General features: G+C 39.8%; 4 protein-coding genes across 10 annotated transcripts; all 4 read right to left on the reverse strand.

Annotated features, from left to right (window-relative positions):
* Positions 1-3,427: 3,427 nt before the first annotated feature.
* msn (moesin) lies at positions 3,428-20,333 on the reverse strand. 2 transcript variants are annotated; one of them, XM_022745749.1, is made up of 13 exons: positions 20,012-20,333; positions 12,633-12,716; positions 11,807-11,902; positions 11,418-11,692; positions 11,226-11,309; positions 10,738-10,884; positions 10,535-10,631; positions 10,268-10,431; positions 9,825-9,955; positions 9,564-9,724; positions 9,324-9,416; positions 6,485-6,715; positions 3,428-5,995 (listed from the first exon to the last, which is right to left on the reverse strand). In XM_022745749.1, exons 1-13 carry the CDS (start codon positions 20,021-20,023, stop codon positions 5,831-5,833), a joined length of 1,740 nt encoding a protein of 579 aa, XP_022601470.1. In that variant the 5' UTR covers positions 20,024-20,333; the 3' UTR covers positions 3,428-5,830. The 2 variants fall into 2 exon arrangements, with proteins under 2 accessions (XP_022601470.1, XP_022601471.1); XM_022745750.1 differs by lacking the exons at positions 11,418-11,692; positions 11,807-11,902; positions 20,012-20,333 and having other exon boundaries at positions 12,633-12,691.
* A 9,447-nt stretch (positions 20,334-29,780) lies between these two features.
* On the reverse strand, positions 29,781-43,922 carry zc3h12b (zinc finger CCCH-type containing 12B). 2 transcript variants are annotated; one of them, XM_022745773.1, is made up of 6 exons: positions 43,866-43,922; positions 38,934-39,728; positions 38,665-38,804; positions 38,144-38,378; positions 37,794-37,900; positions 29,781-37,683 (listed from the first exon to the last, which is right to left on the reverse strand). In XM_022745773.1, the coding sequence occupies exons 2-6, from the start codon at positions 39,563-39,565 to the stop codon at positions 36,260-36,262; spliced, it is 2,538 nt and encodes an 845-aa protein (XP_022601494.1). In that variant the 5' UTR covers positions 39,566-39,728; positions 43,866-43,922; the 3' UTR covers positions 29,781-36,259. The 2 variants fall into 2 exon arrangements, with proteins under 2 accessions (XP_022601494.1, XP_022601495.1); XM_022745774.1 differs by lacking the exon at positions 43,866-43,922 and adding an exon at positions 41,820-41,879.
* Positions 43,923-44,616: 694 nt separating this feature from the next.
* LOC111222348 (APC membrane recruitment protein 1-like) lies at positions 44,617-50,192 on the reverse strand. Its single transcript, XM_022746054.1, has 2 exons — positions 49,836-50,192; positions 44,617-49,315 (listed from the first exon to the last, which is right to left on the reverse strand). The coding sequence occupies exon 2, from the start codon at positions 49,206-49,208 to the stop codon at positions 46,110-46,112; it is 3,099 nt and encodes a 1,032-aa protein (XP_022601775.1). The 5' UTR covers positions 49,209-49,315; positions 49,836-50,192; the 3' UTR covers positions 44,617-46,109.
* A 693-nt stretch (positions 50,193-50,885) lies between these two features.
* Positions 50,886-60,651, reverse strand: gab3 (GRB2 associated binding protein 3). Of its 5 annotated transcripts, none has more exons than XM_022745931.1 (10): positions 60,521-60,651; positions 58,172-58,472; positions 55,201-55,357; positions 54,654-55,111; positions 54,443-54,492; positions 53,900-54,146; positions 53,543-53,633; positions 52,597-52,669; positions 51,831-51,950; positions 50,886-51,386 (listed from the first exon to the last, which is right to left on the reverse strand). In XM_022745931.1, the coding sequence occupies exons 1-10, from the start codon at positions 60,590-60,592 to the stop codon at positions 51,270-51,272; spliced, it is 1,686 nt and encodes a 561-aa protein (XP_022601652.1). In that variant the 5' UTR covers positions 60,593-60,651; the 3' UTR covers positions 50,886-51,269. The 5 variants fall into 5 exon arrangements, with proteins under 5 accessions (XP_022601652.1, XP_022601653.1, XP_022601650.1 ...); XM_022745932.1 differs by having other exon boundaries at positions 50,886-51,383; positions 53,900-54,149; XM_022745929.1 differs by having other exon boundaries at positions 53,900-54,149.
* Positions 60,652-60,948: the final 297 nt, after the last annotated feature.

Here is a 60,948-nt window from a genome sequence, read left to right on the forward strand (position 1 = left end):
CAAAAGTTCACAATGATGATACTGAGCACAAGACAATTCGTTTGACCATTGAGCGTCAACGCTGAAAAGAGGAAGTCAAAACAAGGAAGATAACTGCAAAGCTAGCTCTCAGGAAATATGTGGAAATAAAGTGTCAACATGTCGTGGTTGTGAAATGCCGTTGAAGACTTTCATGGCTCATAGTGTTTAAGATAACGGCTTGCTGAGACATATTTGTTAGTTTTGTTCGTCTTGGGTGGTGTACTTGTCTTCTCACTATTGTGCTCAGCATGGAACTCTATGTATATGGGTTCATCGTAGTTCATAGTATTGAAAATCAACGAAGTAGTAACCTCCCATGTGAGATTTAGTTCACTACATTTTAAGGTTAAGGCTGCACTTAAGAACAGTCTTAATAGTATGGGATGAGATTTGTACCTTTCATTCTATATGTTAATGATCTTGATATAGTATCTCCATCAATAATGTCAGCAGCACTTTTCTCTAATTATAGAACATGCTTCCTCCTGCTCTGTTTTCCTGCTCTTTCCTGCTCCGAGGACAAGCATCCGTGTTTAGTCTGCACTGCTGATTGGTGGTGATCTGTCAGTTTACCACCCCTCCCTCTGTGCAGGAAAAGCAATGAGGAGCCAGGCAAAGAAAAGGGCTACCACTTGTTTTCTTCCAAAAGCCTTCATGTGGTGTGGAGCATCGCTTCACTTTGACACAGAGCCTCCAGTGACGTCCTATCTACATAACCATCCCACCCCATACTCAGTATCTGGAGTGATGTCTGGACTCCTCAAGGAAGATGCTGTAAAAGTTATTATTATCACTTTTTATTGCTATATCATTTAATATTACCCCCTTTTTTTGCAACAACCAGAATGTACTATGCACCATGCTGTGTAACTTCCTCTTGTCACTCTGGACCAATGCACCATGAATATCTCACTTGACTTCCCTCTACAGCTACAACTGTGCTGTACTTAATTTACAAGGTGACTGTATACCAACCATGCATGGGTTACAGAGTGGGCTGTTGTTCTTGAGGAGGCTCAGCTGTTTCAGTGTAACTGTATGTACCAGGCTAATCAAGATGTTCTGCCAATCAGCGTCCTTTGCAGCAGGAAACATCAAGGCCACAGGGACACAGGAAAGAAACAAGCCTGGCTGTGATGAGCACAGACAGCTGGGACAAGACAAAGAGGAGAAGGCCTAAACTGAACTTGATCTTAAATAACAACTCCCACCACAGCTGTGGGTGCAGTATGAGAAGCAACTACGATACATCTTCAGCCTCTACCTCATTACATTAATGATACCACACACATTCACTAAAATGCATACAGTTCTGTGTGAACTAAGGTCTAAAACATGCACGCTGTATAGTTTACAGTCATATAGACTTTGCTGCTGCAATTTTTTCAGTCAGTGAGTGATACATTCTCTGGTATCTTTCAGGGATTCTAAAGTGTTGTAATGCATCACAGACTTAACCCTCCATCCCTACGAGACAGGTAGCTGATCAAAAAATTAGTCATTTAAAGGAGCTGTTTTTGAAAAATACATTTATTTGCTGTCCTGCCGAGAAGACTGATATCACTCTTGCATCTAAAGCTGCAGCCGGCAGTCAGTTATCTTAGCTTAGAAGACTGGAAACAGGGGGAAACGATTGGTCTGTGAAAACCAGTATCTCAGTTCACTATTTAACATGCACAGTGAGGTTTAGAGGTGCTGGTAGGTGGATAATGTTACTTGACAGAGCCAGGCTAGCTGCTTCCCTGTCTCCAGTCTCTGTGCTAAGCTAAGATAACTGACTGTTGGCTCACATTAAGTATACCTACACGAGAGTGCATCTATCAAAATGTGGAACTATTCCTTTAACACGCATATGATTTATTTATGCTTTTTTTCTTATCGAAACACCTTAAAAGCACTTGTCTATCAATGAGAAAAAAGCATAAATAAGTTCAGTGAAGACAAAATTAACCTTTTTGGAATAGTGCATATGATTTGTTTTGAAAGGCACTGACAAGCACATTATTTTTCTTGAAGCTTGAAATATAAACAAAATGGCCACAGCAGTTTCAGCCCCCGCACGTTACCCCAGATTGTGCCAGTGTACAATGTGAATGAAGAAATCGAGTCATCAGACAAAATCCTACTTTGATCATATTTAGAACAAGATATTTGACAACTTGGTATTACAGGAAAGGACGTGAATTAATGTGAAGACGAATAAAGTGAGGAAGCATGGATGGCTATTTACTGAGTCATTCTATGTGAAACACAGAAATCTACTGTGAGTTTTGTTCATATAGTGTCATAGCATCTTATCTTCATGTAGCAGCTCAGAGTGTGAGTCATTTCGACACCCTTTTCAGGCCACTAATACCACACACACAGGGGAAGTTGGAGATGAAAAAACACAACCTCCATTTGGTGTTGAGAAAGAGATGGTTGATTTTCATCAAGTAGTTAAACAAGACATTAACGGAATTTCCTATTGCAAAAAGAGCTGAATTCTTACCACCTTCATTTGGTGAAATATACCACAAATAAAGAGGGAAGTGCTGTCCACATACTGCAAGAAATTATTTTCATTTAACATATTAATGATACGATGTTATGAAAAGTTGAAAGCTGTTGAACTTTCAGCTGGAAGGAGCATGTGGCTGTGGAAATGTGCTCTTATTTAAGCAGGAGAGGCAGATGCTGTCTGTACTCTGCACCCAGATTCATGGATTTAAACTGTAGATCAGAGCTTTTTTATCTGCTTGCCTGTCAGTCACTGGGTTTATCATATACCACTATTTGACTTTTGAGTTTAAACCTGAATGCTTCAAGTGGGATTTCAAGAATATATGTGACACTATGTGGCATTAGAGTATTTTTCTAAGAGCGAAAATCTACTCAGTGCACAGTGTTAAGATGTTTGCAGAATAATCATTTGCAGCAGTTTTAATTTTGCATGGTTTTCCACAGTATAGCCCTGCTTTAAAGATTGTGATCGTTTTAAAGCTATTCTGGGTTTGCTGTGGTAAACTACAGAAAATTAACCCCAAAGTCTTTAAATATAATATGTACAGATATGTTTTAATAAAATTACTTTTCTATTTCTGACAAAACAGGGATCATTACCTAAATTAATGTGAATAAACTGAATCAATTTCAAACCGGTGCCATGTCACCCTCATTGGAGACTGAGGGTAAACTGCCACCATGTGGCTGATTGTAAAACTGCAACTGGAAGCTTGTGAACCATGAGGCCAAATTTAGATGGGTATGATCACTGTATTATTACAGAGTAATGTAAAGATATCTGTACATTGCATGTATGTCAAGATAAACCTGAATAAATATGTGAGAATGTCATAAATGAAACAGTTCATTTCTTCAGATATCACACACAGTAGTAATAGTAGTACAATGCAGGAGAAGAGGAGGCAGTTTAATCTGATTTTTATTCATTTGTGAAAGGAAGACTTTAAGCAGCAAGATCTGATGAATAACCTGGGCAAGGCACTGTCTGTCAATTTACAATATTACTTATGTTTCAGTCCTTTTTGATTCAAGACAAGATATTAAGTAGCATCTTTTAATACATTTCTTTTTCACACATGATGACTTGAGTTCAAATTACACTTGATTCTTAAAGGCTTAAAGGCTGTCAATACATGGTGCTTCAGGTAGAACATTCAGTGCAGCATAATAAGAGTTACTGTCAAAGGCATGGAAATATCCAAAATAGCAACAACTGCATTTTTCATTTCATAGTAGATACAAGAACTACACGCAACAATGGGCCACAACACTGTTTATCAAAATGCATCTTGGTACAAATTTTCATTCAATAACAGACGTAAAAATAAAATGAAAAGAAACATTTATCACTAAAATACATTTACTTTGAATTTGCAAAATGGTGTAAATAAATCTTTCAAACACTAATTTCTAAAAATCTATGAACAAGCAAAACTTTCTGCATGTCTGAATGCAAATATGTAATGGTACAATGAAGTATGTTACATTCATTTTTACACAGAATGATTTGGCCTGATTTAAAGTTTCCATTCATGGTATATTGCCTGCCTTTAGTAATACACCATCAACAGGAATTCCTGTAGCATCTTTTCATTCGTCCTATCACAGGCTTTTGGTGTTGCTTGTTCCTTCAGCTTAGAACCACAGCAGTGAGCTGTTCATTCAGTTAACAATGAAATACTATTTTCAAAATGCACTTCATTTTGAACAAAAGCTGTCCTTGACAAGTACAAAAATATCCTCAGAGGTGTACTTTTTTGCACCTTACATCATTTTATATCTGAAAAATTCCAATTACAAAATACACAAATGTAATCAAATACATACAGTATATCAATAATCAATAATACATGCATTGGAAATAGTGCCTTTCTAGGACAGTACATATGCTGTGACTCATATTTCAAAAGTAAACTTTCCAGTGCATGGTCAATGAAATTATTTTATTTTATGCATCAAATTCTTGGAAGATTTTGTGGAAAAAAGTTTCTAGAGTGAAGTTCAGGTTAACAACCAAAATTTCAGCTTCACTTTATTGGCATTTGTTCACTCACAAATCCAGCTTGACATGTGATAATTACAGTGTCCTTGAGCTGTATTGGTTACATTGATGTAAAAGTGTATTTTGATTATCAAACATCACTGATAAGCAGAGTTAAAAATGAAAAGAAAAGGCGTAAAGCTACAATAAAACACTTAAAAAGGTACAGTACAACCAAATTCAAATGTCCTACAGGTTTTTTAAACTGAGGCTGAACTGAACTGATGATGAAGCTGATTTATACTCAATGTTAAGAAAAGTGACAACTGAAAGTTTCCACAGATGTGGGCTGTGTAGATATCAAAGAGACAACAAATCAAATGTTTTACAGACACCAGATTTGAATTGAATGGTTTGTGACAGAAATGCAACTTTCTTTTTTATGTTGCATGAGAGAGTGAGTTAGATTGTTGATAATACATTTACATTTTTTTAAAATCTAAATTGAAAGATTGGTTTAAAAATTGTACATAGCAAACACACGAGAGAAAGCTTAGGTTTTTAGGTTGTTTTCAGGCCAAGTTCATTTTGTCAACCGTTCAGGGTTTTCCATGCAGATTTTAAAGGAAATAAGAAATTCATGTGCTTGAGCTTTAACAATAAAATTTACACTGAAGCCTTGTAGTTACAAACTGACTTGAAGAAGAAATACTGTAATATTTGTAACAGCTGGCAGATTCTAAAAACAATCAAATTAAAAGTAAATAAATTGTAAATTTGTAAAAAATAATACTGCTCTATGAATGCTCCACCCACACATTTCAGTCATATCATGTGTATGTGCTTGAGTAGATTACAGCGCATTTGCTTTTACAGCTATGGGCAACACATCATAGTTTTAAAACTGTTGCATGTGTACAGCAGAAATATATTTAAGCTGAAATTTGAATTTGTCTCTGAGTCTTTTTATTTGAAATCATGATACAAAAATGTGACAGAAAGATTGAAAATGCTAACTCAATGTGTCATGAAATGAGGTGTGAGCCCATTACTAAAATGCTACATAAACCCCTTGTCAGGAATTTACTAATAAAATACAGTATGTCCCTTTTCAACCAGTGACTTGCCTAAATTCAAAGTTCGGAACAATAGCAAATGGAATTTTGCAGATCCAAGTTTGTACATTGTGCTGTGCTTGTGCAGCCATGTCATGTTGTGGATCTGATTTATTTGCGCACAGAGAAAACAGCTTGAGTGAGGCAGGACTGCAGTCCAGGCAGAAAGGCCCAGCTGTATGGGCTGCATCATTGGCGAACGCATACATCACATGCATTCAAACTCATCAATGCGCTGTTTGGTGTTTCCTGACCGGATCTGCCTAAGGGTCTTGTACTTGTCTCGTCCAGCTCGCATGTTCTCAGCGTGGATCATGTCATTCACCGTTTTCTTGGTCTCGTCCCGAGCGTTGGCCAACTCTGAGCTTAAAGCCTGGAAATACAGTTATCACAGTTTTAACACCTCACATCGCTACGTTACCATCAACATCTGAGACTCATTCTTATCTCTGAAAATATTACACCAACAGTTTTAGTGATTTGCACCTGTTTTTGCACTAACCACATATTACTGTACATTAAAATGTAAAATTCCTTTCACATCACAAGTGAAATCAATAAGAGATGAGGACTTTCACTTGGTTTCACCTCAACAATTGTAAGTGTCCCTGATTGTTATTGCATTCCCATTACTTGCACTACAACAGTGATGCTGTAAAGTTGACATACTAATATACCAGCTGACAACAAGAAAACAGTAATCAGACCTACTGTGCATTTTTTTACTTTGTTGTATGATTAACTTCATCATATTCTTTCATTTTAGTTTATTAAAAATTCTACAGTTATCCCTCTGATCAATTATTCCAATACTTTAATGACACATCTACTGAATCTTGTAAACAAGATCTCAGAAACTCACAAGTAGATGCTTCTGCAAACGTTCATTCTTCTCAGCCTCAGTCATGCGCTCCTCTTCACTGCGGTCCTTGTACGTGGCAGCAGATGTGAACTCGGCACTGGCCTCAGCGCTGCTCTCGTCATTCTCATCGTGCTCGTTCTCTGCGTTGAGTGGCTCCTGAACGTGAGCCGCCATCACTTTGTTTTTAAGCTCTTCTTTGGTCTTCTCCAGGTCATCCTGTACCATGGTAGCCTGAGGGAACACAGAATCGTGGGTTATATTTACTAGTCCACATTAAGATAAGTAGACAGACATTAAATGAATAGAAATGTATTTCAAAAAACTGACAACAGTAGTTTTTGTTATTAAAAGTAGTAGTTTCTCCTCTGGCTAAACACAAGTTTACGACAATGCAAAAGGCTCTGGGTGGATGTATTTGTGCTGCATTCAAAGACAACTGGGAACTCAAAGATTTCTCAACCTCTGACTTGAAAAATATGATGAATGGATGAATTCGGAACTTTGTAGTGGGAAGCTCAGGACCGAGAAGCAGATGCTCTGACGTCACTTAGTTGGCGTCCTCAGTTTTGGATGGTGTTAAATGAATAAAACTCTTCTCTGCCTGATCCTGCATATGGACTGATTTTCTTGAAGTCCCCCACAGTTTTTTCTGTCTGTTTTGATACTGCTGTGGACGAGAAGCTTTTTATTCCTGAATATGACTCCCCTGTCTTTCTGTCTGTTGTTTGTGGCAGTGGTGTTTTGTGTTTGTTTCTATTGTAAAAAAAAAAAAAAAAAAGTTAAAAAATAAAAATATTCAACTAAAAAGAGAAGAATAAAACTCTAAATGAAGACTATATATGTGGGCCATGTTAGTAAGTGACATTTGAAATTATTATGTGTAATATTCTGACTGAACTGATGTAAAATAATTTGTGACAGCCTCTGTTTCTGTCATTTATCCTCATCCTTTCTGTGATGTCATAAAACAGATATTCTGCCATTAGAAGATGAGCTGCATTCTGAACTCCGACGTGACTGAAATGCAGCATTAGGCAGAGTGGTGCTAAGAGCTGAATACTTAGGGCAGCATGCTGACAATGCTTAATGCTCACAATGACATTGCTAACATGCGAGTAATGTTTAACACTATTAATGTTTCCCATGTTCACCATCTTTATTTTGCATGTTAGCATGGTAATCAATCAACTAACTGAATTAATCAGCTAATCATTTCAGCTCTACCACACTCAGTGTACAACATAGTTTCTATTATTTTGGACACTAAAAATTTGTTTAAACAATCCATTAAATACACCAACAGTCCACTTCAGCCATAAAGTATGGGAAGACAACATGTTACAAAAGAGAAAAATTAAAAAAAGAAATTTAAGAGAAGAAACTGAGACTGACCATTATATTTTCCCCTGTATCACTGTTTCTTCTGCCTTATTTGCCTGTTGTATTTTGTTAATACTTCTTAATTTATTTAATTACTTAATTAATTAATTACGTTTAATGATCAAAATATACACAGGAAATAAAGTATAAATAAGAGTGCTTGTGCTAGAAGGAGCTGGAGAATTAGAGCAAATTATGAGTAACACTGGAATGTCAACATGGAAAACTTATAGTGTAGCAGATAAGTTTGTATTTGGAAGGTTATTGTGCATTTTATGAATAAAGCATGAAACTTTCTCCATTTTTCTAGAAACCATGTACCACATTTATTTTCAGACGTGGAGGCATTCAAGATGTGACTCTGGGACAGGGCAGAGCCCCCTGGGGTAATGAGTGTGCTCCACACCAAACTAGCATGCTAGCTTCTGATTAGAATGCTCGCTAATGTGCTAGCTACTCATGTAATTCAGTCAGTGTTTTTAACAAGCTATAGCTACCTCAACACCTGAAATAGTGGGGTCTGCAGTCCCCCTGCGAAATTGGTGCTCCAAGCAAAAGTATGATACACAGCCACAGCAACAAATACGCATCTTTATGCAATTTTGGCAATTATATACATGATTATAATAGAGAAATAGGGCAAAAACTGGAAAAATTCAATGCTGAAGTCAATGACCTCCCGAGGAAACTAGAAGTCAGATACAAATTGCCTCCACGTCTAAAAATAAAACCTCAGGGTATGTAGACTATATGCTGAAACTTTTACGCTTTAGTCACAAAATGCACAATTGTTTTGCCTACCTGCCCCACTATTAGTCTTAGTATTTAATAGGCCAGAATATCATAATGGGGCAAAAGAGTTAAACAGGATTTCCCCCACACAAAGAGAGCTGTCAGCACCACAATGAGTTACACTGCCCATTAACATGAAGGGGCTGGCCTGGCACACATGCTCTTTACAAAAAAAGACATGAGGCAAACGGGAGCGTTCACCCCTCCCCCAAAAACACACAACAACAGGACCCCAGGAATGTCTGTCCTCACTGGGTCACAAGGGAGGGGCTGTGTGATCAGCAGAATATCAGACAGATGCCATTTAATTTGTATCTATGTTGTAAATATATAAATTAAACAATAATTTGTGAGATAATTTCATATAAATCAGTTGAGTTTTCACAAATCATTAGTTCATTTATATATTTTACACAATATATTCATGATTTTTGATGTATTTCATATTGAACATTTTGGGATTCATATGGTGGATGAAGTCCTTTTCTTGTTAAAAAGCCTAATCAGGTGATGAATGAGAAGAATCAAACACACTCTCTTAACGTAATCAGTTCTAATGTTGAGTGTTTTAAAGTGTGCTCTTTGTTCTTTCAAGAACTGAACAAGAACTGTCCCTGCAATCAAAGGAAGACCACTGTTTGGTTACTATAGAGACAGTAGATCACACCTTCTGCTGCCACTGTACTGCCTCGTCTTCCTTCTTCTTCTTGGCGTCCTCCAGGAGGGAAATCTTCGAAGTCAGGTCAGCCAACTCTGTGGCCTGAAAGGACATTTTCTTTTAAATGACTTTCTTATTGTTTATATTTGAAGCATCAGAACAACCTTTTCAGTCATCAAACATTTATTGTACATGTATTTTTTTTAGCTTCAACGCCCATGATAAGAGAAATAGTTTCTGATAACTGACCAGGTGCTCTTGGTTCTTCATCTGGTTCTCTGACTGCTGCAGCAGAGCCACCTTGGCGTCCTCAGCAGTCCTCAGCTCAGTCTCGAGGCGTTCAGCCTCCTCATTCGCTCGCTTCCTCTCCTGCTCCAGTTCCAGAGCCCTCTGTGTTTGCTCCTCCAGCTCTGTGCAGACACACATTCACACATACAGAGAAGCACTACAGGGTCACCATTCATTACAGTATGACAACAAGCTTTTCTTCAATATTGTCAAGTCACACACCTTGCTGGGCTTTTTTTGTCTGCTCCTCAATCTGCTTTAATCTCTCCATTAACTCCTCCTTTTCCTTTTCAATCTTTTCCTTTTCCTTTTCTGCAAGTTCTCTTTTCCTCTTTTCATTCTCCAGCAGAGCTCTAATAGAAACAGACAGTACATGACATGCAAGATGGATTAGAGTGTAGAGTAATCAGGAGCAGATAATCAGCAGTTTATTCACTGGGTATTTAAAAACACACTCGTTTACACATCCCATAACCATCACACAGAATGCAGAGCTTCAGTGTTAAAGTTATAGAAGTTTCTGACCCTGATATATTTTTAAATCAGGTCATCTTGCTGCAATACAACAAACTGTGGACATTTACATTAGAAGGCTTTGTCCTGAATTTAATAAATTATTTCAGCCATCAGTGATCAAACCTGTGTGTTAAATGTTGAGCTCTTACCTCTCCATCTTCTTGTGATTCTTCTCCTCCCGAGCCTGAGCTTTCATCTGCTGCACCTCAATGGTGTCAGGTTTGCGGCGGCGCATATACAGCTCATGGTTGCCCATGCACAGAGCCAGAATGCGCTTGTTGATGCGCAGTCTCGGAGCATAGAATACAAAGTCCTAAAGCAGCAACATTAGAGGTTACTATCAGAACTCACACACAGACTTGTAAATATAGATTATTTAATTGTAACTAGGTGTCTGTTATTAAGGATTAACGTACAGGTGCTTTCTTGTCAATTGGTTTAATGACAAACTTCTTGTCATTGAAGGAAATGTTCCTTATTTCACTCCAAGGAAATCCAATTTTGGGTGTCATTCTGTTGAGGCAAGAGAAAAGAAAGTCATTACACTGGAATTAATAATAATGCTGTATGACAATTACACAAAACATTTTTATAATCACACTGTTGTGGAGCCACTCACTTGTCATTCTGTTCATATATGTTGAGGCCCAGTGCATCCACTCCCAACCACAGCTCTGTTCCTTTCTTATTCTTGATGTTGAAGTAGTTGACTCCATACATCTCAAGGTCTTGAGCGATCTTCAGATACTCCATCATGGATTCCTCTCTGTGGACACATGACATGTTTAACCCTGATCACCACACAGACCGAATCAGACAACACTGAGCTCCAGCTGGCAGGGATGCAGATGAAGACAAGAACAAGACAATGGAGAGGAACGTTCAAGGAAGTAGAATCAGATTGTGACCCAGTGTTTGCTGAAACCTCCAATGACTGAAGCCCTAAAGAGAAACAGTTTGACAGACGCTCCAGAGAGAGAGAGAGAGAGAGAGAGAGAGATCTTCTTTATGTAGCAATTATTGAAAGGGGGGGCAAAGATGTTTCTCTCCTTTAGGTGTATAGCTACCTTTACCTATAAACAAGTGAACATGTGTGCCAGTAGTTACCTCATCATGCCCTTGTGCTCTTCGTGCCACACCTGAATCCTCTCCTCCCATTGGTCCTTGTTGAGTTTGTGCTGGTCCAGAACTCTGTGAACATGAGACATCAACACATCTCATACCAACACACACTGGCTGCAATGCAACATCTATCTGATATTAACAGGCAGGTTGAAATGGTGATGACAGCTGTGTTACCTCTGAGGGAGCAGCTGTTCACTGGACAGATAGCCTGGTGTGTGGACTTCCTTATTGTAGTCACCATACTTGGCCTGGACCGCGTAGGAGGCCAGGAGGACCGCTGTCTCTGGAGGGCAGTAAATGTCGTCATTTAAGATTCCCTCCTTCACCTGCAGGAAGAACAGCCGCTGTGTGGCGTCCTGGATTAACTCCTCTGACACATCTTCAGGGTAGAATTTGGCACGGAACTTAAACAGCAGTGGGCTTTCCTTCCTCACATCCTGGGCTGTCACCTAAAATAAAACGCAGTGAGGCGTAGAGGTTATGGTTCTTTAAATAGACTTGAATTCCACAGAATAGTTCGATCTTGACAAAGGAGGGAAGAAGAATGTTCAATAAGAGCTCACCTTCTTATTGAGCTTGAGCCATGTAGAGAAACCCTTTGTGTCCTGGTATTGGAGTCCAAAGTACCAAACCTCCCGCAGCCCAATGGTCTTAACAACCTTAAAACATCCAAGCACAACTATTGTTAATGTCCTCTTTATCAACAACAAAAATGATAATAATTTTGAACTGAACTGAAGAAATCTGTATGACTGAATATCCATCATGTATTTTAATTTTAATTTTTATTTAATTAATTGATTTAATATATAAGAGCCAAACATTTTATGGTTCCAGCTTTTCAAATCTGAATATGTGCTGCTTTTCCTTGTCCCACATGATAGTAAATTCAATATCTTTGAGTTTTGGACTGTTGGTCAAAGAAAACAAGACATCTCATGACATCACCTTGGGCTCAGGGAAATTGTGAAGAGCATTTTATTTACTATTTTCAGATGATCTGTAGACGAAACATTTAATAGATTACTTTGTTTCTCATCTATCCTACAAATATCAAACTAAATAAAAACTACAAATACTTATTTTTTTAAAACCTAAGAAAAGGACAAAGAACCTCCAAACATTGCACATGTGATAAAATAATAATAATAATCAACATAAAAATAAATGGGATTGAAGTATTTCCATAAAGTGCCTGCACAGCTACCTACATAGTAAGGTAATTACACGTCATTATACGTAATGGGAAACTGCTGCTTACAGCTTTATGTTTTTTAACTTACCACATACAAAAACCTTAAAAAAAAAATTAAATCAAGTTTGATTCAAAGTTTGTTGACGTTATTGGAAAGCACATAACACTGGTTACATGAGAGAAGTTTCTCATACCTGGTCAAAGAGCTGCTTTCCTGTTGTATTGGGCTGAATGGCAAACTCCAGTTCAGCATCCATTGTGGTGACTCTTACACTAATCTGAGGAAGGGAGCAAATTGGAAGAATGAGCCATTTGTAGATGCAGACAGGAAGTTAAAATATCTCACATATATCACTGCACTAAAATAAACCGTCATGATCAGGACATTACTGGCTCTTGTGTCTTAAAAAAACCCATGTTGAATCCATGTTATGAATTTTGTTTTATGGTTTCAGCAATCACCCCTTTTTAAAAAATTACTTCAACAGTGTACATACACCTCTGGCATGAGAAACGATTAGGGTTATTTGATGCTGACACTGAAATAAACAACTTTTTTTGACGTAAAAGTTACTATATGTATAATGTGAAATGTTCAAAAGACAAACCTTTTGAAAATTAAAAGATGATATAATTACATACAGTTTTATACACATTTAATTTTAAATCAGCTGATTAAGAAGCAAAGGTTCACCCACAACTGTCACTAAACAAACTCAACAGCCAATAAAACAATAATCATATGATAAAAAATAATATTTTGATCTTTTATAGAATTCATGAAGGACCATGTCTCTTGCTTCCACACTGTGTATAAGTATTGTACCAGTCTGGCTCTATCTCAGTACAGAACTTATCTGCAGGAAGTAACCACATCCTCTAGCGGCTGGGCCTTGTGAGGCACGGCTGCTAAACACTGAGCTCTCAAGAGAGTCATCCACATCCTGCCATGTATCAACCAACCTGTCAGCTTTGTGCTGAGCTCTTTAGCAAGAGCAGACTGTGACTGTGTGTTTGATTCCCCTTCAGGTAACACATTTTGTTAAAGTCAGTGAGGCACTTCTTATTTAAATGACTTGAAATGTTTGTGGATTGCACAGTTTCATGTCAAATGTTGAATACATTTATTTAACCTCAGAATAGATTAATTTCTGTACTTGGTAAACTCACTTTGTAGGCATTTCTCTTTTTCTCTGTCTCATAGTGATCAACAGCAGCATGCATGTCTATTGGGAAATAACTGCGCAGGCTGAGGCCCACGCCTGCCCTGAACAACAATGGTATGCATTATTTCCCAGTTGTGGGGCTGATTAGAGTTGCGTTCTTTCCCATTCATGTCAGCAGGACCCCATTTACTGCTCAGGACACTTGCCCCTCTGTCACTTCCTGTCATCACCAGCAGTCTGAGTTGGAGTGGAACCTACAATCTGGGCCTACACACAGCAGCACAGATGTTTAGTCGTCTAGACATACAACTCTTTAAACTGACAACTGAACTTTGATGAACATTTTTCCATTCATGCAGATAAGAGCTGAGTTCACAGCCACCCTGCTTTGGGTTTAAACAGTTTCATTTCCTGAGTCAGAATGCTTAATCTTGCATGAAAAAGGAACTACGCTTATAAATTTTCAGCTTGGTTAGGGTGTGTCTCTCATGGCCAGAATTCAAAAACACTTAACACGCTATTATTAGCACATGCTCAAAAACCCTCTCAGGCCCACGTGTCATGTTTCCATGACTTATTCTGAACATTTTTTTTATCACACCAAAACTAGACTCCACAAATCATTTCATCAGTTCTTAACAAGCTAAACCTTTAGCAGCATGTCTAAAGACCAATCTTGTGACAGTGTTATAATAATTTGCTTTATGATAAACAAGTGGCTTGTTGAAGGACATTTAGGGTGTGTGAAGCGATTTCACTGACTGCCTGAAACTGCTTCTTAACTCTATTATATATCTCAAACAAACAAGAAGACAGATGGAAACTTTGACATGAGGATGGAACAACATGAAAAGTCACCAAAGTTATTTGGATTCATCTGCTGGGGACTAAGAATGTCGTTTCATCCAGCCATTAGTTGTTAAGATATTTCAGCCTGGACCAATGTGCTGGACCTATATACATTTCCTTCCATAGAGCCTTGCTGTTAGCATGGCTAAAATCCCTAACATCCACAACTAAGTTAAATGCAATCTGTTGAATTCAATTGGCCAATGGAAGAAGGCTAAAAGAGAAAACATGACACGAGAGAGCGAATTAAAGCACTAACTATCATTTGTAGGAAGTGGTCATGTTTGTTATATAATTATATTAAGACAGAAAAGTTAACCCAAAAGTGAACCCTAGGAAACACCTCAGGTTACCTCTCAAGAGAGAGGAAGTGAAACTGCTGAAACTCAAAGAAAATGTGTGATTTATAGAAGCAGAACAGTGCAGAAACATATATTGGAGTACTGTTGTTTAGCTTATTATTTTTTCATCATATATGTGGGAACATTACCTTCATATGTTACAGAAACCATTAACGATAAAAATATTCACTGAAAACACGTGACGTACCAGCATTCAGTCACCTCCCATACACTGACACACCAGTGTCACCTTAGTGTGCTGTTTACAGCCTCAACCTCCAATCAAAGCCAAGGCCACACATAACATACCACCAAGTAGTTTCAGGATGGTCCCCAACACTGGTTTGTTTCACATGACCATACCTGGTCCCCAGTGAGGGTTGGGATTGGTCCAATGTAACAATACAAGGCACACCTGCTTTAAGTGAGTGGTCAGCTGAGCACAGCAGCACCTCTCATAACAGGCTGTAATGACAAACACCATCACATAACAATACACACAGTTCTGAGTCACACCATGCACCATAAAGGTCAGCAAATCAGGTCAACAAGTCCTTAACAATGGATCAAGCCTGGTAACGACGGCAACCATGCTTACAACCCTCCACTACTCGATTTCTTAGCTGACAAACTGAGGACAGTAACAGCACAAAAACATGATTTAGAGACAGACATTAAAATTTGATTAGCACATGTTGAACAGTTATGTTAAAATGTGGCGTTAGCATTAGAAATCGAGACACTGCCAGCAGCATGCAGTTAACACTTCCTGATGCCAAGCTGAATATGAAGTGTGAGAATGTGGGAATGTAAAATGATCCTGTGTGTATAACCAGCCTCGTTATGATGTCACTTAAAGCCAATAATACAAGGGAAAGCCTGTTTATTTCCTCTGGAGCCAACATACAAATATCACCATTATCTACGAGACTAATGACTTTGGACTCGGCAGGAAAAACATGTATGTAGCAAAAAACAGGTCCCCTCCTCTGTAGGAGAAATGTGTGATGTGAATGGCAGCTCACTCTGATGGGGCTATATGCAGACGTAGGTTTTACAGGAGAAGAAGAGGATGAGGTTTCTTTCTATGTGGGGGGCAGACCATGTAAAGGGGAGGGGTCTTCCAAAACTGTTTCCCATGACTACAGTTTCTTAAATGTATTGACTGTCACTACAAGAATAATGTAACTGTTTACTTGTTGTTTTTACTAAAAACATAGCAACACTGTTGCTTTGTCCTCTACATCCTGTATTATCTCTAGTTTACTGGATCACCTGACCTCTCACCAGCTGGCACACCTGCTCTACATTTCTCACTAGTAAAGGTATTTTATCTGTTGCTGCTACTCAAACGTTATGTATGCATGTTGCCTGAGCTTTCAATCACTTCTAGACTTTATTCTAATGACATATTGTCTTCATCACAGCCATACACATAATAAAAACATTACACAGCAAAACAGGAAGCTAATACTGCTTATTTAACTGTGCCTGTGACCAATTCCCCAATTTGTTTTTCCAGCATTGTTCAATCCTACTACCTGCTCTGTTCATTTTGTGTAGTGATGATTTGTTCTCCTTATTAACTGGGGAAAGGTTGTCATTATACACAGCAGCAGATCCAGAGCAGGACACAAACAAACACTGATACAAGCCACAAGCTCCTCTGTTTGCAGTGATGCAGTGATGTTAGACTGGCTAATGCTCACTATAGTGCTTTGCTTATTTCATTCTTTTATTATGTACAGTTTGAACTCTGCTTGAGGGTTGCACTAGACAAATTATTATAATGAGAGCCAGTTAACCATAACTTATTCGTCTGTCATGTCATTGTATCTAGTGGTTATTTTAGCATCTACAGCAGTAGGTTATGCCCTATAGAAATGATTAGATGATTTAAACTTAAAATAGTTTAGACTAATGTTTTGATCCCAACAGCAGCTGTAGAAATATACAAGAAATCAGAATAAGCCTAAAAGAATAGATTAATAAGCAATAATAACAAAGTACTTACTTTCAGAAGTTTGATTTTCTCTCATTAAACTAGCTATGTGGTTGTAGTTTGTCCAGCAGCTCTACCTCTACACACTGTTAATCTGCTCTGCTATGTGCTCCACAGACCCATTTAATCCCCTGCTGACTCTTTCCATTTCCCATTTCTCCACAGACACACTTGTTCAAAGTTTGGTCGTCCTAACAGGAAAACTGCATCTGTCACGATTTCTACACAATGGGCTAAAATGGTAAGTTATGCTCAAGTTTTGTGTGATAATAATAATGACAATAATACTGTACGCTGTGCCTGTATTTGTGGATAGGATGATTAACATTATTCACTGGTTGTTTATAATGAAAAACAGTTCAAAACAGGCTGGTTGTCTCCTGGACTAACTCTATTGTTGAAACAGAAAGTAGGAAAATAACAAACTATTACTTTTAAAGACCACGAATACAGGTCAGTGAACACACTTATTATTGTTAAACCATGGTGTCAGATTTTAGCAATAAAACCAAAATAGAATATTATTTATGTTTGTTTGCTGCTTGAGAAAAACTGTCTATTCAGAATGTAATTTTATGTGAACTGCTTAACAAAGTAGATAATAATCCACAACTACAGACCACAACAACATCCAAACAATCTAAATGAAAGACTGCTAAAGCTCCATCAGGATGTAAAATAACAGGCTGATAAACACAGCAAGTCCTGGGCCTGCTGCACTGCTGTAATGCAATCTAAAGTGGAGCATGGCATCTGAGGACCACGCTGGGGGAAGCAGGGAGGAGACAAGCTAGACCATGATGTGAAAGTCCATATAAGGCTGCAGGCGAGGAAATTACCAGAAAGGAACTGATGTAAGTGCAGAAACCTTGAGTCACAACATGACTTCCTTGGGAAACTGAAGCACTGCCAAAAGGAGTCGAGCAGAGTCTCTCAATAATTACAGCTTTTGTGAAACGTCAGGGTTTTTATATTTCACTAAAACACTGAATAAACAACTGTTTGGAAAACGGTTCATGGAAAAACTCTTATTTACACCATGAATCTTTTACTCCTTGAGCCAGCTTGTTGTGGATGTAACTAGAAATTGGGAACACAACTTTTACTGGGTGCAGAATGAGTTTCAGAGTATTTGCTGAATCAGTGTGTTTAGCTTCCTTCTTTCTGTGTCTGTTACATGTTCGCAGGGAGGTTTACTAAAGGCAACAGATCACTGAGTGTTGCACCAACAGGTCTGCATTTGAACCTTTTCACTGTTGATATCACCATCCGTCAGGTGCAGGGAGAGATAACTTAACAATGCAACAGCTTATACTCTTTTAATGTATATATATATAATGTAGAACTCTTATAATACTCTAATGTATTTCTGCATCAGCACAAAGGGAACAAAACATCTCCTTTATATTTTTGTGTACATCATGACATTGATAATTGTTGAATTCCCAGAATGAGTCTAGGATATTGAATATGAATACTGTCATATCCCATAATCCTCTCCTGTCATCATGCTCTACAACAGAGCTGCTGTACCTGCAGTATGTCTGTGCTTGTGAACTGATGGTTACTGTCAAACAGCTTCTTTGAGGTCCTTCACTGCTACTGCAGCAGCTGCTGCACATACAGGACTATAGGCTGCTACTCAGCTTTGCAGCTGCACTCTTTAGAGATTTGGCACAAAGACTAAGTGAAGGACTAAAAATACATAACGATCATAAAAATAAAGTTCATGTGTATCAGCTTCAGTGTGATACAGAATATTGTTTAGCTCCACTTACTACAAACAGGATATCAACCTCTATAATAATGTGTCACTGCTCACATGCATACTGAACTGAGTTTTATTAACTACCCTAATAGCTCAGTTTTTAGTATTTAGCAAATCCTTTCATAGTCACTGAAAACTACTTTAAATGCTGGTATGATGAGAGGAATTCCTTTTGGAAAGACGGGGCAGTAAAGGCTTTAAATGCCAGGATGCTGTAACGTTTTTTTCTGGTTGACCGCCGGGAAAAAGATCGAGGAAGTACTAGCAGAAACAATACCGCAGGAAGAGAGCAGGTCAGCCCTTAGTACTATTTTTCTGTTTGTAATTTGGGAGTGCAGAAGTTCACAAGTCAGAAGTCATATGTGAAGACAACAGTGATACATGCACATGCTTTTCTAAAAAAGACCTAGAGTCAGACTGACTACAAAAATAATATTGTTTTTATAAGAGATCAAGGTAATCTGATGTTGTTGTTTTTTTAAATAAATACTGATTTAATGAATTACAGTCTTGTGGAATGTAAATGGCTTTGTGCATAGATCACCTTCATCTCACGGTCATAAGTGACTCTTTCTGTAGAGTAATGTTCCTTTTATTGTCAGTTTGTATGTGGGTGTCACAGCTCAGAGCAAACTGTGGTTAAGAATACTGACCACACAGACTCCACTCTATTATCTTCTTTTTACTAAAAGCATTGAGCTGAGTCAAAATCAGACTGTCTTCATCAGGGGTACAGATGAGATGGAGATAGAAACTACTTTCACTTCTGTTTGCCCCTGATGCAGCATGAGCCTTTTCTCCTCTTTGTTCAGAGCCCAATCACCACCCACTCACATCTATTCTCTAGCTTCTTCCTTTGATAACACAGCTCTGAGCTAAATCTTGCCCCTCTTTTCTTATCAGTGGCGACCTGCCATAAAAGCTCCAAGTGCCTCTGAGCATTTGCCTCCATTTGCCCCAGAGCTGGCAGACACAGCTGGCCTGAGTGACAGTTCAAATCCCTCCTTGTTAGACCTAAGAGAGGGAGGCCTGGAGGACTAGCCCGCGCAACGGCAGCCTCACAGCGGCTTCAGCTGAAACCCTCTGCTGGTGTGAGTGTCTTCAGCTGCGGACTAAAGCTGCAGTAAGGTTTTATTGTCATGTACCAGGCCCGAAGGCCTGGTGAGACGTCTGATTAAAGGCGCTAATTTTAATGAACACACGGGCGGGAGCGCGCACGCGCACACAACTAACGGAAAGTACCCCAGTAATCCTCGGAGAGTGTGAAAGGATGGAACAGATTTTAAAATAATATGAAATAATATGTAATAATGTATCAGGGAGGGACTCCGGTCTGTTTAATGATCAAGTCCCGGTCAAACATTCAGTGCAATGAAAGCTGAATAATGGAGACACAAAGAGACAGACAGTTTATACGTGATGACGTTCATGCAGTTTTCAGTCTTACCGTTTTCGGCATCTTTCCTTTCTTCTACGTCCGGTTCAGGTTTTATTATAAAAGTTATTAAATCAAACGAGCAGTGAGCGAGACCAACAGAAAACTTTTTCCCATCAGAACAACGGCGCCAAACTAACGCCCTCCCGTGTCCAGGAAACAAACGCGACTTTCAGACACTTTGAACCGCTCGCTGGTGGAAATGTTTTTTCTTTGTTTCGCCTCAGAGTGAAACGGACTGGAGCTCGGTTTCCTGCTAACGGTACCGCTGACTGCAAAACCACACCCAGACCGATGACAGGACAGCAGCCAGCCAGACCGAGGGAGAGGGTTCAGACCGCCAGACTCCGCCTGCAGCAGCTGCATCATCATGGCTGACTTCACTGTTTCACAGCGACAGTTCACTGGCTCTCACTGGTTCAACACAAACCCCGCGAAACCCAAAAATAACCAAGACACGTTAAACATCTCAGAAGGCTGCAGAAATGAAACGTCACATCAATGATCAATAAATAGTAGAGATAGAAAGAGATAGAAAACAATAGATATCCAGGCAAGGGTCTGTGCAGTTTGATAGCAACTCGCACGAACTATGTAATAGATAATAATCATAAAATGACATTAAGTTGAAGGTATAAACCTTCTACATAAGTTGACTAATAGTCATAATCTACTTCAGCTTCTACATATTCCCAATCAATATATTATTATTATTTTCATTTTAAATGATGGTTATTCTTCAGGCTGCCATGTTCAGGTCACCCCTGACACTGTATTTGAGACCCGATGTACTCCATAACATTCTGTTGTATGTATCATAGACATCCATTCTGGTCGGCTACATCAAGCTGCTCACTGACTCTGTTTCAGTGCACACTGTTAAAAAAGAATCGTAAAAAAACGGTCAAATGACTGGAAGCAGCGGCTGCCAAACAAAAACCTTAAAATTAAAGTAAAATATCCTAATTCAAATAAAGTGTAAAAACAATAAATTTACGGAAAGTGTCATTAATATTTCTACAGAGAAAAACTTATTTTACAGATTAATTTATTATGATCAAACACCATCAATAAAGTGATGCCAATAAAGTTTCTATATAGAAACATTTTCCTAATAATAAAATTAAGTGTCAATCAATGAAATATTAACACATGCCTAATGTTGTAAAGTAAACCTTTTGTTTTGGAAGACAAAGTAAAAATTACTGTGTAAAACAGATTAAAATCATCTCAAACTTCAACTTGCAGTATTTGTGTTAACATTGAATCTTTAAGTATGTAAGTAATGTTAAAAACCTGTAGAATAACAATCTAAATACAATATTTAATGATTCAGATTCAGATCAATTTTCTTACATTTCTCATGAAATATAATATACTGAAGGAATGCAAATTAAATTGTTAAGTCTCTGTATATAGTCTTTCAACTAAAGTGGGGTTGGAAACTTAATTACAAATAACACACACACCACTATTGACTTTATAACACTTTTATTTAATATATTCAGATGTAAATTTACAATATCAACCAATTATTCACAAATAGGTCTTCAGAGCCCCCGGGATGATCTGAAGAACTAAAACTGGCATTTCTCCATTGGTCTATCTTGCCTGTTAAGGTTACTATAATGAGGAGGTCATGATGTCACCTCTGAAAGAGGGGGGCTGTGGAGCTGAAGGGGTGTGGTCTGTTGTTTTTTAGCTTGTATCTTCCAATTCAGTTTTATCTTGTTTTCCACAGTATTCTCCATATAGTTCTGACAACATGTGTGGACAAACATTATACTATCTTTTATGTCAGAATCCCAACTATACAGTGTATTAATAAGTCAAATCAAAACATACCACAAAGGTCAAAGAATCTATACCAGAAGTGACGGTGCAACGCAGCAGATGAAGAAAAATCCACCTTCAAACTGCCAGTAATCAGCTGGATCCTTGGTGCATCTGGGGGGAAAAGAAATAACAGGAGACTGTCATGGTTTGCCATGGCAGACACTTTCTGTTTGAGTTTGTTTGGATTTTGTCACGTCCTATTTTATTTTGTAGTTGGTTTCCTTGTGTGTCAATATTTTTACTTCCTGTCTTGGTCTTGTTTCTCTGTGTGGTGATTGTCTGCGCCGCGCTAATGTGTTTCACCTGTGTTCAGTCACCCTTGCCTCCCTTGTGTCTATATAGTCTCTGTTCTCCCCTTTGTCTGGGTCAGTTCATCTGTTCATGTCTGGTTCGTCATGTCGCCTGTTGTTATCTCCTGTAATTGTCCTCCGTTTTACCTGCTGTTAGAGTCCCCTGAGTTTCCCCGTGCTTCAGCTTCTGTTCAGTTCGTTCCTTGTTTGTACAGGTGCATCTCAATAAATTAGAATATCATGGAAAAGTTCATTTATTTCAGTAATTCAATTCAAAAAGTGAAACTCGTATATTATATAGATTCATTACACACAGAGCGAAATATTTCAAACGTTTTATTTCTTTTAATTTTGATGATTATGGCTTACAGCTAATGAAAACAGCTAATCTCAGAAATATTGAATATTGTGAAAAAGTTCAATATTGTAGACTCACGGTGTCACAGTCTAATCACCTAATTAACTCAAAACACCTGCAAAGGTTTCCTGAGCCTTTAAGTGGTCTCTCAGTCTGGTTCAGTAGGCTTCACAAACATGGGGAAGACTGCTGACTTGACAGTTGTCCAAGAGACAGTCATTGATACCCTCCACAAGGAGGGTAAGCCACAAAAAGTCATTGCAAAAGAAGCTGGCTGTTCACAGAGTGCTGTATCCAAGCATATTCAAGTTGAGTGGAAGGAAAAAGTGTGGTAGAAAAAGGTGCACAAGCAACAGGGATAACCGCAGCCTTGAGAGGATTGTGAAGCAAAGGCCATTCAAGAATTTGGGGGAGATTCACAAGGAGTGGACTCAGGCTGGAGTCAGTGCATCAAGAGCCACCACGCACAGACATATCCAGGACATGGGCTACAATTGTCGCATTCCTCGTGTCAAGCCACTCCTGAACCAGAGACAACGTCAGAAGTGTCTTACCTGGGCTAAGGAGAAAAAGGACTGGACTGTTGCTCAGTGGTCCAAAGTCCTCTTTTCAGATGAAAGTAAATTTTGCATTTCATTTGGAAATCAAGGTCCCAGAGTCTGGAGGAAGAATGGAGAGGCACAGAATCCAAGTTGCTTGAAGTCCAGTGTGAAGTTTCCACAGTCAGTGATGATTTGGGGAGCCATGTCATCTGCTGGTGTTGGTCCACTGTGTTTTATCAAGTCCAAAGTCAACGCAGCCGTCTATCAGGAAATTCCTTCTGCTGACAAGCTTTATGGAGATGCTGATTTCATTTTCCAGCAGGACTTGGCACCTGCCCATACTGCCAAAAGTACCAATACCTGGTTTAATCACCGTGGTATTACTGTGCTTGATTGGCCAGCAAACTCACCTGACCTGAACCCCATAGAGAATCTATGGGGTATTGTCAAGAGGAAGATGAGAGACACCAGACCCAACAATGCAGATGAGCTGAAGGCCGCTATCAAAGAAACCTGGGCTTCCATAACACCTCAGCAGTGCCACAGGCTTATCGCCTCCATGCCACGCCACATTGATGCAGTAATTCATGCAGAAGGAGCCCATATGTGAGTGCATATACATGAACATACTTTTCAGTAGGCCAATATTTCTGTATTAAAAATCCTTTTTTTTTTTATTGGTCTTATATAATATTCTAATTTTCTGAGATACTGAATTTTGGGTTTTCATTAGCTCTAAGCCATAATCATCTAAANGAATCTATGGGGTATTGTCAAGAGGAAGATGAGAGACACCAGACCCAACAATGCAGATGAGCTGAAGGCCGCTATCAAAGAAACCTGGGCTTCCATAACACCTCAGCAGTGCCACAGGCTTATCGCCTCCATGCCACGCCACATTGATGCAGTAATTCATGCAGAAGGAGCCCATATGTGAGTGCATATACATGAACATACTTTTCAGTAGGCCAATATTTCTGTATTAAAAATCCTTTTTTTTTTTATTGGTCTTATATAATATTCTAATTTTCTGAGATACTGAATTTTGGGTTTTCATTAGCTCTAAGCCATAATCATCTAAATTAAAAGAAATAAAGGCTTGAAATATTTCACTCTGTGTGTCATGAATCTATATAATATATGAGTTTTCACTTTTTGAGTTATTTTCTGTAAAATTAGGATTTTTTTTTTTTTTTTTTTTTTTTTTTTTTACAGTACACCTCACCCGTTGGCCCTTTCTCTCTGGACACAAACAAAGTCAATCAGTCTACCCTGGTGGTCCCAGGGTAAATGTACTGCAAGGATATTACACAGTGTTTGAATCAAATATGACATTTACTCCAGTGTGTTCACCACACTGTAAAGTCATTATGAGGCAGACACAATAATCACTGGAAAAGGACTTTAACTCTGAGGTTTCATTTCTATAAAGTGAGATTACATTACGTTGACTTTAAGTCAGCAGACCCGATACTTTAAATAAAAGATGTTATTTTCTTATATAAATATTTTTGACATAAAAAAAATCTAACTACTATTTCTAGTGTCATCAATGAACCTTCAAACTCCATAATGTTTTATTTTTTGTGTTCTCGCATCTTTTAAGGAGAATTATCTAAACACAAAAAGTTATTTTTAATGCAGAGGAGTTGAGGTGCTTTCTTCAGACCTGAGTCTGTGGTCTTCTTCAGCTAGCTGCATACATCCCAGCGACCCCCACCATGTCAGAAGGGCAGCTTGTTTGTGGCTTTACAGGATCCTGGGCCAGAGAGTCTGCTATCACTGTAGAACTTGTAAAGCTTAAATGCTGTGAAGGCACAGTTATTACTGAAGATGACTTAGAGGAGCATTTTAACATTTTCACATTCAACTCAGAGCTTTACCCATCTGGAGACATTAAGGGGGCATGGTTTCATGGTCTTTTAGTGAATTAATATAACTGCCCCAGGCTTTCATACGTACAGTTGTGGTCAAAAGTTTACATACACTTGTAAAGAATATAATGTCATGGCTCTCTTGAGTTTCCCGTTATTTCTACAAGTCTGATTTTTCTCTGATAGAGTGATTGGAACAGATACTTCTTTGTCACAAAAAACATTCATGAAGTTTGGTTCTTTTATGACTTTATTATGGGTTAACAGAAAAAGTGATCAAATCTGCTGGGTCAAAAATATACATACAGCAGTGCTAATATTTGGTTACATGTCCCTTGGCCATTTTCACTTCAATTAGGCACTTTTGGTAGCCATCCACAAGCTTCGCGTTGAATCTTTGACCACTCCTTTTGACAGAATTGGTGCAGTTCAGTTAAATTTGATGGCTTTCTGACATGGACTTGTTTCTTCAGCATTGTCCACATGTTCTCAATGGGATTTAAGTCAGGACTTTGGGAAGGCCATTCTAAAACCCTAATTCTAGCCTGATTTAGCCATTCCATTACCACTTTTGATGTGTGTTTGGGGTCATTGTCCTGTTGGAACACCCAACTGCGCCCAAGACCCAACCTTCGGGCTAATGATTTTAGGTTATCTTGAAGAATTTGAAGGTAATCCTCCTTCTTCGTTATCCCATTTACTCTCTGTAAAGCACCAGTTCCATTGGCAGCAAAACAGCCCCACAGCATAATACTACCACCACCGTGCTTGACGGTAGGCATGGTGTTCTTGGGGTTAAAGGCCTCACCTTTTCTCCTCCAAACATATTGCTCGGCATTGTGGCCAAACAGCTCGATTTTTGTTTCGTCTGACCACAGAACTTCCCTCCAGAAGGTCTTATCTTTGTCCATGTGATCAGCAGCAAACTTCAGTTGAGCCTTAAGGTGCCACTTTTGGAGCAAGGGCTTCCTTCTTGCACGGCAGCCTCTCAGTCCATGGAGATGCAAAACATGCTTGACTGTGGACACTGACACCTGTGTTCCAGCAGCTTCTAATTCTTGGCCGATCTGCTTTTTGGTGGTTCTTGGTTGACTCTTCACCCTCCTGACCAATTTTCTCTCAGCAGCAGGTGATAGCTTGTGTTTTCTTCCTGATCGTGGCAGTGACAAAACAGTGCCATGCACTTTATACTTACAAACAATTGTTTGCACTGTTGCTCTTGGGACCTGCAGCTGCTTTTAAATGGCTCCAAGTGACTTTTCCTGACATGTACATCAGGAACATGGTCCTGCTAACTACAGTGGCTTGCAAAAGTATTCATACCCCTTGAACTTCTTCACATTTTGTCATGTTACAACCACAAACGTAAATGTATTTCATTGGGATATTATGTGATAGATCAACACAAAATGGCGCATAATTGTGAAGTGGAAGGAAAATGATACATGGTTTTCTAATTTTTTTACAAATAAAAAACTGAAAAGTTTGGCATGCAAAAGTATTCAGCCCCCTTTACTCTGATACCCCTAAAATAAAATCCAGTGCAACCAATTGCCTTCAGAAGTCACCTAATTAGTAAATCGAGTCCACCTGTGTGTAATCTAATCTCAGTATAAATACAGCTGTTCTGTGAAGGCCTTGGAGGTTTGTTAGAGAACATTAGTGAACAAACAGCATCATGAAGCCCAAGGAACACACCAGACAGGTCAGGGATAAAGTTGCGGAGAAGTTTAAAGCAGGGTTAAGTTATGAAAAAATATCCCAAGCTTTGAACATCTCACAGGGCAATGTTCAATCCATCATCCGAAAATGGAGAGTATGGCATAACTGCAAACCTACCAAGACATGGCCGTCCACCTAAACTGACAGGCCGGGCAAGGAGAGCATTGATCAGAGAAGCAGCCAAGAGGCCCATGGTAACTCTAGAGGAGCTGCAGAGATTCACAGGTCAGGTGGGAGAATCTGTCTACAGGACAACTATTAGTCGTGCACTCCACAAATCGGGCCTTTATAGAAGAGTGGCAAGAAGAAAGCCATTGTTGAAACAAAGCCATAAGAAGTCCCGTTTGCAGTTTGCCACAAGCCATGTGGGGGGGACAGCAAACATGTGGAGGAAGGTGCTCTGCTCAGATGAGACCAAAGTTGAAGTTTTTGGCCTAAATGCAAAACGCTATGTGTGGCGGAAAACTAACACTGCACATCACCCTGAACACACCATCCCCACCATGAAACGTGGTGGCAGCATCATGTTGTGGGGATGCTTTTCTTCAGCAGGGAGAGGGAAGCTGGTCAGAGTTGATGGGAAGATGGATGGAGCCAAATACAGGGCAATCTTGGAAGAAAAACTGTTAGAGTCTGCAAAAGACTTGAGACTGGGGCGGAGGTTCACCTTCCAGCAGGAAATGACCCTAAACATACAGCCAGAGCTACAGTGGAATGGTTTAGAGCAAAGCATATTCTTGTGTTAGAATGGCCCAGTCAAAGTCCAGACCTAAATCCATTGAGAATCTCTGGCAAGACTTGAAAATTGCTGTTCACAGACACTCTCCATCCAATCTGACTGAGCTTGAGCTATTTTGCAAAGAAGAATGGGCAAAAATTTCAGTCTCTAGATGAGCAAAGTAGAGACATACCCCAAAAGACTTGTGGCTGTAATTGCAGTGAAAGGTGGTTTTACATCGTATTGACTCAGGGGGGCTGAACACTTTTGCATGCCACACTTTTCAGTTTTTTATTTGTAAAAAAATTTGAAAACCATGTATCACTTTCCCTCCACTTCCACACAATTATACGCCACTTTGTGTTGGTCTATCACATAAAATCTCAATGAAATACATTAACGTTTGTGGTTGTAACGTGACAAAATGTGGAAAAGTTCAAGGGGTATGAATACTTTTGCAAGCCACTGTATATTCAGTTTTTAGCAGAAATAACAAGGTCTCATGAAATGCTGCTTTATTTTGTTGAAGTCTTTGTGTACCGAGAACACAGGATGTTAAACACCAACAGAGTGAGGAACAACAGGATGTAATGTGTTGGAGATAATTATTATTACCACACACATTACCAGTGGTGCTATAATAATTGTAGTGGTAGCAAAAAATTCAGACCAAAATTCCATGTGGTGACAGGTGTGATGCTAAAGTTGTTTTCATGGTTATCCAGCTGTTGTGTGGCCACTCGCTCCCTGTGGAGAGATAAACATCATCCACTTCTTTAAAGCATGACCCCAATCACTCAGAATGACTATGTGTAACATAACATCTCCCTCACCATAACCAGAGTCCATACTGCTTCATCAAGAGAGACCAGGCCTCAGGCCTTTTGGCTTTTTTAGTGCTCTCCAGAAGGAGCACGATGACTCATCCAACCAGACTTTTTCACACTGCTCAGTAAGCCAAAACTTGTCTCCTTGTCCCACTGCACTCATTAAAGTGCATTTGTACATCTGTCTCTGGATGAGACTTGGTGCTCGCTCACTCCAGATTGACAGTTTGTGGTCAAGCTGAGTTGCCTGCCTTCTTTTCTCCACAGCCAAAATCATTGCAGCCGTCAAAGTCGAGGCACAAACATTTCCCTCCAAATCTGATGAAGTCTGACTCTGTTTCCTTTCAGCTTCTCTTCAGCTCTAGCTTTACGTTTTCTGCTCCTGTTCCACGTGTTTTTATTCATGTTGACTGACTCTGTCCAGCATTTTATACATGTAATTTTCAGTTTGTGTACTTGATGTAAGTTTAGGTTTTAGCCTGAATGTGTGTATTAGTTTTATTTGCATATTTAAATTTCCAATCAATATATATGGAAAAACAAGTGAGCATAAATGATGACAGGTTTCAGGTTTTATGTTTTAAAACTGACACCATAGAAAAAGAAGAAAAACCAAAACTGGCTGGTGTTTGAATACTCAGCACATAGTCACTGTATGTTGACTGATCCCTGCACAGAGCAGGATGACCCCACAGCTGAATGAACTTATCACATTTACACCATGACTCTGTGCTGTTTAACACAACACTTCAGGTTTAATGTTTGATGGGATTTAAATGATTTATATGATGACTTAAAGACTCATTAATTCATTTATCTCAGGGCGCTCCAATTTAAGATATTATCATATTAGTAGTGAGGACTTGAATACTGAGTTGTATCTTTGAAGACTTTAATGTGGTAACATTTAAGCTAGTGCTAACAGACATGACCATGTACAGCTCTCTCCTTATGAGACTGTGCGTGTCAACATTAGAAATCTCTTTGCAGACCTGATAGCAGTTGTAAAACTATATGACTCACATAATGTCATGTTTATTTTATCATTTACAGGAGGAATATTTTGTTAGCAATAGTTAACCAGGCCGTCTTTGTGTCCGCTGGTGTGTATCTTAATGAACATGTTCTGAGCTGTTACACCATTTAACCAGCAGATAGTGTTCATGTGAAACCTGTTGCACAACGACAGCTGCACATACGAAGATGAGCTGAAGATATCCGAGAAAACATCTTGTGAAGAACTATTAGAGATTTCAAGATGGATTCAGATGTTTACATGATCATTTCAAAGAACATATTGCACATTCATTTAACGATCGAGGCTTTTCAGTGAACAATCATTTCCACAATCTATTTAACCGTCAAGGAGAAGGCAAGATGTTACTACTTCAGTTGACTGAAGTCTAAACCGGAGTCATCTAACTTTTTCTGTTTCTGGGAAACTAATTCAAGATGTGTAATAGATACTGAATAGGTTTGATTCCCAGGAACTAATACACATATCATATATTCTTCAAGTTTGTTTACAGAAATCACTGAGGATGACACACAGTTGTGTTTCTGTAATTTTGTCCGGATTCATTTCTTATCTCATCAAAAAAGATAAAAACACAGTTTGAACAGAATTTTGCTTTATTTACGGAGAGAAACACATTTTGTCATTAAGACTTACATTTTGTTTGAGCCCACAGACCCAAATAGTCTATTTTGGTCTATAAAAGCAACGTTTTCCAGTCAGTGTGGATTACAATACTGCAGATCATCACAACACAAAAAATCTTGCTTCATATTTCCCTTTTTACATTGCAGACACAAGGGTCTACTCAAACAGACCTACACTACTTCAGAAAGGTGAGCACTGCATTCCTCAATATTAGAAAAAAACCAAGTATGTGATTTAAAATGTTTAACCTGAGTATTACACTGTGTATATGTACAGTCAGTGTTATGTGCCTCTTGTCATAGCATTTTGTTTACCAACAATTCAAATTTTAAATTAAAGCACAAACTGCAAGACGCCAAGTGGCTCACAATGATCTGACCATAACTGTTTGTGTATGTGTCTAAACCAGGAATCATACCAGGTACGCATCAAAATTCACTTTGGTCTTGATCTTAGCCATTAACAACCGATTCTGACCTTAAGTTAATATTATAGTGACAATATCAGTCTTAACAAAGTAGCGCTAGTCTAATGCAAACTGGCCTCAGATACCAAAAATTACAATTGGTGAATATTTCAATAGAAAAAAAAAAAATCACAATTCAACACACCTATGCTTTGTCATCATACAGGGTTAGTCATTAAATCAACTGCCAAACACTTCAATAAATCCCCGTTTTAAAAGCCTTAAACATCAAACACACATCTGAACCATTCAGTGTCAGGGTGCTACTGACACTGTCATCTGGAGGACATGTGGTGATGTCACCTGTCACCCAAAGATCAGCCAGTGGCAGATTCTATATTATTCTTTATTATTATTGAACCGTTTTCACGTCAGACACAGATTTGCGTTTGGTGTTAAGTTACTCTTAGTTTACAGAGCATGGAAAAGAAATCCTCTGAAATATAGAATTCATTACATGACAACCCATGTGTTGAAACATAAGAAGTTACATTTGACAAAGCCACCCAAGAATAACTTTGGCATGTTTTATTAGGCAAAATATATTCAAAAATATTGAAATTCCCATTAAAATAGCATAAAGCAGACATGTCAGCTTAGAGGAAATCGGTGCACAGTTTACAACACAGAAATTATCTAAGTATCTGAACAACTGAAGTAACTGTTACATTTACAGATCGCTTTCTATATACACACACACGTGTGACTATGTACAAAGAGGACATGATGCTTACTGCTGTACACAGGGTATCTGCGCACTTTTAGGTAGCACATAAATGTCCCTGTAAATTATCTACTGTACCCAGTAAGAATTAGTACATACCAATGGGCTACTCCCAGTGACACACAGTGTCACAAACATTATGGCATTGATTGTTTTCCCCTTTATTTAAATAAAACTATTTTCATATTATACAGTTCATATTTTGTTACATTCAAGGTATAGATACAATTTGTATCAACAAGCAAAAGTCAGTTCTAGACATTTGTGGCTTAGTTGTTTGCGGCACTTCCAGAGGGAGGGTGGGACTGTGATCCACCATTCTGGCCTTTAGTGAAACCTTTTGGTAAAGCAGTGAAACACTGATTGGTGCATGGAGAGTCTTTAGCTGTGACAGTGAGGGTTTTTCTTTTAGCTGGAAGTAATCTATGGCCCAGTTAAAACAGAGTGTCTTTCTACAGGTCGTCTCAGGAACAGGGACAAAATTTAAATATCTGAAATGAGCATGTTCCTACATTTCCATTTCTCTTTTGTTCATGTGGGGAAAATGTCCTAAATGGCCATATGGAGTTTTTGAAAAGTATTTGAGGATTAGAGCAACTAGCCTCAATGCTCTCAGCATCATGGGCACACTTTTAACGGCCACAGACTTGGGATGTGTGTTTGCTCTAATACTCATTAAGCCCACAGTGTCCATGAGTGTGTTTTATCTAATGACAGAGGTGCAGGCAGCGTGGGACTGTGAAAACACTAACACACGTTTGTGAGCAAAATGAGCAGTTAAAATTAAATGTGTGTAAATCTTTATGAAACCAATAACTAATAGGGTTTTAAGGACAATACCAATCTTATGTATAACTAGATTCATTATCTGGTTCAGATGTCTGTGAACATTGTTCCATGTTAGCACTGATTTATTATAAATCAGTGAACAATAAATGCTACAATAAACTGACCTTTTTCATTTTGGTAGATTTGTGTTGTGACCTGTACGACTGTTACTAATTCCTTAACACACCTAAGTAAATGTACTCTGACTTCATCGGGGCAATTGACTATTCCAGTGTTCAGGTTAAAGAATCTCACCATCACTAGAGAACCATATTACTTCATTTGGTCTCTCAATCAGCAACAAAGCTGACGTGTTTAGTTTCATCAGTGACGACATACTTTATTCTTGCTGCACTGAGAATGTTTTTTTAATCCATGATAATGCACCTATCTCAAGGAGAAAGGGTGGCACGCAAACTTTTAGCCAAATGCCAGAAACAACCTTGACAGCAGCCTTGCAATCTGATTGTTTCATATGAAGAAACATTTAGGCAGTTTGTTTCACCTTCTCATGAACAGACAGACGGCCTCAAATGGCCTCGTCTTTTTTCATGAAAAAACAAAGTCAGCAAAGCCCAAACTCATTTGGGCAAAACACATTCAAATGTTTTTTTTCTTTATGTCTGTTCATATACCACGGTTGTACCTAAACATTATAAAGAAATATATATTTTTGAAGCACCACCAATGAGACAGTCAGGCTCACATAATTAGCCCTGTTAAAGAGTAATACCACTCAGTTTTAAAATTCTCATACATTTTTTCTTTGTAACACTTACAAATTTAATGGTCTGCAATGCCATGGGAGCCAAACTGTGTGGGCTTTGTGTTTGAGCTCAACATCACTTCCCTGTGTTTTAAATTCTTTATTAAGTTAGTAAAACCCCAAAAGAATAAACTGCTCTTCATAACTTGTAATTCTGAGTCACAATGGAGCCTTTAACACAAATCTGACATTAAACATTAGCAGGAGACTGTATAGTAAAGTTGTAATGTGCAGTCATACAATCCAATAGTAGGCCTAAAGTTACCAAACCTGAATCCTGAAATTAAGTGGCATTTCCCTTTTAAATGCACTCAAAGCATGATCTAGCTATTAGGGTTGTCTTTACATGTTACACCTCCTGAGGGTGGGAGGAAACAAAAGGCAATGGATCATCAGGGGAATTAATCCTCTTGGGAGCATGAATGTGTTTAGCTGAAAACTGACGGTAATGTGCCCCATTAGTTTAGAATCACTGTGAAGAAGTGGTTTGACCTGATGACTTGGGGCCATACCAAACTTCATGATTAGCTTCCAACATTATCATCCTTCAGCCCCATTCGTGGTTAAATATTAAGGGTCCAAACAAAATTACTGGCTCAACAACTGCCAAGCAATGAACATGCCACAAAAAGAGCAAACCAAATGATCTTTTTATTAAAAGCCATGTTCATCATTGGCTGCACTGTTACTTCCTCTGACTGAAGCTGCATCACGTAAAGCCACCCTATCCGTTTTCTACATCTCAAGGTGCATAACGAGGATATACACGATAAAGTACAAAGGTTTGCAATGCCATCTCCACGTTTCACCTGCACATGACAAACCTTAAGGTACTACATGTTACATGTAGGATTTTCACAAAATATATCACAACTAGATCAGAGTAGAGTCTTGCCTGTGACCACTGGGTTTTTGGCAGGAAAAGACTGAAAATTAGAAAACTGAAAGCATCCTGAGAGCAATGTGCTGCAAGGCACAGCCAAACCCTTTCATGATCCTAGGAGACTAGTTGCATGTATGCATACTGTACGTCTGTATTTGAGCAATTCAGTCCCCCCTCCCCCAACCCAACATGCTTTCTAGCATTCACTTCATTTTTTTATACAATTATTGAAAAGTCAAACTCTACAAGATAATACTAAATGAGTCCAATGTTTAACTCACTTCCAAGCCAAACTGACTTTTATCATCTTATCTGACAAATGTAACATCAGGTAAATATTCATTCTGTTGTGGAATTCATTGTGCAAACATTTAAACTGTGATGGTAAACACTGTTTCTATAATAGAACATTTCTACAACTTGTCTCTAAGTCACATTACATCCAGGTGAAATTAATTCTCAAAGTTTCACTACATTTACATGCACATAAGAAACCAAGTGACTGTCAGGTTTAAACTGGACAACTCCCTCACATGCACTGTGTTTGCATTTGTTTAAAACGCATGTTTTTTTTTTAAAATCAGAAAGCAGTTATGCCCCATCCCTCCTCCAAATGTTCAACCAAGTTTGAAATTTCTTATGTATCTAACATGTTAAAGGACCAGTGTGTAGGATTCAGTGGCATCTAGTGGTGAGGTTGCAGACTGGGTTTTACCTAGGGTGGCCCTCAGATGAGGAAAAAGCCAGTGTTTGGTTTGTCTGTTCTGGGGTAATGTAGAAACATGGCAGACTCTGTGAAGAAGATATGAAGGGGCTCATTCTAAGCTGATGACAAGACAATGATTCTTTGTTTCAGGTGATTATACACAAAGGAAAACATAATTATGAATATTATATTCCATTTCTGCCAATAGATCCACCTCGCCCCCTCCACACTGGTCCTTTAAATAAGAAGTTTAGTAACAGGTCAGCAGCACAATGACATTTGGACTGACTGTAAAGTAAGAGGCTGGGCTCTATCATTGGACAGCATGTTTTAGTGTTTGTTGTTGTTGTTGTTGAAGGCTGTTCAGCATAAACTGGACTATGGATTTCATTATTCTAGATGCAATGATACAAGTAAACAATATTTCAGAGAGTGTACAAATTACCAAATCCCAATAGAAGCTTCTCTTAATGTCTTAAACTGATGAAGGAAACTAGGTTTCTCACTCAGGTCAGTGACAAAAGCTGGAAATCATCAGATTACTGAGGTGCATGTAAAGGTAGACTTTGAGCCTAAATTAACCTGTTGATGAAAACAAACTGCTCCACTGACATCTTGAGGGCGTCAACTAGGGCTACTGTTTGACTAATATATAAATAGGAAAATCCTGGATGTAGCATCTAATAAAATCAGAAAGGTAACTATACAGTACACCACAGGAAATGATCCAAACACTGATGGTAGGTAATACTATAATCGAATCAATCCTGTGAACCAAGTTTATACTATAATTCAATCAATCCTGTGAACCAAGTTTATACTATAATTCAATCAATCCTGTGCACCAAAATGTAAAGTTATGTAGAATACTGACACTATATAAATTCTGTCTTTTTTGGCATTATTTAGCAGCTTATAAATGACTTTGAAATAATGGCTTTTGTGTGATTGTATGTACATTAATATGTGCACATGCATACAAGTCAAATCTCTTTTTTGGCTTGCTTTGTGCACTGTGAAAATCTACCAAAATAGTAGCTTTGTTAAGTGAGGCTGAGAAAATATATCTCTTTAGATACTGAGATAGTGCTTTACATTTGAAAGTATAGGAGGCTTCAAAGACTTTCATTGAAACCAATTAGACAATGACTAAAGCGTGAGGTCATTCAGATATAAGGCCATTAAATGTCATAGTTCATGCTGTGAGGTATGTACCTACCTCCCTCTTAATTATCTTCAAAATAAAAGCACAAAAAGACACAAGAATTATTTACAGCAGAGGCAGACCTAAGCTAGGTTATTTATAGTTCCACTGCACCAGAAACACTTTAGATTCCTTTCATAACACATTCACAGGGCCTGAACAAGATCCTCAAAAAAGTACATGGTGTACAACTGTTGACATACTTTTATGTCAGATTTAATAAGGCAAATGTGGGAGATGTTGCTGAGTTATAACTTCCAATCTCGACTGTGCTGCCATGTAGCTAACCGGTTTACTGATCCACATAGTTCACACACAAAGTTCAGTATGATGCTAGCTACATCAGTCTATTTTACACTGTTCATTTATGTGATTATTTATTTATTTTGTTCAATATTGAACCCATTTATATAATTTTCTATAACATCAATTAACAATCAATTGATCTGAGGGACATTCAACAGTCCTGTCTAGTTTGTATATTGATTATGGATGTGGTGCAAAGCTGCTATGCAGCTCCTGCTCAAGTTATATGAATGTGTTATGAACCAGATTTCTAATAAGGTATTACCTTATATCAACTTCACCACACTTCATATAAAAATGTAGGTTTCATATGTGAAACATCTTTTAATTCAACTTATTAATCAAACTTCCTCCATGCTGATTATGTCTTTCATCTTAGTGATGTAACATGTGATCACAAGATTTCCCATCAGAGACATTTAAAAAAAAAAAAACTCCTGAGGGCAGATGTTGCACATGCAGCAACATTGAACAAGTGCCAATCTTCTAATCTAACTCCTTCCTTTCCTCAGGACATCACTGTTGAATGTTTCAGATGCTTAGCTGCTCAGTGGCACGACCTCAGTTTAGTAACAATAACAGCGGCAAGTTGTTGCGGATCTGTCAAATGAGGGTTCTTCTCCATTACGGAGTGAACCACGTAGGCGGGAAAGATGTTACAAAGGTTCCGATATGTTTGATACTGGTGGTCTGGGATGACATACCGCTCTGGGTGTTCGGCTGCAGACGGGGTCTCCCATGGTGAGTTCCAGATTTGTTCCATTTTGTCTGGCATACTGCGGACCATCACCCGCTCGCAACACGGCATCAGGCTGTTACTCAGTGGATATGAATGATATCCATAGGACTCATTACCACAAGGGAGAGGGTCCCAGCTTGCATGCTGTTCACGGCACAGTGGAGGTCGCCTCTGTCTCATTGGGTTACTATCATATAGCCTTGAATCTGATATACTGTCCATACGAGTCATACCAAGAGAGCGTGTGGGCTGTGAGGACAAAGGCGGCAGAACATTCTGAGTTAGGGGATAGTCTCCGGGGCAGCTGGACCTCGCTCCCACTGCAGCATGCTGGATATGTGGCGCTAGATGAGATCCAGACTGCTTCCGGGGGCCCTGCTTGGGCTCCTCTGGTCCGTAACTCTGTACCCTAGTCAACGCTTCGTGACGAAACCCATGGGAGAAAGTTTGCATTCTGGCCTGTGCAGGAGACTGCTGCTGCTTCATGCTCTCCTCTAAACTACTGTCCACAGAGCTGGGGTACAGCTCCCCGTAAGAGGAGAATGAGTCACTGTTCGAATGGCTGAGGCAGGATTCAGGGCAGTGGCTGGGAGTTCTCTGATACACGCCATGCTCGTGCTCCATGCTACAGAAACTATCCACATTATGCATGCTGCTCATGCTCATGTTTGAAAAATCACTGTGCAGTGAATAATATCCATGGTCGCTAACTGAGTCATACTTTGGAAACTGTTCACTGTATGTAACAGAGGCGCCATGACTATTAGTAACTAAAATAGGAGGGTACTGTATACTAGACATGTGCTCCAGAGAACTGTGCGCGAACTGCAGAGAACCTGGCACTGGGCTGCTGGCTGATCGTGTGTTCAAGGCCCCAGCTGCGTGGCTCTTGGCAGGCTGCATGGTGGGCACACTGAGAGCGGAAACGAGGGAAGGCACTGAATTTGTCTCAGACTTCCTAACAACGGACAGCGCCTCTGGAGGTTCACAGGCCACTGAACGAATACTGGGGTCAGACTGACGTTTAGGTGCCACACGTTTGACCTCAGAGTTGCTGTCCCCCTTTGCAGTTGCTGGACCAGTACCACATTTAGCTAACGCTCCCTCACTCATTGTCTTCACTGCAGACAACTTGGCGAAGGCTCGTAGTTCATCGGCCACCGACCGCTGTGGCTGGTTCACACGCTCGGGATGATAGTACTTGCACTTATGTCCATATGTGCACTTTTTCCCTTGTTTAAAGGAAGAATACATCAAGTCAAGAGAATGGAACACTTAAATAATATTGGCAATAATACAACAGTATTCAGACATTGCTTTGAAAAGACATGTGGGAACTTACCATAGGGGCAGGGTTGTTTTTTGTGCTCTGGAACAACAGGGCGCTTGCGGAGGAAATTTTCTAGGCTTGGACCATGTCTTCCCAGTGGATCATCTGGTGGCATAAACCTATTCAAAACATGTAATTAATAATTATAATAAAAATAATTATAATAATAATAATTATTATTATTATTATTATTATTCCTGATTTTCTAATCAGCAAAGGTCATAAAACAATGACTAAATGGATTTCACAGATCTAAACTTAAAAGACTTGAATAAATAACCATTTATACCACTAACTAATTTTCATATGACATAAGTTTGTATTGTACTGTAGCAAATGGGATCTGTATCATGGTCTCTTACTTGTCATTGACAAATGAGTACATTAGGAGACGCTCTTCAATGAACTTCTTCCATTCTGGCTTCTCATTTTGCAAGTCCCTGTAGTTGTCATTTGACACAATAATTCCATCAGAATCATAAGCCAGCTTCACTATGAAGCGATCATCATAGCACACCACCCTCCTGCCTTGAACTCTCCGAGATGGGGTGAAAACCAGGATCTTCTCTTTTTCCAGCTTGCGTAATATTTCTTGATCTGAAAGAGACAGCTCATCATAAATCAGTCAAAAACAATAAAGTCCTATTGTATAAATATGCATTGGGGTATATTATGGTATTTTGTCAGATAACATATGCACCCACTTCTTGCTAACCATGACCACATCACAGTTCATGCTTCAGTCACAAACAAAAATGCCATAACTCCAACATCAAGGCAGACTGTCTATAGAGCTGCTCCACAGCTGACATTTATACAAACATCATCAACCACATCGTATCAACACCTTCTATAGCAAATGCCTAAAAAAGAGCTTCACTACCTGTGATGAGGGCGTCAGGTCTTGACTGTTCCTTCCTCCAGGCTGGGACAAACACAGTGATGTCTTTGTGTCCTTTCTCCCGAAACCACTCAACAGCAAGTTGGATCCCACGACATGAGAATACCTCTTTGTTTCCATGGCTACAAAACAAAACGATGTGGTATAAGGTTTACTTAAAACTCACAAAATTGGCATCACTTAGTGGAAAATGTTTAAGAATTTTAATGCATTTTGTATAAAGCATAAATGTGTGTTTGGTAGTGTCTTACCTCATTGCCACATTTGAGCCATCAATGACGATGGGCCTGAGGTTATCAAAGGTATCCACAGATTCATCTTCCACTGACACTTCTGGACTAACACTCTCTTTAACACAGGGGGACCGTGATATTAATGTGGCCGTACTGCCGCAAGGTTGAATTTCAGGCTCCACTTTGTTTCCAAGCCTCACCAACTCAGCAAGAACGTCGTTAATTAAAGCAGCAGCCCCCAACTTGTTGAGCACAGTCTCCACCTGCTCTCCTGAATAACCCAACTTCAAAGCAAACTCCATCTTCGTCTGGTACTCCCTCTCACTAGCAGGCTTGATCCCTGGTCCCGTGCTGCTCTCATCCTCACGGAAATCTTGCACAGTGCTACTCTGGGAAAAACTGGGCCTGTCGAGGCATGGAGAGCGACAGAGCTGCCGATGGGGTTTTGTGACAACCAGAGGCTCCCGCTTCTTACAGCTGCTGTTGCTCACCTGAACCCTCTGGCGCTGCTGCTCTTCAGACTCGCTTTCTGAGCTGCTTCCATCCTCCGACTCGTCAGTGGCGTGCTGGGCCTGGCTTAAGTCAATGTTCTCCTCCCTGCATGGGCGTTTTTCCATTTTGAGGTTCTCCACCATGGACCATGCTGTCATCACGTTTGTCTTGACACCTCAGATTTCCACCCCATGCTTCCTCACCTCCATCGCAACCAAGGAATCATACTCAATGCTGGACTTCAGCACTACAGGCGGTTTGTGTAGGGCCAAAGTAACACACTATCCCCTATGTGAGCAGGTTAAATCAAACTATGTAATCCTGAAAGAAGCACAAACATGATGGAAATATCAGTTAGTAATATGTGTTCAACTTTTATTTAACCACAACATAATTTTGAAAGAAATAATTTGCCTCCGTTATAAAACATTTACTTTGTTGGCCCACCTAAAAAGAGTTTTTGGGACACAAGTTCAAAGTGTAGCAAGAAACTAAGCCGACTGGAGTGATAATTTCCTGAGCAACTGTTAATTCATCTTTAAAGAATTCATCTTTCTTCAGCTCTGTCTCATCCACCACACTTGTGGTAGACCAATGCTCCACCTCTGAGAAACACTGCTCTCTGGGGCAAGTGACACAATTATTCAGAGAAATTGAACATGTTATTCACCTGCCCAAACAAACAAGTTACCGAACACACCACAGTGATGCAGGAGAAGGTCTGATCTGGATGTGGACGTTGTCTCTGTCTGTTTTAGTATTTGTGGGTCACACATGCAAAAAGTAATCAGGCCCATTCTTTTGTTTAGTATGCATTTTTACAATGTCTGCCAAGACTGCAGGCTTTAATTTTAGTATGACTGTCACTCCTTATCTGAGTCACACCAACCAAACAAACTAATGATGTAATTGAAGCTGTAACTAACCGTACACTCAAACATAGCAAAGTGTCTACAGCAGCGTTGCAGTTGTGAACTTGTTTCCCCTAGTTGTTGTTGGTTTGCAGTGAGAAAGCTACCAACAGAACAGGTCATAGAAATGTGAATATTTACTGGCGACAGGTGGAAATAGCAGCAACAATTCTCAATATTATGAGATGAGAGACAATTTCCTCCACTTCACCAACTTCACAGAGGTAGTCTTATTTTTAAAGCTGAACATACTTTTTTGTGTTGTGGTGTCTTATTACAGTACACAAATACAAAAAACAGTGTCACTTCTCCTATATAGATGCTGTATGGAAAAAATACAGATGCAACAGACAATAAAATGTGGAAATGACCCTCAGCTCTATGAGCACAAAAGGCTTCCTGCCTCACAAACAAAATTCAAGCCAGCCAGACTCACATGGTGTAAGTGCATGAGTTAACAGAACCTGAGACAGTGTGGGCTGAACACTGTATCCCTGCGCCTCTCACAGTCTGAACTCAAATGAATTCCTTAGGGAACAAAGCTGTTTTATGGTGATGCAGAGTGGGACTTCAAGAGGGGGGGCTGGGGCAGCTGCAGTACAAACCATACTACACTGTATATCCATGTGTACAACATTTGGACACATGGATATTGATATGACAATGTTTATAAGGAGTGCAGTCATGAACAGAAACACTAGACTACTTTCCCCCAGTCTTGCAGAGTGTACAATACAGTCAGCATCAAGCTTCAAGAGGCGCAGCCCATGATGTTTGTTGCTTAGCAACACAGCCTTGTCATCAGCTTACTCCTTTTTACCAGTCACGACTAACACAAACACAGCTCATCATCTCTCTTCAGGCAGCCAGTAAACGCAGAACACTTACAGCTACACTACAACTCCACATTGAAACTCCTGAGGCAGCGTTTTATAAAACATCACTGAGACGTGTGTCAGTGCTGACCACTGAGGAAGGACACTCACTCTGGATGACCCATGTATTTGTCTGAGATATCTACTTTCACTATGTCACACACCCTAAACAGCCACTGACATTCATGGGAGATGTTTCAGGTTGACAGATATTTTGAGGGTCGATTTATGGGTAATAAGTGTACCCTTTAATGTCAGTGGTTTGTGCTGGTTTACATCATCACAGCACATACTGTCGCACTGCTGATCACAACTTGTATGACACGACGGAGGTTTGAACATTTAAAACAAAAACCTCAAGATGCACATTAATACATGGTTAAAGGAGCCGAGCTCTTCCTTTCCCTCCACCTCCAGATTCACAGGCTGAGACTCAGCAAGGCCTCCAGACCATCTCTGCACATGCACAGGCTCATGTAGTTTTGTCTCATAGCAACAAGTGAAGCGGGTCCCTGAAGCCATCTTTTACATTGGTGACCCTACATAATATCAAGCAGTATGGAGCAGAGATAAACTCACTGTGGTCACATTTATTGCTTGGGTAGAGAGATATCTTGAAGACTGACCTCCAGTGTATGAAAATGATCCAGCAGTTAAACAGAAGGGCATGTGATTGTCACTGTGATATCAGCACCACTTGCACTATGTTATCCTACACAGAAGAAAGTCATTAATTATAAGGTGAAAGGCTGATCATTGACACACTTTCACTATGCTCAGCCACCACTTTTAAAAAGACGTATGACTTCAAAACTACAAGGCTGAGATGCTCTTGTAACACCTGGTCAGTGTATTCTGAACCACCAGCTGTGAAGACATGAAGATTATTGGATCTATTAATAACTCAATAACTAAAGGAAGGACACAGTGAACAGTCATCCAGGACATGGAACAAGAAACACAATGTGACTTATTTTTGTTATGTACATTGATCAGATGATGGCACTATGCTCCCATCTCACTTTATATTTATCGTAGCAGAGACATCTCGTCTGATGGAGATAATCACAACACTGTTTTTGGAGGATATGTTCACTGGTCTTCTTACACGTGAAAAGATGAGTCCATAAATCCTCATAAATATGGTGATCTGTTTCAGCGTGTCGAGCTAACACAGAAAGACGAATGTTTCTTTGGTACAAAGTTAATCATGTGGCCTGTGTAAGTATACATTTAGTGTGTGGCTGGTTCATCATCAGCACAGAGATTTAAAAGTATTACAGCCGTCACTCTTTTCCAATGGAAACATACTGTAGAAGTCCAGCAGGAAGGAAAGTATCACCTGGAAGTCTTTACAGTCATTTTTCTTTAGAAATGACAAATCTAGCCATGTGAGTTTATAGTACTGAAGTCTTGGGGCACATGGATAATACTATTCACATCTCTTAATGTGTAGGTTCAAAAACAAGCCAGCCTCCCCTCCCAAACACACCATTACCTCCCCATAAATAAAGCTGTATGTACTCTATATATCTGTATGAATTAATTAATACATGAACGAGGAAACAAATATCATGAATATAACTTCCCTCAGACTTCATGTCATGCCCACCCCCTTTGCCATTTTTCATCTTGAAAGTCTATTTTAAGCCATAAACATTGCACTCTATTGATGTGAGCCTCTACTTAACTAGTTTTAAGTTTCTCCTCTTATCTCAGGATTTTTCTGTAGTTTGACCTTTTACAGACTTATCCAATTAATTGTGTTTAAACAAGGTGGAAAATATTTCAAAATAATAAGTGAGGAAATTATCTCTTTGACAGGATGGTATTAACAGTAGACAAAAAGTAAAGTGAGACCGACTTGTTCTCGTATTCAGTTTTGTCTTCACAAAACAGCAAACTACATGACTGTGAAACCAAATCCGAACACTGCCTTCATCCCAATGACAGTGACCATACAGGAAACCTCGTAACTGTTGCATTAACTTACTATGTTGTTGCATTCATCAGAACAGTTGACACGTCAATAGAAAAAACTGAAGTGCATGATATCATTAGCATCATGAGATGAGAGGGATGAAATGGAGGAAGGTTAAACAAATGACAGTACAAGAGATCTCATACTTACAATCCTCTACATCGAATAACATTACAGCATCACTACTGCACACGACGTCACGTCTGTGGTTCAATTTGATCAGAGTTAACTGGTTTGATAGCCGTAGGCCCGGAGTGTCGGTTAGCACACGCTAACAAGCTAATCTAACGTTACTACGGCAGCTGGAGAGTCAACACATTAGCGACATAAACTAACCGGCCTACTTCGGTTTACCTCGTTGACCAACGGCTGGACAACGGTTGGATAATATTAGCAGCGTTATCCAACCAAGAGGGCAACGTTAGCAAAGCTAGGTAAGCTAAGATACAGCAATGATAGCCAATTCAGTGGCTCTACAGGCGAACTTAAACGTCAGATTGCTAACGTTGGTTAGCTTTAGCTGCTGAGCGTGTGCTAACATTTTTGCCGGAATACTACAATAACTTGAGATAAAGTTGACGGTGATTTAAAATTACAGACAGAGGTGAAACCACAGCAGCACAACATGATTCCCTACGTATTCTGCACGTAAATCACTGCCGTTATTCACTTCCCCCGGTGCTCATCTCACCTTGTTGCTGTCATCCTCCTCGCCTGTAACACTTATGTTTTGCTGCCATTGGCGCTGTCGCAGTTTGTCAGGGTTGCCAGATAGCGCGAGGGAAACAAGTAATCTAAGCTGCGAAAAGAAACCGGAGTCAGACCACTTAGAAACTTCATGTCTCCCCCACTGCCTACTTAATCAGACATTTCATCAACGCAGGGATTTACTGATGCTGACTCTAGCTTGAGAACTGTCATTAACCCAGAGCAGTGTGAATGCTGCCCTCTGAAGATAGATAGATACACAGACAGACAGGGGTAGTAATAGGAAAAACGTTATGAACTTAAATTGGGATATAAATTCTAAAGTCCACAATAGTTAAACCTGCTTGAATGATTTGCTCCAAACTCAAAAGAGTAAGTCCCATTCAGTTTAAATACAGAAGTCTGGCAGACTATACTAGTCATGCACTTTTAAATAAATCGTGTGTTAAATGTTCATGCACACACAATATTTCCAAGTTGCGAACCATCATATGGCTCAGGAGCTTTGTGTCGACTTCCAGTCAGTCCTGAACCAGACCAGGGGCTTTCTGTCCACGTTCTCCACAGGTGTTCAGGTGAACAGGAAACTCTGAAGTGCTCCAAAGTGCCAGTGTAAATGTGACCACTAATCTGTCATGGTTTCCTGCCTTAGGCCCCCATTGATGCTGGGAGAAACTTCAGCTCCCCAATCAGCCAGAACAGGCACAATGAAAGAAAATGGAACAAGAAAGAGATGATGTCTTGTCATGTTTATTTTAGTGTAAGGCAGTGTTCTACTCTGATAGACTGTAACAGACTGATGACTCCTGTAGTATAACATGGATTAACTTTCAGACAATTAAAAAAAATGGAAAATTAAAATAAGAAAACTTAAACAAATCAATATTGCCAATTTGTAATAACCATTCTAAATACAATGTTACAGTATACAAATAGCTGATAATATAAATACATGTTTTGACATTTGTTCAATATTACGCCATAAAAAACTACATGATCTGACACTTTAACCTCTGACCAATCAAACATTAAATTCACAAGAAAATGATACCAGTTTATCTTTTTTAACATATCATTTCAACTCCAAAACTAAATCAAACAGATTTTTCATTAAGGTACAGTAACACAATAATGGAGTGCATCATCAGTAAGAATTCTGCACTTCACAGGTCACTCAACTGCTGGAAAATAGGACCAAAGAAAAACAGCAACTACAGAGAGGCCAAACTGTCTGGTGAGAAACAAATGATAACTATTAGTTTTTTTTTTCTTTGATTTGTTTTGATTTACCATTTTGTAGATATTTCACTCTGACTGTTTCCTATATGTCTCATGTAAAGCACTTTCATACCCAGAGGAACTGTACGTAAAATGTGCAACACAAATAAAGTGGCCTTGCCTTGCACAGCTGTCTACAGTATGTAAATGAAACAACAGCCCATCTGGACATTTCCTGTTAAAGATTAATTTAGCTTAATTCATTTCAAATATAACCCATGAAGATAAAGAGACATGTTTTCTATGGTGAGATACTCCCCTCTGAGATACTCGTCGTCATTTTGCTTCCTAAACCCAATCTGGTCTGAAATTAGGTAAACCAAGAAAACAGGTAGAAACCTCCATCATGACAGGCTCACATTAACCTTACTGGAGCAAACAGAGGCTGTGAAAAAGCAGTAAACACAGACATAAGCTGGCACTTAAAGCATGAGCATACATGTGTTCAGAGGCAACTGGCAAAGTAAGCAAGTTTGGCTAGCACTGTTCAGCTGTGCTATGGAAACCAGGCTAATAATAATCTAAGTGTGGCATTACTATTGAGACCTGGATACTGAGGCTACATATGAATAAACACATTCTAGTAATATTCAACAGCTTAATGAGATGAATCTGTGAGCAATTCAAATGCAAATCAAACATTTACTCCCTTAAATACCTTCAGTGAATTGACAGTATGTGATCAGTGAGAGACAAGCAACTGTTACTGTGCAAATGCAGAAAATCCCTTTCCACTTCCCAATAAGACATTGTTGTAGATGACGCAGCATGATGCACCAACTTCACGTTTTCATTAGTGTCCTGTCTATCACAGTTTACTGCTACTTCTCAAAGGAATCAGTTGTGCAAGTAAAAATGAAGCAACAGTTACTCCTTTGGGTGGAACATAAAAGCACTCATTGGCACATATACATGTGATCTTAAAGCCAACTGCATGACTAATAGCCTTTCAATTAAAGGTTATCTCGGGGTGTTTGTTGCAGGCTACCTCCCTGGGCGTTCTTGTTTCACTGAGGACGGCCATTTCATCCTTCACACCTGTGTTTAAAGGACTCCCAGTATGAGATGTTCCCTCCCTGTTAGCCGCTGGTCTGCTTTGATCACACTGGTTGTAGGGCCGCAAATCAGTGGCAGCTTTACAAAAAACATCATCGTCAATATCATCCAATACCTCCTCCACCATTCCAGGATAAACAAAGGTGCTATGAGGTAAACGAGAGTCTGATTGTAAAGGAAGGTGACACTGTCTCTTGTAGAGTTCTGCACTCTGAGACATTAAATCACAGGACACTCTGTCTGACACATCAGAGCAGAGACGTTGTGATTTACCTTCAGAAAATTCACCGCCGGATGAAGTAGAAAATATTTTGTGTTTCACTTGGGCTTGACTCACACTTTGTACTTTTTCAGTGATTTCCCCATCTGCCAGGGGAAGGCTTAAAGCCATTTCTGACCTTGTTTGCCATGATAAGGCCATAATGCTACTACTGTCTTTAATGTCCGATGCAGACATGAGTACATTCTTTTTGTAATATGGTGAGTCTCTTTCAGAGTCCTTTTCAGTTTGAGAACAAGAAACCATAGTAGCTCTTTCCTCTCTGTATGTGTCAGGCATCTTCAACTCGAGGCTCTCTGTGTCTAGAGACCTACTTCTCCTGTCTAGAGACAATGGATTAGACATGGACTGGCTGACTCTTGTAAGGCCAAGGTGCCGTGGGAGACTAGCTATTGCCCATGTGTTACTGATCAGGTTCTGTTCGTACAGGTCTAACATTTGATAGTCAAGTTCAGCAAATGCATCCTTCTGTAGGTAGCTCTCTTCAAATTCCTGATAGGGCGATGAAATGTCCTCCTCTAGTTCCATGTGAATCTGCTCGTCATATTCACCCTCATTATGCATATCCACTACATCAAATGTGACTATAGTAGGTAAGGCCTCCATATTTGGAGTGAAGGCAGAGTTTGACTCCAAATCATCCACACTGTTGTGCAAGTTACTCAGCATCTGCGAATGTTTTGTGTAGTCCACAAGTGCTTGTGAGAAACACACAGTTTGCCCATCATCCATATCATTGTTACAGTCTGGAGACTGAGAATTGATATTTCTGTACGGTAAAGCCACAGGCTTGTTTTCCTCAATATGTTGCTCTTTGGGTTCACAAAAAGTTTCAAAATTGGGGTCAGATGTGCTTCCGAATGACACGCTGCTATGCCTTTTCTCACAGTCAGCATCAATGGATTTTGTTCTTTTTTCTGTAGAAGGAGGCATATTTCCCTTTTCATCAAACACATCCGGCTCTACATTACTCTTGTTGCCTGTTGCTTGCGGTTTTGAATTCAAATTACAGTTTTTATTCAAGCCGATTTCTTGCCGAACAAACACATTTTGAGCCAGCTCCGGGGATTTACTGTTCTCTAGAAAATCGTGAACCTCATACAGTTCAGCACTTATTTGCAATCGATTCATTTCTGGCACAAAGGCAGAATCTGTCACATCAACTGGATCACTTAAATACTCGCACTGTTTTGACCCAGGCAGTTTAGATTTATTTTCATAATGTGGACTGATGAGACTCTCATCAGGTGCAAAAAGTTCGTAGAGAGCATCACCGCTGTAACTGTCCCTGGGTAATCTCTCTGTCCTCAGTCTGTCACTTTTTTCCTGCCCTTCATCTGGCCCCGGGGTTGTTGAGTCATAGTAGCCCTCATCACTGTTGGGAACGGATTCTTGATGCTCACTTTGAGGAGTTAACACATCAGCAATGGAAGAGGTGTCCATGCCACTGGCTTGCTGTACACTGTTACTGTTCAATAAGTCCATATTGTGAGAGCTCGTCAGCTCAGCAGTCATATCTGTGTGGTCTTGGTTGCAAGTGCAGCAGATTTCTTCTGAAGCATCATTTCCCCAGATATCTTGAAGACACTCTTCGTCCAGATTTTCAGGTGAGGCCATTTCTTCACCGCCGCCCTGATAAGTGAGATAACAAGAGGCCCTCTTTCCTCCATTTCTGCTCCTTTCTCCAGAGACTGTGCTCTCTGTGATGCTGTCATCTTCTTGATCTGCAATAATGTCCCCACAGCCAGTGAGCGAATCAAAGCTCTTCAATGATGCAACGTCTCCAAAAATCAGGTTTAGCTGATCCGCAGAACCAGCAGCTGTTTCAGACTTCAATTCAGGCTCAGATGTCATCTGAAGTTTGAGGCAAGGCTTGCTGTGTCCTCGAGGAGTCTCCTCATTATCACTGGAAACTACAGCCATCAAATTCATTTCCTCCATGTGATCATCACACATCTGATCATCAAGCTCAGACCTTGGGCTTTTTTGCCCCACACTCTTCTCTAATGCCGTAGCATCAACATCACTACATTCAGGACCAATGGAAATATCACATAGAACATCTGCAAAATCAGGCACATCAGGTTCAGATCCCAGGCACTCTGTGACATACAGCTTGGTGTTGTCCTGGACAACAGGCACCTCCTTGTTGCAGTGAGGGGTTGACATTGCAATCATCTCAGTTTTATCCAATCCAAAATTTCTATGGTTTCTGTGATGCTTAAAACTGTGAAACAGACTCCTCAAACCCTTTTTCTGCCGGCCGAGTGTCAATGATTTCTGGTCAGCAGTGGGGTGACTACATTCATTGTGGCAGTGACTGCGGAGCTCTCCAGAACAGTCCCTCTGGCTGTGGTATTCAGAGTCTCCAGCTGAGGTGTATTTACCTCTCAGACTGTCATCATGACTAACCTTACTCAGCCCATCGTGTGTTCTGCTCTTGGGGATTCCTTTCTTAGAGGACCACTTGTTCTGATTTTTACTCCTTCCACTAAAAAAACTTGGTAAAATACAGATGCTTTTACGAACTCCAAAAAATGTCAGGGCAGTCCTCCTAAATTTCCCAGATTTTTGAGGTTTCACCGTGGCATTCAGTGCGTCCGACTGAATCTCTTCCATGATGTCATCGGGGCCACAGCGGGAGACCTGTCCAGAGACTGTAGCTAAATCCTTGGTGTCTCCAGGTAGCTCGTCTACCTTGAGAGAAGCCATGGCTGCTACACTTATGAACGCAGTTCAGCAGAGGGCATAGTAGCTGAATGTTCAAAATCAGCTGGTTTGATGATGGCAGTGAATTTGTCCTCCATCCGATGTGAGCCCTGTATTGAAAAAGTTGAGATCAACATCAGTGATCAATGGCCATATTGATATAATGGAAATAAATTGCAGAATTTTACTTTATTTCTAATAGAGGTTGGTTTTTCTAATGCGCAAAATAACCTATTTTACTTTTGCCATCCTCTGAGGTGTTGTGACAGAAAATTTTGTCTTAGCACCTACTGTACACACATCCTCATGAACTTATGTGTCTTTTATGTCATAAATGTTTTTTGTTGTTTTGTGGGGATCTACAAAGAGAGTGTATATGTAACTTGAATGTATTCAAGAGAAGCATAAAGACAAGTATTTCCTCACAGTGTTAACCTGTCTGTCACTATGCTTCTGCTGTGCTGCTCTGAAATGAAAGTCTTATGGAAGCAGGCAGCTAACATTAACTATGGTCCACGTAGACAACCGTCACAGACTGAGACCTGTTTCATCTAGAAACAAACTAAAAGCCACATTAGCACAAGCTGGCACTGCCTGGTTAGCTAACAGTCACACAGTAAACAAACTTACCAAATACAGCCACGATCTTGCTTCACGAAGTTGATTTCTCCACCTGAAGCCAAAGCTTCCTCTCAGCACAGAGCTTCTGGTCCTAACTAACCTCGACTTGTGGTCGACTCGGCCCCGGAGCAGCTCAGACCAGACACGGGCTCATTTGTTAGCTAGCTGCGGTGCTTGCTAACAACGTCCCTGCTTCTCTCCGGTGTGGGTCGTGCAGTTAGTGGCTGTGATGTGAGTGTGACAGTGAACAGCAGCACACCTCTGGATTCACGAGTCTACTTCAGCCACACATCCAGACAAAAAGCCCAGCGTTTCAATGCTGGACGCTGACTTCATCTCCACACACAGGTATACCCCTTAGGGACTCTCCTCTCGGCGCACACTAGTGACGCAACATGTGTGTGACATGTTTTATAACATAACCATCATTCCGAACGATTATAATAGGATTTTTCTTTTATTCACAAATATTACATTTCAAAAACATGAGTATTGTAAATGGTTTTAAGTTGCTGTATTTTTTTTGCTGTATTGTTATTATGATTATGATCATTATTGTTATTGTTATTATTATTTGGTGTGATTGCCATTTGTATTTTGTTTTTCCTTTCTTAAGACTTGAGTGTAGTGCAGAGTGCTGTTCAGTGCTCTCACAGACAGCATTTAGTGTCAATGGAGTCTTATTTAAATATTCAAAATGCATAAATGGTGACTAGTAAGAAGCTAAAGAACAATCCATGGCAAGTATGTGTAAGTATGCGTTAACTGTAGTGAGGACTTAATCACACTTTAAATAAAATCCTTTACTTATTTTGTTAATTATTTGGACTCAGACATAAACATTTGCTGTTCTCAAAGCTTTGAATGTTCAATGGATTATTATTTCAATAAAACACACACACTGCAAACAGATATTCTTGCTAATGCTTGAAGAATGCTGCGTTTTGAGAAATAATCATTTTATGTCTTTTATGAAACTCAAACCAGATCTGAGGGTTTTAGGAGGAGGAAGTTAAAGATGGATCATTTTGGTTCATGATACATAATGAGGGAGAGAAAGATTTTAAAAACTTTTTATCATTAAAATATTTTTCTTCTTTAAATTTACAATTATAATACATACATTTACAGCAAGATTCCTTTACAATGAGGCAATGTGATGCTCTTTTCAAAATTTGGTCAAACCTTATGCTACAGTAAAAATGAGTGCATGATCAGGCAGTATTTACAGATCTACTGAGGCTTAACTTAGTTTTACAGTGAAACTTTGTGTTTCCTCTATAACAAGTCTCTAACTGCTTATTATTTACTCTTGTACATTTTAATGTCAATGCTGTTTTTCAAAGTGCTTTTGAAATGTTTTTGGTCCTCTTCATTAATGTCCTCTTTGCTGGTGTTATTGCTGATCTTCTTGAAACCAAGTGTTCCTGATGTATTTTTCATTTATGCCTTTGACTGCCGCACATCTGTCCACTCCATTTTGGTGTTTTGTAGTGCCTGAGTCTTCTTCTCATCCACCTGAACGTAATCCACTTTGTGCTCATCAGACAGAAAAGGCTTCTAGACAAACAGGGAGAGATCTTGCTTTACAAATTGTGGATCATGCATTTCTCATTGTAAGTGATGTAATGTACAACATTCAATTCTTCAGTAACAATAGCATTCTTGCATAAGCTGCTTCAACATGATATCACATGTACATAGCGTGCAATTTATACAGGACAAGTTCTTAGCATTGATCTGATCATTTGAAAGGTAATGAAAAGGGTCAGTGGAGCTAAAAGTAAGTAGTGATTGTAATGGTGTAGCTCTGCTAAGTGTGGCTGAGCTGAGGTCAGTTACAAGACAATTCCTTTTACAATGTCAAAGGGTCATTTATCGCTCTTCAACATCTGAAGCTTGTACTGTTTAGATGGTGTGAGTTGGTTAGTGTCTACAGAGGCTCCATTTGTACAATGGAGCAAAACACAGTCCATGTCTGTCATTCATTTGATGGTAACAAACCTTCTGCACAGGAGAGGGGGATGCAGAGTTGAAATCCAGGGACAAATAATCAAGGTTTGATTTTTTCGCCCAGGGTTGAACCACTCCATCAGAGGTGTGATGGAACTGTTGCCTTGACTCCTGTCAGACACAGAAAACAGATCATTAATATGACATTTTAGCTGTTACAATGCTGACAGTGTCTGATCATGGACATCATTTTCAAATTGAGCTGAGAAAACAGGAAATGACTTCAGGAGAGCCCAGCTCAACAACACAGGACTGATATGGTTTTCTTCAAACTTCACTGCAGAGAAATGCTATTATATTATTCACACTGTTACAAGTGCTCACAGCCAGGAAGGTCCTCAGTGTGACTTTAGATATGGTGCGGAAAGTGCCATTTAAGTTCCATTGATTGTTTTTTATTTTTTGAAGGCCAGTTGTAGGTGAAGAGTAAACGATCCATGTGTTCATACGAGCTGCATGACTTGATAAGCTACACAGTGAAAGTACATTATCACCATAGCAGCTTCCTTTGATGATTTATTATCAGTAACGTCTAGGAGAGAGAAAATGAAATCCAGATTCTCTTTATGCCATGAAAGCCACATCAGGTTGTATCGTACAATATGTTTCTGATGCATTGAGTGAAACACAGAAAAAACCTGGTTGAATTGACTTCATTAATAGACAAAGAGGTGACACCGTACTTAAAGCTGTCTGTCTGTACACTACCTATGTATTGTGTGAAGTGTGTTTGCAGTACTGTGAATAGAAATGTTACCATTGTGTCTTCATCTCTTGGAATGTACCCATTGTCAAGTTTTCTCTCAAGAAGTAAACAATTCACTGAAAAGCTGCAATTACACAAAAAACAGGAAGAATCAACATCAGATTAGTGAACAACTGAGGTTTTACAGAAACTGAGAAACAGGACATTTTCCTTGAGCTGAGAAAATATACTTGTTTATGACCAAAGTCGATGATCTTTAATTTGACACAATATAAATATTAAATCTGAGAATAAATGAGATCTTGTTATAAGAAAAGGTAGTCCCTCAAACAAAACACAGGTATTAGGGAATGATCTGTAGAAAAACTGAAGCTTATTATGACCCACAGTTACGTTTTGTTGTTAGGCGACATCTAATGGTCGTAGTAATTAAGACAGGAGTAAAAGGAAAAGTGCGGTGACGTAGTATAAAGAGCGACGAAGTCCGCGTTATGAGGGTGTTGGAGTGGGTGGATTAACAAAACACAGAAATTGACACAGAACATTGGTGTTCGACTCCCATAACCAGTAGCTTATATTGTTTCTATTATCCATGGCCGTTCGTTGTTATTATTTTAACCATGACAACAAAGGTCGTCTGATGTTGAGGAAGTACTTATCGTAACCCAAATCAGGATCTTTTCCTTACCCAAACCAAGTAGTTTTTGTGCCTAAACCTAACCAAGCCATTAGCGTATTATTACAGTAACCACGGCAACATTCGGTACGCCGCTCTCGGAAAAGTTGCTTTGTTTATTATGGTAACCATGACAACCGAGTCCAGTTAGTCATGCAGTCGTAGGGGCGATATTTGAGGAGACACTCCCATGGATCGCATCAGAAGCTTGCTCCTCGCCAGTAGGAGCGCTATATTACGAAACAGCCCTCTGGGTCGTTCATGAGGGAAGGCACAAACGACCGACATGCTCGTATGGATTGGAGGACTTGTGAATCTCACCATGATTCGGCCATTGCTCTGCTCAGAGGAAGATGAGTGGGACACTCTGTGATGGTAGAAAGGCCTCTCAAGTCTAGAGGCGGAGGTCGAGCTGTGAACAGAGGAAGGACACAGTCATTAGATCGGTTATAATTCCATGTGCCACAGAAAGGTCAGTTTCCAAACAGGGTAAAGATCATTGTGAGGAAAAAGGTCAGTGTGTCTGATGTTTCCTATAAATCAGCATGTGATCAAAATCATCACCATTTTCAATTGAACATTTATAGAGCCAGTTTAAAGCTTGCCAAATACCCCACACTCCAAAACATATTTGAGACCCCCTACACAAAGTAAAAGCTCAGGCATGTCATGACTTACCCCTCCTCAAGCGAGGCTTCAGGTGCCGGTGAACTGGAGGTGGCGCGAGATCTCCAGACTGACACATCAGTGAGCTGAGCGACGTGGAGGGTTCTACATTACAGTGTGGGTTGAGGAAAGAGAAAGTCCTGGGGCTCATGGGGATGTAACCATCACATTCAAACGTGGAAACAGAGGCAGAGGGAGAAGCCATAGGGACATATGACTCATCCTGGTAACTTTGAACCTGTGTGGTATTTAAACAAGGCTGCTGAAAGACAAAGGGTCACGAGATCAAACAAGTGCACGATGATGTCATTTTGGTCCAACTGGAGCATTTATTCAGTTTAATGACATGAGTTTTTTTTTTTATTATAAAAATAAGACTACCACTAGGGGTGGTTAAGGTGTACATTTTTGATCCTACAGTGGCTTTAAAGGAATAGTATGACGTTTTGGGAAATGCACTTTCTTGCCAAGTCTTAGATGAGGAAATCAATACACTTTTGTGTCTTTTATTTATTTTTTGTTTTGGGGTTTTTCTGCTGTTGATTATTTTCTTACCAAATTGAGACTCTGCCTTCTGTTCCTCATCAACCTGCTTTCAGCATCTCCTAAAAAGAACAAAAACAAGGTATATTATTACAACAGTTTACTTTCAGAGGCAGAAGACATGAATCCGTATGCTTCCCTATCATAACAGCACCAGGATCATGTTTCACTGTGTTGGATGGCTTCGCTTCTGAACTGTGAGGATGTGTTTCTGTTGATTCACCCATTCTGAAATGGTCCAGGCTCGACAAAGACGTCCTCCGGGGAAAGAGTGCAGCGTGACTTGAGAAATGGCGTACACTCATCGCCCTCTGCTTGTGAGCCCCCTCATCACTGAGCTGCTCTGACAGGTGATTTGGCTTGGGTGGCAGCGGAGGAGGTGTTTGTCTGTCGTTCGTCGCCTCAAACGATGCAGAAGAATATGGTTTGTCAAACTGGAAGACACTTGTGGCAGAGTGACGTAGAGGAGAGGAAGAGGATGACGGTAGAGCCATGGAGGTGCATGGGGCGCTGAAAGGAGGGTTAGTCAGCTTTCCATGGGGGAACAGAGAAGGGCTGGGGCTTGCGTGAGAGAGGGATGGAGAGGAATCGGTGTACAGAGGTGAGGGGACAATGTCCTTGACCGCATCGTCTGAGGACTTCTGCTCCAGAGAGATCTCAGAGTTTGAAAAGCTGTCATGTCTACAGATACAGAAAGAATGGAAACATTTGTCAGACATGAACTTGCCATCATTTCATCCTGTGTGGAGGGTTTTACTGACTATACGTACCTACTAGTGCTTGCAGTCCCTGTCTCACACTGTGACAGAAAGAGGTAGTCCAGGGGATGACTGGAGTCTGGTTGGCTTGATACAGACACTCGGTCAGAGCTGTCAGGTGATCTCTGCAGGGAGGTGGGGGTGTGAGGAAAGCCTTCTTCTGAGCTCTCTGTAGAGGAGGGGAGAAGGGCAGTGAACATCAGAAATATTAAAACCACCCAGAGTAAGATAAGAAAACTGCCGTCAAACACTGGCACACAAACCAAACACAAGCACACAGGCAGGTTTCTCCAGGCCTGTTCTCAGAATGTGCTGTAAATGGAGCAGGTGAATTTGAAAAGAGGAAGGGTATTTTATACAGGCAGGTTGAAAGTAGACACACGAGCCCTGTTCCCTCTTTTGTTTATATAGTCTCCATCTTTCTCTCAGGTTGGCCCACGTTCAGAAATTTGTTTCATTCCATTTCACCCAAGGCCACTGAGTCAAGGCTTCAGAGCCACGAGGGAGAAAAAGTCTTTGCATGTTCTCATGAAACATTTGCTCTCCTTAACAGATTCTTGTGTTCTCTTGTGGCTGCAGAACAACCTTTTATATTCCCTGACAGAGTTTCTGAGATGCCCTGTCACACAGCTCTTTTCAGATCCAGGTGGAATCTGGTGTCTGAAAGCTCTAGATTAAAGCGACATCACTTCAGTGTGAGGAATACAATTTAGCATGTGATTTATGGTAACATGCAGGGCAGCATATCAGCAGCTGTCTGCCGTTGCTCTATCTCCTTCACACAGATGATAATGTTCTAACAGAAAGTCTTTGCTTTTGCCTCAGATGCATAAACACAGTGATGTTTTGTGCAAAGGTCAAAGCAGCGTTACCCTGAGAAAAAACTGTGCAAAATAAATGTAAATATAGGGATATAAAACACAAGAATACAGGGGCTTTTATTGCCAATTAAAGGCATTAAATGAAAACTTTAATGTTATACAAAGAAAAATTAACCCACAGAAGATGGTATCTAATTCATCCCCAGTGTACGTTCACGGAAGCAATAAAATCTCATTATTTATCTGTTCATTTGAGGGTGACCTCAGTGCTCCGTTGATCTGCTGTTATCTCCAGTTGCAACATTAAACTGCATGACACAAACTGTAGGAAACATCTTCAAGCAGATTCTATAATCCAACATATGAGGTCACCTTTTATATATATACAATTTATATATCATCTTTATTCATTTACAGTCCAGAGGAGTTAAAACATATTTATACTATAATGCTGTATTTACTCATGGTTGTTGTTGCTGCGGTATAAAGAGCAGCAGATATGATTTTTATCAAATGTATAACCACAGTGTGAAGATGTGTGACTGTGTTTAAGAGCTCAGTTACACAGAAATGTATCAGCCTGTTTGACCGACCTGAAGGCAACACAACAAACTGTTGTATGTTTTTTTCATCTGATGGTCAGGAAATCTGCTACTTCAACGAATATTATTCAGATTGATTAAATTTACTTCTTCAAATCTGGATTTCCCCTCTGGTGTTTTCAGATTAAAAAAAACTGGGATTAACCATAAAAACATGGCATTCCCCAGAAGTGAAGGGAGTTGTGGTGTATCACATGTCTATTTTCACTACCTTGAATTTTATTTTGGGAAATGGTTCAATTCAGAGAGAATTCCCTGCAGCTTTAAAGAGGGGCTCATTACATTTTGATCCTAAAATAGATCCTGTGATTCTGAGTTTGTTTATTTTTTCAACTCTTTTAACAATATCACATGAAAATTTTATAAAATTATTATTGAGTTTTGTTGTAAAGGGATAAAGCAGCTGAGATACACGTCATTTCAGAGCCACAGTCTCAGTTCATATAAACTACTGACCCAGTCCAGCTTTATGTCAATTCTCAGACCCGCCACAATGGGAACAGGATTCTGGGAAATCACTTCCACCAAATGAGTAGGAATAAGTTCAGAAAGACTCACTATTGTCTAAGTCAGTGAGACTGAGAACTATTAAACTGAAAATAGCTTTGGCTTTTTGGTTGCAAACACGGTGATTTGATCAAATTGGAAAGTGTGAAAAAAAAACTGATTTGTAATAGAAAACTGGCTTCAGGATTTAGTTTTAACAGTTTGAGTATGGAAGAGAATGACAACTCAAACAGCATTTAATGCCCTTTGACCAGGTTAAACCAGGTTTATTAGGTCAAAGACATTTAACTAATGAAAATTTAAAGCTGTGGGCTCCTAAACTCAGTGACTGTTCCTTTATGTTTTCAGTATTTTTCTTCTCTTAAGGCTGTTGAAGCCATTAAATACAGAGAGATAAAAGGTAAATATTCATGTCTAGTTCAACTAAACATTGCACATGTTCACCATATAATCATGTTAATATGTTGTGAGACACTTAACCTTCAAAATATTTAAAATGTATATATTTTTTTGTCTCTCTGTCTGTTGTATTTCATCTGCACATTTTTCTGTCTATATTGAAATAAAAAATAAAAACATGTTCATCACTCTACCACTTCCTTGAAATGACTCAAACCTGGCACACCATGGAAATGTTCAAGCTAGTTTGTGCATTATTGTATAACTGTTGTCTGAAACTGGTTTCAGTTAAAGCTCTGGACGTTGACAGCCCCAACTTTCCCCCAGTTGCTCCCTGTTTTCACAAGATATAGGAGAATTGTACTTCAATATTGAAAAATCATGTGAGTTAGTGATCAGCAAAGACCTTGTGCATGTTTGAAACTGGTCTAGTCTGTTGTTTTACCAAAACCACACAGCACAAAAGGAACAGTCTGTTTTGACCTAAATTCAAGGTTTGACTTTCACTCCGCAACTTCCTGTGTGGAGACAAGTGACACCAACTTCTTCTGGACCAGTGGAGTGAATCAACAGTAACACTCTGATTTTCAATGGGACAGGTATATACAGGTACATACAGGTAGGTATATACAGGTATATGCTCTGTGTATTTACCTGCATCCTCCAGGCTCCCAAACTGACATATCTGACTGATGCTACTGATCCAGCTGTTCATCTCCTCCTCAGTCTTGGCCACCAGGTAAAAAATGCGAGATGAGGTCTTCACCACAAAGAGGTGCTTCCCATGGAAGTCTCTCTTTATCCTGAGTTGTCCGTTGAGCATTTCGACCTCACACTCTCTCAGGTCGATGGTGCGGATTGGCTTCTTGGAGTTCTTGCTTTGGTAGTACTCCAGCACGTCAGGATTACCGCTCATCCGACCTCTGCGAAGCACAAACCAGCGTTTCCTCCACGCCTGAAGAGAAAGACACAAACAGTGTATCATGGAGTCTTAACTTACACTATCATATTATTCCTTTTCAACACAGAGCTTCATGATTCAACAGTAATGCCTCCCCCCATGACTACAATTAGTCATGACCAGTCATGAGAATTAGATCACAGCTCCTGCTCACAACAGCTAACCTAGCAACTTTAAACTTGAAGTCTTGATATGGTCAGTAAGCGGAACCTCAGCTCTAGTTTCCCAGAAGTACAGAGAAGAGGAAGTTCACTGTATTTAACAGAAAATGTCGAACACGAACGAAAGAGGTATTTATACAACACGGTCACTGCTTCATACTGACAACCTCCTGAAAACTAAACACTGTCGTTTCTAGCTCCAAAGATCTACCTGAGCCCTCGCTGCAGAGGGTGCTAGTCATGAAGGGGTTAAATGTTATTATTAAAAATAGTAATGATTAAAAAGAATTGGTTACGGTGACGATGAGTGTAAAGCTGTTTTGTGGTTTTGTGTACATGGTATGGGTGGATCCTGCTTTGTGTGCTGTGAAAACTAAAAGCATAACATGGGAGGTGATCTGCTCCTGCACAAGTCAGTTGGTAATTTATGTGTTCACACCAGGAAATGGTTAGACACACACACTTACTGCCAAAAACAAGGTTAAGAGGAAACCGAAACTAGATGGAAATTTGATAGATGTTTTGAATCTGGAAGATGTGTCCTCTTAAAATATGTTGTTGTATAAACACGCGATGCTAATCAAACACTCATAATGTACATAATGTAATGTTATATGAAGTCTTTTTTGTTCTGATCTTTCAGAAAAATAGAACACAAGTAAATACAGAGCAAGTCAGAAGGTTTCACCTTCTTTATCTCATGGTCTTCCTCAGGAGATGGTGAACATTCATTCAATCATTCATTCATTCAAATGTAAATGTAAATCTTGATAAAAGACTACAAACAATAGTGAGTAAGGGCCAACCTCACCACCCTAGGCAGTGGATGGGACACAGCAGATGAGCGTTAGACACATTTGTCATGGCAGTGAATGGAGATGTAATGTTGGCACAAAATGAGACAACAGGTTGTTCCAAGGCTGAGAGGATGAAGTGAAAAGAAAGGTAAACTAAGGAGCTAGAGCTAAAGTCAGCAACCCAACCATCACCTATACAGCAGGTGTGGTGACTAAGCGAGGATCTTCATGTTCTTCCGATGACATCATACATAGCCATTATGGACATTTCCATAATCGTCTGTACCTGACATTTGAATAATCAGGCAGATAGTGAACCTGTCCTCACAACAGTCTGAAAAAAATGTATTTACTTTGTTCTCTGTCATCAACAACATTTGCATGGCATGCTAAAATAACTTTCTATTTCCCGCCCCAAACCCCCATCAGCACACTGACACCTTGATCCACTCTCCTCCCTGCACTGCTGTTGATAAATGCCCTCCTCCGCCTCTGTTCACAGGGGAAGTGCAAACAGCCGTCACAGAGCTGGACTATTTCTGCTTGTCGCTGAAGTCTGAAGAGTCTGACTGCTGCTGACACTGCTTTCCATGTTTCACAATATACACGGTCATCACACACACACACACACACACACACACACACACACACACACACACACACACACAGCACAGTGAGTGGCCAACATTATCACATGACCCCAACAACCACAAAACACTGAAGCCTCTATATGTCCATGTAAGCAGTTATGTATATATACTTAGTACTGCAGCGTGTGACATGTTGTTCTTATCATAATACTGGAGGTTGTTGTTTGAACTCTGAAGTATCTCCACAACAACACAACAACACAACAGTGAGGTGGCTTATAGAAATGAGGAAGACAATACAAAGGAGACTGAATTACAGCTCAGTTTAACAAAAGCAGATAAGCCTCCAGTATGTTTCCAAGTCCTCATTCCACATCATAACACACACACACACACACACACACACACACACACACACACACACACACACACACAGAGCACAACCTGGCATTCCTACAGAGGACATAAACAAGTGTCCAGTGTGTCCTACTCACAAATCTCTTCAGTTTCTTCTCCGGGGGGGATTTGATGAGCCAGCCGGTGCAGACCACATCCCCAGCACTCATCTTGACTGCAGAGCGTGTCGTCCTCACGGCGGCTGCTGCTGCTGCTGCTGCTGCTGCTGCTGCTGCTGCTGCTGCTGCTGCTGCTGCTGCTGCTGCTGCTGCTGCTGCTGCTGCTGCTGCTGCTGCTGCTGCTGTGAAACTGAGAGCACTGCGAAGCATATCCTGTGTTCTGGTATTCAGCCCAGCCACTCCAAAGGAGGAAGTCAAGAAACTGATCACACTGACATAGAGAGACAGAGGAGGGGAGAGAGAAAGAGAGAATAATGTTTATTTTCTCAAGTGCTCGGGGCAAGTGGATGTTGGGCTGTAGGGAAGACAAAACAAATCATGAGGTTTGACAGGTTTGAGTTGCATTG

The sequence above is a fragment of the Seriola dumerili genome, unplaced genomic scaffold (assembly GCF_002260705.1).
Source record: "Seriola dumerili isolate Sdu_G_001 unplaced genomic scaffold, Sdu_1.0 BDQW01000091.1, whole genome shotgun sequence".
In the NCBI taxonomy this organism is placed as follows: domain Eukaryota; kingdom Metazoa; phylum Chordata; class Actinopteri; order Carangiformes; family Carangidae; genus Seriola; species Seriola dumerili.

Excerpts from the sequence above, each read along its gene's own strand:
- msn (XM_022745749.1), bottom strand. Across the intron at positions 11,693-11,806 it reads GGCTCAAGCTCAATAAGAAG|GTGACAGCCCAGGATGTGAG; the intron begins GTGAGCTCTTAT and ends GTTTTATTTTAG. Across the intron at positions 11,310-11,417 it reads GAACAGCTGCTCCCTCAGAG|AGTTCTGGACCAGCACAAAC; the intron begins GTAACACAGCTG and ends TCATGTTCACAG.
- zc3h12b (XM_022745773.1), bottom strand. The coding sequence starts at position 39,565 with ATGACAGCATGGTCCATGGTGGAGAACCTCAAAATGGAAAAACGCCCA. Across the intron at positions 38,379-38,664 it reads ACCTGACGCCCTCATCACAG|ATCAAGAAATATTACGCAAG; the intron begins GTAGTGAAGCTC and ends TGTCTCTTTCAG. Across the intron at positions 37,684-37,793 it reads AAAACAACCCTGCCCCTATG|GGAAAAAGTGCACATATGGA; the intron begins GTAAGTTCCCAC and ends CCTTTAAACAAG.
- LOC111222348 (XM_022746054.1), bottom strand. The coding sequence starts at position 49,208 with ATGGCTTCTCTCAAGGTAGACGAGCTACCTGGAGACACCAAGGATTTA.
- gab3 (XM_022745929.1), bottom strand. The coding sequence starts at position 60,592 with ATGAGTGCTGGGGATGTGGTCTGCACCGGCTGGCTCATCAAATCCCCC. Across the intron at positions 55,358-58,171 it reads TGGGAGCCTGGAGGATGCAG|AGAGCTCAGAAGAAGGCTTT; the intron begins GTAAATACACAG and ends CCTCCTCTACAG. Across the intron at positions 54,150-54,442 it reads GAAGGCAGAGTCTCAATTTG|CAGCCTTGTTTAAATACCAC; the intron begins GTAAGAAAATAA and ends TTTGTCTTTCAG.